The following is a 68208-nucleotide window of genomic DNA, read 5'->3' on the forward strand; positions in this document are numbered from 1 at the left end:
GTGGCATGCATTCTCCTTCCTGTTCCTGGTACCTGCCTCGCAAGACAGGCCTCACGTTCACTCCTGTTTTAAATTAGAGGTGACCGGGCTCAGAAAGTGTGAGTGACTTGCCCAAGGTCACACAGATAGGGAGACAGCCCAGAGCCCGGGGCTCCCTCTTGCAGCGCCGCCTCCCTGGAAAGGCCTTGCCTCGCTGTGTTCTCTCCACTCTGCACGCCCGTGTCAGTGCACACAGCTCACTCTTGGCCCCAGGTACTGGTTTGGCTTTCTACGAGTGGTATTTATTTAGTCTCTGGATTGCTCTCCAGCACCTCTGCTGTGCCAGGCCCAGGCGATGAAGGCCTGGATTCAACAAGTTCACGGCCTGGGAGACAAGACCTTTCTTGTGTGTCAGCTGAATCTTCCCAGGCAGCCGGGAGCCCTCCCAAGGGACAGAGGCTGCTTCCTGCTTCTCCTGCAGCCCACCGGGGGTGGTGACCTCCTGGTCCCTCCTAGGGGAGGGGAGTGGATGCTGCTGACTGTTGCCTCCATCATGAGTGAGGGCTGGGCAGGCCTGGCCCGAGGCTGTGGGGTGGGAGATAGAAGGGGCTGGAAGCAGAGAGCTCAGGGAAGGTATTGGGGGCCTAAGGCTAGTAAGGGCAGACTTCCTCTTTCTCAAATGCCCAGGGGCTGCCCCACCACTCGTACCTTGAGCATCAGGCCGGGCCTCAGCTCTTGGTGTGGGATGCTCAGCTCAGGTCCAGAAGGTCAAGGTCCTATCCTTGGCTTGCTTGGCTCACTAAACCAGCAGGGCCCTCCTTTCTGAACATCTCTCCCTTGAGGCCTCCCTCTCTTCTCTCCCCCACATGAGGGAGGATATTTCCAGAACAAAAGATAAAAAGCCCCCGGACTTTTTAAAACAAGCAGACTCCCTTTCCCCCCTCCCACCTCTAGAGCCCAGCTTCCAGTCTGCAGCTCTGTGCTCGAGTGAACAAGCCGTCCTGAGCCCCAATCAGAGGGGCCCGCGACCAGCCAAGGCTGAGACACAGGTGAGGGGGACCCTCGGGAGGGGGTCGCCTTTCAAGAAAAAGGCCCGAGTCGAGTCTTGAACTAAGGAGGGGAGACAGAGGCGAGGGGCAGGTGGCAGGAAAAGACCAAATGAGCGTGCACAGACACAGGAAGAAGGAACCTGTTTAATGACACGGCTGGGTCTGGTTACAAACATCAGAAACTACAAAAGGAGGACAGGCAGTTACACGGATGGCTGCACGAAGATGGGACAGGAGGACACAGGCACAGTAGCCACAGTAGCAAAACATCCTTGAGGACAATACACGTGACCAAGGGGCACACATTGTGGGGGGGTCCCCAGCAACGCTGACCTAGATGGACGGAGAGGGCTGACTGCAAGCCAGCAGCCAGGAGAGGCAGGGGAGGGAAGGCCCTCAGCCCTCAGAGCCCCAGGAAGAGACGGAGGCATCTGGTCCCGTCACCACTGCCCCACTGACAGCAGCCTGGATCCCCCTCCCACCAGGGCCGTCTGCCTTAGTGGCAAAGGCAGATGGAGCTGGCATCCGAGGTTTCTGGACCATGGCCCCTCCCCCGCTGCAGTCATCCTGTCCAGAACTTCTGGGCCCCTCTCTCTCCCCTTGCCCATTTAGGGGCAAGTCAGAGACCCACCTCCTTTTGTGGGGGGCAGAGGTAGGGAACACCAAATCCTTTCTGCCCGAAGTGGAAAGCAGGAATGTGGGGAGCTGGTCAGAGAGAATGGGCTGGGCTTTGCTGGCAAGCTGGGTCACCCCAACCCTGCCCACGCAGGCCCGGGTCCTCTCCGTGCTGATGTGGGACCCCGGTCTGCCGGAACACTCTGTTCTCTGCCCAGAAGCTGCCAGGACCCCTCGGTGGGCAGAACCGAGGCTTCACTCGTGCCGCTGGGCCTTACTGATACACATTATAGATATGTATGTGTATATATATATAGATATAGATTTATATATAGATTGTATATAGAATATATCTGTATATACGGTAGACGTGTGTGCGTGGTGTTCTAGATAAGTGATGTGGAGACCTGTGTGTGGCCAGGCAGATAGAAACAGGGCTGGTTTGTTCCTCCAGTGACTCACAGACCCGCCCCTGATTCCCGCCAGCTGCTCAGCTAGGTCTCTAACAGTGAGTAGAAAAGCTAAGAAGGGTGTGCCCGGCTCTTCAAGGAGGAAAGGTCCCCCACCCCACAGGCCACCCTCTGCGCCGCTGAGCTGGGGTCAGCATCCAGGCAGCTGATGCCGCCTTCCGGCGGCTCCAGGGGGACTGTGGCCAAGGCCAAGGCAGCCTCTTTCCGGGAAGACGAGTCAGGGATTCCTCCAGCTTCCTTGGCACCCAGAGATGGAGGGTCAAGGAGCGTCTTCAGAACTCGGCCTTCTGCTCAAGGTGCTGCCAGGGAGCGGGAAGGAGAGAGGGGGTCCTATGGCCCCGAAGAGGGCAGCGTGGCCGGTGGGCTGTGGACGAGATAGGAGATGTAGGTAACAGTTTACTAGGGCCTCGGAGTGAGACCAGGGAACCTGGGGAGAGGGCAGAGGAATCAGGGGCTGCAAGGCCAAACGGTACCAGCCCAGAGACCCACGCGGGGCCCGTGAAAGAAGCCCACTAGACCCAGCTTCTAGGCCCTTTTATGCCAAGACCTCGGCCGGCCCATCTGAACCTCAGATCTTTTTCTCTAAAATGTGAATCATGTCTGTGGCGCCCACCTCCGTGGGATCTGAGCGACAGAACTGCCTAAGTGTTCCGCAAACTGCGAACAGTGAGCTCTCTTCCTCTTAATTCTGAGACATGCGCACTCCCTGGTTGGCCTGTGGTGCCCCCTTGGGCCACCCATGGGCGCGTTCTCTGCACACACAGCCCCTTTGCACTCACCACCCCAAAACTCCGCCACCTCCTGACTACACACACACACACACACACACAGAGTGCACGCACACCCTGAAGCAGAGACAGTTCAGTAAACAGTGGCGTCTGGCTCGCTATTGCGTCTCTAATAAGAGAGGCTGGATGGAGGCCTTATAGAACTCTGCCCTGTAACTCTCTCTCACCCTCCGAACCCATATGGACCCTGGCAGTAGTCTGGTCTGCAGGCCTGGGGCCCAGGGAGACACGCCCTCTTGGGGGTCACACCCGTGTTCCCAGGAGACCAGAGGCGGCACCAAAGTGTGCAAATGGATGAGGGGACAATCCCCTCAGCTGGGGTAACCCAAATGTGGGGTGCTCAGGCCAAGGAGGGCGCAGGGCCCCGGCCAGTCCCCACGGTGGCCCATCTCCTTTCAGTGCACAAGGAGCAGAAAGGGGTAGGCATGAGATTTCAGCGGTTTCCTAATGCTTGGGGTTTGGCGAGATTTAAGTCCCAGGGGTCCAGCTACGGCAAGAGAGGGGAGGGGACAGGGCTTCGTGTCGGGAAATGCTGTCCATGTGTTTCTGATTCACTGGGGCTTGCACAGGCCAGCTCTCTTCCGTCCCTCTAGGCCCCTATAAAAAAGCCCTTTTCTCTAGAGGCAGGAAGTCTTGTCTCCTGGCTGTAAACAAACTCATCTTTGGCGGCAGAGCCTGCCTGGGGAGAAGCGTGGGAGGGCAAGCCCCCTCCCCCCCACTGACCCCTCCCCTGCCCTCCGGCTGCTTCCGGGCTGCAGGCTCTGCCAGCTCCTCCTCCTCCTCCGGCAGGTAAAAATCGCCTGCCTGCTTGCGTTCACTCTGAGGTCTGGGGCGGCCCGGGCCCAGCTGTGAACATCTGGAGTCGCTGCCTGGCCATTGCCAGCAGCCCCCGAGGGCTCCGCGCTCTCAGGGTGGTGAAGGGAGCGGCAGCAAGCGGGGGCCAGTGTGGTCAGAGGCAGGAAGGCCGGGAGGCCGGGCCTCTGCAGGCTGCCCTCGGGGGACCTACTCCGCGGAGCTGCGCGGGGATGCCTGTGTGCAGGAGGTCCGGCCGGCTCCTCGGACCAGCTCGGAGCCCGGGGAGGGGACGCCGCCTTTTCCCTGGGAAACTGCTGGGAATGTTTCTCTCCAACGCGTGTCCCAAGCCGCTGGCTGACCCCTGCTTCCCATCCCCGCCTCCGCTCCTCTCCCCCCTCCCTCCTCCAGCCCTGCCTCCGCCCCTCCATTGAGCTCCCAGAGCCCCAGCCCCTTGGGGGCCCAGGGAGGCCGGAGTGTTCCCAGCCGCCAAGTCTGGGGGCCAGCCCTCCCCTCGTGCTCCGAGTCAGCGGGAGTCACCAGGCCAGCCACCCTCCTGGAGCCCGTTCCCCCGGGGCCCTCACCCCAGAACTGGGAACCCGGCCTCCGGGGTCAGCCCAGAAGTAAAACCCCCTGCTGGTGTGCGTGGGAGGGACACCCACGCAGGCCCCGGGTGGGCTCCGGCACGTGCGTGCGTCCTCGTGATTCTCCTGGCTGCAACCTTGCTGAGGCCGAGGCGGGAGGGACCACGGTCAGCATTAGATGAAAAACAGTCCCATGTGATTGGTACCAGGGAGGAAGTGGCCAAAGCTGGCCTGGGCTGCCTCGGGGCCTGATGAGCAGCCTTCCCGCCAGGAACCTTTGGAGCCTCTCTGCCCGGGGCAGCCTCGGTCTCGGGGTGCCCTGAGTGTCCACTGGCTCTAGGGAAAGGGAAGGCTCTGCCCGAGGAGAATCTGTTTGGGGTCCTCGGCGTGAGCGGGCCTTTTCCTATCATGCCTGATCTTTAATGTGTCGGACCCCAGATCCACCCTTCTGGAACTGTTCCTGCCCCGTGGTCAGTCCCTGGGCGCTAGGAGAGGGGGGAGGCCAGGGGATGGGGGAGGATGCGGCAGGGAGGCTGCCTCCTCACGTGGTGGCGTTGGGGACCTGCTGTACCCAGCCCACTTCCTTGTAGGCAGCGGTCACGTGGCTGTAGATGAGGCCGCGAAGCTTGGCCCAGGCTCTCTGTGTCTCGGGTGGGAAGTCATTGGCAAATTCCTCGGCGATCACCTCCAGGATGACCCCAGAGAGGATCTGGGTACAAAGGAAGGAAGGGGGAGTAAATGCCTGGGCGTCCTGCCCTCTGCAGCCCCCAGAATCCCTTCTATCCTGTGTTTGGCCAAGGGGATTGTTCATGAGACAAGAACCTGGCAGCTTTGGGAACCAGACACCGTCAAGACGCAGCCCCCATCCTGCTGCCCCTCCCGGGAACAGCCATGCCAGGGCAAGAGGCTGGGTGGGCCAGTGGCCCGCAGGCTGTCATTGGTTATGGGGCTCTGGGATGGAACAGGGTGGATGGTGGGTGGCAGCACCCATCCGGTGACATACCTTGAAGTACACAGGCTCCACCTTGTGCTTGAGGGCGTGGGCTTTGCCCACGAGGGCAAGCACAGAGGACACCTTCTCGGGGTCGTGCAGATTCTCCACCACGGTGTTGAGGGCCCCCATGACCCGGCAGGCGTGCTTCCGCAGCTGCGGGCTCCGCTCCATTTCCAGGGGCTCCTCCATGTGCTTGAACTGGCTGAAGTACTGCTTGGCCGACGGGAAGTTCACAAAGAACCTGGCAGGAGGAAGCAGGTGGGTGTTGAGCAGGGGGTGGCCTCAGGCCCCACCCTGAAGTGCCCAGACGATGATGGGGGTGGGTACGGAGGTGGGAGAGGCTGAACCCACCCTCACCCCACCATGTGTAGCAGTTCCTCAAACACACACCCTTCCTCTGGACGACCTGGCTTACATGCAGACCTCTCCCCAGTCCCGGCCATATCTATGTGCCAGATTTGCAGCTTCCTCTCCCAAGGAAGCAAGCTTCCTTGCTTCTTGCCAAACTCCACACACCCTTCAAGGCCTGCTCCAGTCGCAGCTGAGAGGGTAAGAGCCTGCTTTCTGGAATCCCCAGCCGGTGTGCCCTCGGGCAAGTTAACTTTTCTACAGTCAAATGCTCTATCCCTGAGCTATACCCCCAAGTTAACTTTTCTGAGCCTCAGTTTCCTCATCTATGAAATGGGCATCACTGCTCCTATCTTGGTTGTGAGTCGTTGTGGTTGTTGGGAGGATGAAACGAGAAACAGCACGTGGAGCCCTGACACAGTGTGGACACAGGGGGCTCAGTAAATGCCACCCTTTTTTATGATGAAGTCAGAGCTCTCCTCCTAAACAAAGGAAGGCCCTAGCGACTTAGCTGACTTAGCTCAGGTCATGGAAGGGAAGAAATGAGACTCAGTCCTCCCTCCTTCCAGCCCAGTCCCTTCCCTATTCACTACCCTGCCTCTCTCCTCAACCTGCATAGTCATCGGTTGATTTAATTAAAGATATGGATTGATGTCACCAGCCTGGTAAGTCCTTCACGTCTGTCTGTGTATCTTAGCTTTCAAACCAGCCTGTGCACTTCTTGGGGCAGACCCCAGGGCTTTCTAACCCTTCCCTCTCCAGTTTATCTGAAATTGTCTAATTCCCCCCAATACCACATTCACTGGGTCGCTCTCATGCTCAAAAACATTCCATGGCTCCCCACTGTCTACCGGACAAAGTCAAAACTCCTTAACCTGGGATTCCAGGCTTCTTAGAAACTGTCCCACACCCGCTTCTCCAGCATGGGGGCCACATTCTTCCCTACGCTCCAGCCCAACAGCTTCACTTACCAACATCTTCACTTACCACGGGTTAAAGATTCCTCGGCATGCTGGCCCCCTTCCACATGGTGGACCCACCCCCACTTTCCCCGGCGTCAGCTGGGCCTCTCCCTGAGTGCCCGGCCTGGCCCAGGTCGACCGCTTTCCCTCCAAGGCCATTCGTGTGTTCCCTGCCACCTTTCACGGCTTCTTCCTTGTGTGTCCGTCTGGCTCCCCCAACCCCAGGGCAGAGCCCGGGTCTCATGCACACTCTGACCCATCACCTTGGCCCAGAGCCCTGCACTTTGCAGGATGGTGGTGATGACATCTGCGATCCCTCACCCAGCCAGGGCAGGAGGTATGTGGCCAGACTCAATCAGAACTGAAGCCCAGAAAATGGATGGAATGTCCTGGACCTGTTTTCTCAGGTTGTTTCACACTTTTGGAGGGTCCCCTTTGTGATGAGAGAGAGCTGGTAATTTGCCAGAACAGCCCTTGGGGCCGGGGGTCGGGTCTCAGATCTGAGAGCTGGAACAGATGCAGGGAGAACATCTGGCCCCGGCCACCCTTTCAGGCTACGAGAAGGGCCCCTCTCGGAGGCCAAGTGTGACCTCGGGCAAATCGCTTCATAACCTCCTGTCTGCAAAAGTGTGAGAGAAGTCCATGCACCCCTGCTTGCTACTTCACAGCTATACTGGTGAGGACAAATGACGCGATTGGTCTGAAAACACATTTGATTTCTCTGGAGAAGTGTCGTAATGAAGGACAGATACGAAAAACCCAGTCTGGATTTAAATGAGGATCTCTGACTTTAGAGGTTTTACATTGCAACAAAAATACTAATTTTTGTTTGGCTGGTGAATAACAACATGCAGAGCATCTCCACTTGTTATTTCATATAATGCCAAACAAAGTGGGTATTATGTCCACTTTACTGATGAGAAAATAACAGGGACTATTTATTGAGCACTTACTATATGATCTCATTAATTCTTGTGATATCCTCCTGAGGTTGGCACTGTTTTTCTTCCCACGTTCTGGATTAGGAATTGATGCCCACGGCTGCATCAGTGGGCCAAGCGGAGTGGGTGGCAGGACCAGGAAGGAGCCGGGGCGGCCCCCGCTTTGATGGCTTCCGCAGACCTCCTCAGAGGCTGCTCTGCCGGGGATGGTAGCCTGGGACACGGTGGGTCTCCCGTTATGGCCCTAAGGATGGTCCCGATGAGCCCTTCTTCTGGGCCAGGGGAGTCAAGGGGCCTTGCGCTCTGCTCCTGCATCCTGGCGTTTCTCTGAGCCCCCCGCCACCACCCACCCCCGTGTTTACTCCTGACCCTCCCAGTCCCGGCCTGCGCTGCTGGGAGAAGCCTCAGCAGCCAGCTTGGGGAGTTTCTCAGCTTCCAGAGGCATCTGGGCTTCCAGGAGAGCCTGAAATAGGCTTGTCTGAGCGTGAGGGGGAAGGCGGCAGAGTTACAACCGGGAGGGGAGCCTTCCTAGAGCATGGGTGTTCCCTCTTGATCTCCTCCCGGCAGGGACAGGAGGCATGGGGTCTGGGCAGCCCCTCCGCCGCTGCCACCATCCTCGAGGCTGCTACCTCCTCACAGGGGGAGTGTTGGGGTGTGGCTGGCCCCAGCCCAGTGGGGAGGGAGGAGGTGAGAGTGCCCGCTCAGAGGGCGACTGTCTCGGATTCTGTCCCGCCCGCCCATCCTTGCCCGCCAGTCCTTGTTGATGGGGCGTAAAGACAAGAGGGGTCTGTGACAAAACTGAGGGGCACAGTATCTGGGGAGGGGCCTTATCTGAGAAGCTTATCAGTCGAGTCCCGCTAACACCCCCTACCCTGGGGCGGACATCAGGAGGAGGAGAAAAAGGAAAGGGAGGCTGGCGGGACCTGGGGCTGGGCGAAGGGGTGCTGGGCCAGCTTCTCTTCTGAGCTGGGCTGGGCTGGGCTGGGCTTCTGGCAGCAGAGGTGGGGTCAGGCGAAGTGTGCCTGGGGTTATCAGCAGCCCAGATTTAACTGCTATCTCAGGCCTTCTCAGGTTAACTGTGGGCCTCCCTCTGAGCCCTGAGCACTTGGCGACCACCTCCCCAGCCCAGACCCAGTGCCCCCTGAGGAAAGAGTTACCCTCTGGGGAACTAAAGGGGCACAGAGAGCGGATGAAACCCCTGCCAAGAGCTCAGACTCTCCAGAAACACCTCAGGATTCAGTTCCTTCCTCGGCACCCCCCATTCCTGGGGAGGTTGGGTGGGACCCTAGGAGCTGGATCTTGGACACATCTCTTACATGTCCTCACTGGCAAACAGCAGGGCGTCGCGACAAAAATCTCCAAGGTCCTTTGGACTTTGCCTCATTTCCTCTTGGTGACCCATGTGCACACCCGGGTGCATCCTGAGGCCTGGTGGGCCCGCATGTGCCGACAACACAGCTGAGAGCAGCCCTCCAGGGATGCAGCCTGGCGCATCTGTGACTCCACTGTCCACCGTGTGCTTGTGTGGGTGCTCGCACATGCAGAGCTGCACCTCCCGACGTCTGATGGCTTCGGGATCTGAAATCCCCTCTTAGCTTCCCCACCACCCCCGGCTCTTTCTGGGCCTGGGAGCTGCCCAAATAGCTGTCCCTTCCTCAGGAATCCTCCTGGAACTTCTCAAGAGTGCTTCTTGCTCTTTTTCCTCCAAAATCTGTTTCTAAGTTGGAATCAGGGCACATCGATATGGAGCTGGGTAGGTCCCAGGCTTGGGGGAGGCACAAGGGAGAGAGTGCGGGAGAGAAAGAGGAGCCAGAGACAGGGCCAAGACTGGGAGACAGGCATGCACTTCAACTGTCCTTTCCACAGACAGGTTTCACCCCATCTTCAAACAATCAGACTTTCCAGATCTGCCCTAGATTTGACAGCTTCCCTCTGCCAAGGACAGAGGGTTAAGGGGACCTCCCTGCCTGCGCCCCCAGGGACCGGCATGTGTGGGAAGAGAGCCCCGATCTGTAGCTGTAGTCAATTACTAGCTTGTGTGGCTCGGGGACATTAACTATATGGGGATGGTGTGCATGTGCACCGGTGTGTAGGTGTGTGAATAACAGTGTCACTCTGCGTGTGTGCGTCCCTCGGGGGCGTGTGGTGCCTGAATGACCCCTGAGCCCAAGACACATGACCCTTTCTCCCCAGATCGGGGTTTCAGGGTGGGGCCCTGTCTCCTGAAGCGTCTCCCTTTCCCTCCACCAAACTCGGCAGGGACTGCATCCTAGGGGACTGTTTGCTTCTCCACTCACCTGCGCCTCACCTGGGAGCTCCCTGCTGGCCTGGCCCCAGGGGCAGGAAGGTGCCAGCTGGGAAAACCGGACCTCCAGGGTCTACTCCTTCTGACCTCTATTCTTTCGCCCTTTGCTCTGTTCTTCCAAGTCTCTGAATACAGAAAGGGGCTGAGCTGGAGAAAGGGGTTTGCTCCTTTGTCCTCCTTCTTGACTGATCCTCAGTTTTCCTGTCTCTAGAATGGGGAGCCCCCAAGGCCCCCATTGGAAAGGCTGGCAAAATGTGTGTCCATAACAGCTCAGTTGCGTGGCTGGGGTCGCTGGTGAGGAAGGCATGGCTGGCTGAGCCAGGAGTTCTGAGGCCCGGGAGGGGAGGGAGATGGAGGTGCCCTCCTTCTGCGTCTGGGTCCTAGTTCCTGGTGAGCACCTCGCCCAGAGAGAGCTAGGAAGGGCTCGGCCAGGGCTTCGCCCACCCCAAGGCGCCCCACGCTGCCCGCACCCCGACCGGCCCGGCCCCAATCGCAGCTGGGGAGGTGGCGCCCGAGCTCGGACCCGGGCCGAGCCCGCGTCTGCCCGGAGCCGCTGCCGCCGTCCCTCCCCCGGGCCCGGCCAGGCCGGGACGACACCTACCGCACCAGGATGGCCACCCCCACGTCCTCGCAGTTGGCATAGAGCCGGGCCCACGTCGCCTGCACCGCCTTCCTCTCCGCCTCGGACAGCTCCTCGCTCCGCTCCCTGCGCTCTATCTCCATCTCGCCCGGCACTTTCTCCATGAGCAGCTCCCAGCCCAGCCCGGCTACGCTCGGCGGCCGCGGGGCGCGGGGAGCCGGGGCCGGCTGCGTGTGCCGCTGGCGGGCGAGTGGTAGAGCGCGCCGGAGGGAGGGAGCGTGTCTGTGCGCGCCGGGTGTGTGTGTGTGTGTGTATGTGTGCGTGCGCGTGTGTGTGTGTGTGTGTGTGTAGGGTATATGTGCAGGGGGCGGGGGACCGCGAGCGGGGGGCGGGGATGTGGTCTGCTGGAAAAATGTGAAAAAAAAAAAAAAGACCCGCTCCAAACCCCCAACCCCTTGTCCGTGAGCCAGTTCCGGCAAGGTGAAGGCTGGGCAGGGTGCCCGCCCTCCAGGCCACCGCGGAGTTTGACTGCCGGGCGGGGCGTAGGTGGGGCGGGTGTACTGGGGGGTCCCGGAAGCAGGGGGCGGATGGTCACGGGGCGCCGGGCCGCACGGGAGTGCGCCGCGGCGCGTGCGGGTCTGGGGGCCCCGGGTCTCGGCTCACGCGGCGGGCGAGGCCGGGGCGTGTGCGTGTGTGGCCCCTTCCCGCGGCGGGGAACTGACTCTTAAGTCGAACACTCCCAGGTATTTGCGGCGTGGCCGCCAGCCCGAGGGGGCGGACGCGAGCCCCTCCAGCGGCGCCGCGGTCCGAGCTGAGTTCCCGCTCGCTCCCGGCCTCTCCCGAGCCAGCCGGAGGGCCGCGGCGCCACCCCCGAGCTCCGGACCCCAGACTCTGGAGGGTTTAGGACTGGGGTCACCTCCCTACGCCAACACCTTACAGGAAAACACCAATGCGGGGATGGGGGGCGGCTGTCGAACTTGAGCGCCAGAGGCCTGCGCCAGCCTTTCCTTCCCGCCAGCACTCCTCCCCCTCGGGGCACGCACGTGGCGTCAGAAAGAAGGCCCTGGGTGGCTTCCTGATGACACAGGCAGGCCCAAACCTGGCGCCGCTCCTAATTCTGGCCCTGGGGGAGCAAAGTCCGAAGGAGAGGCCGCTGGGCCGGGCAGAGCAGACCTGCGGTGGGTGGGTCGGTGGGGTTGTCAGGAAGTCTTGGTGGTCGGGGGGGAGGCCCAGGGCACTGGAGACATCTCAGCCACCAGGACCTGGATTAGGGAGGGGTTCTGTGGGTGGAGGAGACAAATTCTTGTCCTGGTGGCCTTCTCAGGGAAGGGGATTAGACCAGAGGTGGGGACTGTGCCTCTGAGAGCCGCCTGGTCCCCACCCTGCAAGCAGCTGCTCGATTCTGGTATGGAGGGGGTCCCACCTCTGACTCCCAGTTGAAGCCTGAGGCCAGACCCGGGCTGCAAGCATCTGAAACATGTGACACGTGTGACGGCTCTTGTGGGGTGTGTCCAGTTCTCCCTAAGACTCCCTGGTGACACTGCCCTTCCCAAGTCTGTGCCCACTGCTCAAGTATGGCAAGAGGTGGCGGCTCTCCTCTTCAGCTTTGGTTTACGTGTTTATTTTTAAGAATTCTATTTCAAAGCAGAGGGCCCTGGCACAGCCCTAGCTCCGGGCCTTGCTGGAGCCCAGGGTTCAGGTACGTTACTGGAATCCTGGCTGGGCAGGAGGCCTCTTGCCGCTCAGGTCTCAGTTGAGGGAGGGAAACTCTAATGCCCTCTTCTGGGGGTCTTGGAGAGGCATGTAGGAGAGTGTGTGGGCTTAGTTTCTTACTTACACCACTCTCAGACCCGTGTTCTCTCTTTTGGCCTGTGCTCCGCATGCTGCCTGGGCCACCTCTGATAGCTTCCCAAGAGCCAGTGCAGTGGCCATCCAAATGGCTGCCCAAGAGGTTCCCCTGGGATGTGGACAGAAAGTAGGAGAAATCTTGATTCTATTCACTTTCATCTCACCCTTTACAAGTTTTATGTATGTCTCTGGTGTGGGACTGTATTTGCACAGTAATATAGTATATAATTTATGAGTGGATGCATATATCCCTTTTCCTGAGTGCACACTTGGACTCTGCCTTTTACTGAAGAAGGTATGTAATCAGAAACATTTGGAAACGGCTGTCCAGAGGTTAGAAGTGAACCACTTAGCCAGCCCTTCACTCCCTGGCCTCCCTTGTCTTTCTGGCTTCATCATCTATATTCTTCCCCTCTCCTCCTCCCCTCCCGATGCCTCCCCTGTGACATCATGACTCCACCAATCCTTAACTTCCAGTTGCCAGAACATGCCCTGTGCTCTCATGTCTGCAGCTCTGGCGGAGTCTTCTGTCTGTGGGCCCACCCTTCTGAGCCTCTGCAGACACAGGTGAGCCCAGCTCCTCTCTAAAGGTTCCCCGGATGCTTGCAACTCCCAGAGTGCTCTGTAGCCACCTTGAATAGCCTAAGTCTGTCCGTGATGGTAATTTGTTTAACTTGCCAGTGCGTTTGTCTAGACTCTAAGCCCCTTGAGGGTCAGGCCCAGGGCTTACTTATACCTACATCCAGAACAGACTGAGGTCGATTTACCCTGCCACGGGGGGGACGACCTGGGTCCGGTGAGGTCAATCAGTCTTCACAAGGTCGGGTCTGCTGACCCCACTAATCAGCTTGAGCCTCCTAATCCATCGCCTGCAGGAGCCTCAGGAAGGACCGCAAGGGCTTGGGAGAGCTGGCAGGGGCCATCTTGGCCTTCTCCTGCGGACCCGGTCTGGAGGGGATGGGGCAGCTGAACCATGTGCACTACCCTCTTCCTGCTCAGCACCTTGGCCATGCTCTGGCGCCGCCGATTCGCCAACAGGGTCCAACCGTGAGAAACTGACTGGGCCACGGGCTGGGGTGGGGGAGAAACTACTGTGCTGGGTTACAGCCAAGCTGAAGGCGGGCGGGGGGCTGCCTGGGCTCCAGGGAGGCTGGGGGGCACTTGCAAGGGAGCCCTGAGAGGTTCCCCCTCGAAGTAGGGGGAACTTGGAGCTCTTCAAAGACGCTGGCCACAGCCTCCGGTTCCAGAGCCCAATGTGGCTTAGGTCTTGCAGAGAAGCAGGAGCGGGGTCTGGGGTCTGGGTGCTGCCCACAGCTCTGCCTGTCTCTTTTCCCTCCCACAGAGAGCCCAGTGGCGTAGATGGGGCAGTTACGGGCAGCAGCTTGGAAACCGACCTCCAGTCCTCAGGCAGGTAAGGCAGAAGAGTCTAGGGTGGAGGAGGAAGGGTGTCGCTAAGGAGCCTGCCGCTGTCCCCTGTCCCTGCCCAGGCCCCGGGGGTGTACGTGGGTATGTGTGTGCGTGCGTGTGTGCTCCACATAGGCCCCTCACCCCAGCTACCCTGTTCACTGTATGCCAAGTGGGCAGGCCGAATGTCTGTTTTCTCCAGTTGGGAATGGGACTCCCAGGCTCTCCTCTGGACCAAAACTTCTCTGCCTTGCTTGTCCTAGTGCGGGGTGGCCCCCAGGGTCCCTTCTGTTGGAAGGTGCAGGGGGAGTGGAGAGGGGGATGAGGCAGAAGCAGCTCTGCGTTGCTTTGCTTGCCTTCCCTTCCCCCTCCCTCTCCCGCTGTCCCCCCCCACCACCCCCCCAGCCTCGGCAGCGGAGCTGCCTGAACCTCCAGCAGGATTCGCTGTCCAGTCCCCAATAGAAGGCGCAAGAGGAGCATGACATCATCAGCACTGAGTGCCATTGGCTGGGCAGTCCCTGCGGGCAGGGACTGTCTCCAGTGGCCAGAAAGTTAACTCTTCCCTATTCTGGAGCCATGTGGCCTTTACCAGGGGTGAAGATTGGGAAACTTCTGGACTTTTCTTTCCCCGCTGACTAGTGTCCTTTGATGATAGGGGCTCTATGCCCAAGAAAACACTGGAAAATCAGCAAATATTTCTGAAGAACATACTGTTGGAAATGTTCATTTGTGCCTTTGGGCCCATCTAGTGTGGGGGACCTATCTAAAGAGTGATATTCTCTGCTGTGGAAGCATCTTCTAGCCCCCGGCCCTGCTTCCCTCACTCCTCTGAAAGGAGGCTCAGATGGCTGAGACAGTGAGCATGCACGCTCGTCTGTGCACCCCACATCTCTGCCAGGGTGTGGCGATGTGCCTGCAGTGTGCCCCGCAAATACGTCGAGGCTGGCAAGCCGAGAACTTGGGTCTTTCTCTGTGTCTCTGCTCTGACTTCTCAGTCCTTGGGTTCCCCCAGGTTTGGAATGTCAGAAGGCCCCCTGGGAAGCCCAGGGCCTGTGCAGGAAGCAGAGACATTTCTGTGACGCCCTTCCTCGATAGCTGGGCTAGCTGAGAGGGTCACAATGGTGCTAATTACGACTACCGGTGAAATGGGCTGACAGGTATAAAGTGACGATCACTGGGCCCTCAAATGCTGACTGGTCCTCACTGTTGAGTTTGGGTCTGGAGCGGGGCAGCCTGAGTTTAAATCCTACCTCCGCTCTTACTGAGAGGCTGTGGGCAAATTATGTAATCTTTTTTTTTTTTTTTTTTTTTTGCGGTACGCGGGCCTCTCACTGTTGTGGCCTCTCCCGTTGCGGAGCACAGGCTCCGGACGCGCAGGCTCAGCAGCCTTGGCTCACGGGCCCAGCCGCTCCGCGGCATGTGGGATCTTCCCGGACCGGGGCACGAACCCGTGTCGCCTGCATCAGCAGGCAGACTCTCAACCACTGCACCACCAGGGAAGCCCAAATTATGTAATCTTTTTATTCATATGTAAACTGGGATTAATAACAGATTGGTTGTGAGGTTTCTGTGAGGTCTAAATGAGATAACCGTAGTAAAGCACTCAGCACAGAGTAACTGCTCAGTTAACGCCAGCTCTCCTCTTGCTGTTATATGATCAGTGCTTTATTCTTCCTCAGGGGTTTCTCATACATTAACTCACTCGGAAGTCTCCAGGGCCCCAAAGGTTTGGCAGTTCAAGTGTTTCCAGCTCTTGTTAATGGTGCAGGAAGCTGGGGGACAGGGAGATGTAAATGACTTGCTCAACCTCGTCCACCCAATTTGTGGCTGATGTGGGGCTGACAGGTCCCTGACTTCAGACAGTCCATCTCCTCGACTGAAATGCCCCTGGACCTCCTGTCAGGAGAGAAAAGGCCAAATCTGGGACCATCTGGCCGGGCCTGGTCTGCTGTGGCCTTGCCAGAAGGAAGCAGTTGCCTATTAACTCCTTGGGACCCAGCTAACTGGAAAAATTGGCCTACCAACTAACCCCTCCTGCTGATGGTGGCTCCACGGAGGGCTGGCCCAGCGGGGCGGTAGACGTGAGAGTTCTGTTCTCCAGTTCCACCGTCATAAATTCCAATTGGCTTCTGGGGTGCTCCTGTTCCTCAATAGTGGGGTGAATCGCTAGGCTTGGGGGCAGGAGGAAGGGGAAGGCTGGAAGCGTGGGAGGGTCATCCTCCAGTCTTCTGACTCCGTGTTCTTTTCTGTTTAGAGAGAAAGAACCGCTGAAGTAAGCCCTCACCTCTTCAGGAGGAGCTCAGCCCCAGGGCCTGGGATCAGCTGGCAGGTAGGGCAGGGTCTGCAGCCTGGAGGAGAGAGGGCAGGGCTGGGGACAAGAAAGGAAGAATACAGAGCACACAAGGCCTGGCCATGTGGGCGCAGAGCAGGCTGTCTTCAGCTCTGTGGTCACGATGGAGTTTAAGGGTAGGAGGGTGGATTCCTTCCGTCGGCTCCTACCTTGAGCCTGTTATGTTCCAGGCCACAGGGCAAGGGTTAGTTTTTAAGAGAACTACGTGTGATCTCAACAGCATTTTCTAGGCCTGGGGATGGTGGTCCTGCTGGGGGCCTGACGGCTGTCTAGAGGACTTCTCAGGGAGAGGCAGTGCTCTGGGATGTCCACTCTGAAATACAAGGCCCCGCTCTGGGGTGGGAGAGAGAGCCGACCCGGCTTGGTTTTCTCTTTCAGCTCACGTCCTGGTGTGCCCCCCACCCCCGAAGGATGCCGTGGTGGAAGGAGCTGCAGGAGGGAGACTAGAGAAAGCAGCCGTTGAGAAGGTAGACTCCCCTTTTCGGCCCCCGGACCCACCAGTGTGCGCTTCCCCCAAGGCCCTGGCTGTGGGGCTTCTGAAGCTGGGCCTGGCCGGGCAGGTGGGAGGGGCAGAGATGCTCAAGCTCTGGGACGGGCTCCCTTCCTCTGAGGAGGCCCAGAGAGAGGGACTCAGTGGGGTCCCCCATTCAACTCAGGGGCAACCCCTGCCGCCCGGGGCTAGAGAAGGGAACAAGTGGGGAGCAAGGAGACTCCAGAACTGAGGGACAGCGATGGGTCACATTCACAAAGGAAGCGTTGCCCTTTGACCCTCCGCTGAACCCTCACAACAACCCACGGAGGCTGGTCATGTTATTGTCCACGGTTTAGAAATGAGGAAACTCACAGAGAGTTTTTTGCTAATTTTGCTAATTTACCCAGCGTCACCCAGCTAGTAAGTGGAGGACCCCAGGCTCATATGCAGGTTGCAGAGCCCATGCTCTTCACGCCCACAGCGCAGGCCTCCCTGAAGCCACCTGGAAGTCTGCAGCTGCTCAGTGGAAGAAGTGGTTTTACTGGCCTGGCCACCCATCTCTGGCAGCTCAGCTTGTCCAGGGCTGTGTGGTGTCACTTTGCGATGGTGGCACTCACTTCCGATGACATTTGCCTCTCCCTGGTCCCCAGAGGTCACCCTGCCACTGGCTGTTCTGCTGAAATGATCAATAGGAAATGCCGTTTGGATCTGTGACATGTCTGCCTGCAGCTGGATGGAAGCAACTCACAGCTTGCCCTCGGAGTGTGCTTTCTCTGTGTGTGTGTGTGCACGCGTGCCTGTGTCCCAGATGGGCAGTAGCATGTGGGAAGGGAAAAAGCATGACACTTGCTTCTGTCAATCTGCTGACTGCTCAGTAACGGCGGCGGCCTCCTTTGCCCCCAGCTGCTCTGCCATTTCTCTCTCTTTACCATCCTGCCTGACCCTGAGCAGAGAGAAAAGCAGATTTCCGCTTCTGCTCCCTGCGGTCCAGGCACAGACCCTGCAGGCAGCTGCTGCCAACTGCCTTGCAGCCATTCGTCTTCCAAAGCCCCCCCAGACTCCCCCCACGTGCATCTCACCTCCCCATCCAGCCCCCATTGCCCATCTGATAGCAACGAGGTCTCTGCCTGGCTGGCCCCGCCCCTGACTTTCAGGAAAGAGGAGCTGGGGGAGTTCTCTAGACAGCAGGAAAGGGTGAGGTGCAGCCAACTGGACTCGGGGAACCCACTCTGAAGTGATGGGGAGGAGGGGGCGCTGCTGCAGGGAGCCTGGCGGTTCTGTGGGAGCCTCACAAAGTAGGGCAGGGCGGCGGCAGGGGAAGGGTCTCACCAAGGGAAGGAGCTGCCCCCCTGACGCGGGCCACGAGTTCGTGACCACCTGTCTCAGCTCCCGTCAGCCTGTCTTTCTCCTGGGAGGCATCAGCCTTCCTGGTGACACGACTCTCAGGCTGAGGGCCAGAGGGCACTGTTCCTGGGACCCCGTCTGTACTCCCTGATCCTATCTCTGCATCCATTCTCTAATCTATTTGCCATATTCCTGTCACTTCATCCTTGCCTCCGCTCTTTGCCATTTCCAAGTTGCCTGTCTCCTTCCACTGGGCTGAGGAATTGTCAGACCAAGGTCGCCTAGCGGCACTGGGGCTGGCTCACGGCCCAGACGCACATCCACAAAGTGACACCCCTTTGCAGCCCTGTTCTAAGAGCCTGCTCAGGAGATGAAGGCTCCTCTGGGGACTGGTTCCAGATGGAGGGAGGGAAAGCAAGAGGAAGGGGCTGCTGGAGGTGGGGGGATGTGTCTGCCTGGGCTTGGAGGCTGCCCAGGCCCTGGCAGCCGGGGTGCCATGTGGGCTGGGCGGGAGGGGCTCTCTCCCCCAGGGAGCAGGCTGGCTTCGGTGGGAGCAGATTGTGTTTACACCTTCCCCACACACCCGGCCCACGCTCGCCTCTCCTTCTCAGGGCTCTCCCACCCCTGGGCTCTCTGCACAGTCTGCACGTTGGCAGCTTCTGCTGCAGAGAGTTGCCACCCTCGGCCTAGAGAGCCTCTACAGGAGGCTGCCCGGGACCGAGGCGCCCCTTCCTCGGCCCACCATCTCCTGTCACAGCAGCTGGTAGGAAGCCCGTGCCGGGGGTGGACCCAATGTTCCCAAGAGGCTGAGTCCTTCTCCCCTCCCATTTCCTTGGAAAGAGCCGCTGCTTGGAAATGGAAGCAGGAAAGTTCAGGGGCTTGGTAGACTGACCATAACAGGAGGAGGGGATTAAGGGCAACTCAAGAGACAGAGCTGGGTCACTCCTGGTCCGGGGTGTGGGCTGTTATGAAATAACGATAAAGGATCTAAGAGGGAGGAGCCCAGACTCAGAGCACCGGGTTGAAATCTTGACGCCACCACCACTTCCTACCTCGGTGGCCTTGGGTAGGTGACTGAACATCTCTGTGCCTCAGTTTCCTCATCTGTAAGACAGAGGTAACAGTAAACCTTCTCACAGGGTTATTGTCGTGTTAAATTAGATAATGCGCGTCAAGGGCTTACCATGTTTAGTGAGTGTTCAGTAGATGTAAGCTGGTGTGATTGTGTTTGTAAACTGTCAACTACTGAACCGTTAGTCATTTCAGAACAACTAGTAGGTTCAGAACAGCTAGAGTCCCTCACCCCCTCCCCACAGCCCTTCCTGGCCTGTCTTTCCACATACACACCAGCTGGGCAACGGGCAACTCTGAAACAAATGAGAGGACGGCAGAGGGTGGAACTGCTGGGTGGGGGCCACCTAGTAAGACCCAGCACCCAGTGAGATGGTACCAGAGTGCACCGCTGTTGCTTCTGGGTATCTAGAACCCTGTCCCGACCTCCAGTGGGAGGGTTCTGGCCTGGATACCTTCCCCACAACGGGCTCTGCTTCTCCGAATGAATCTCCGCTCCCAGAGAAGACAGGAGGTGGCTGCCCTGATTCTTTTCCATCCTCCGTCTGTCTGAATGCTAATCTCCCTACTGATGGGAGCCTGAGTGACAGGGAAAAGGCTGCTCGGAGCTGCAGGGTGGCCGAGGGCAGCAGCCGGGAGCGAGCAGGAAGGTGCTGTCTGCTACTTCTGGGGCTGCAGCTCAGGGCCTCTGCCAGTCTCTCCTGGAGATTGGGACACGACCAGAGAGCTAATGAGGTGCCAGGGGTGGGGCAGGGGAGCAAGGGAAGCAGCCGCCACAGCTGCCTGGCATCACCCTAGGGTGCAGATGCAACCGGGGAGAGTACCCGCCTGTCCCAAACGTGTGACCGTGTGTCTACAGGCAGGACAGTCCTGGGCAGCGGCAGAGAGCACAGGCCCTGGTCCTACACTAGGGGCGCACGGCGCCTATGGGAGGCCGGCACAATGGCACAGCACAACAGCAGGGGACCCAACTGGTTCCCCCAGGCTCCCAGGGCCCCTCTGCAGGGCCCTCACTGTTAGGAAGAAGCCCAAGACCTTGAGATAGAGGCAGTAATGTTTCTCTGTGAGCCTCAAAAGGAGAGTAGGACTTCTCTGGTGGCGCAGTGGTTGAGAGTCCGCCTGCCGATGCAGGGGACACGGGTTCGTGCCCCGGTCCGGGAAGATCCCACATGCCGCGGAGCGGCTGGGCCCGTGAGCCATGGCTGCTGAGCCTGCGCGTCCGGAGCCTGTGCTCCACAACGGGAGAAGCCACAACAGTGAGAGGCCCGCGTACCGCAAAAAAAAAAAAAAAAAAAAAAAGAGAATAGCCAAGTGGCTCATATTAAGGTTTACTTGAATATAATGATGATGATACCACTAATATTATTCATACTGGCTAATAGGCCTCAGACCCTTATTCCGGGCTAGGCGCTGTACCAAGAGCTTTATTCATAAGCATTGTATCACTGATGAGGCAGGAACTGCTGTTAACCTCATTTACCCAATAAGGAAGGTGAGGTTCACAGAAGTCACTCAAGGTCACTCGCAGCTGGTGACAAAGCCAGGACCTGTGCCTGGGCAACGCTGATGCCAAAGCTTGTGAGGCTGTCGGGGGAGGAAGGAACTGAGTCTAGAGGGGGGCTGTGAGGAAAGCCCAGGGTGACTGTCCTCCAGGCACAAGGTAGGAGAGCTGCGGCCTCACCCCGGCAGTGCCTTTGCAGGTGGGCCGGGCGGGGTTTGCCAGGGCGATTCACATGCTCTCTCTTCAGGAACCTGGGGTTCAAGGGCAGACCAGACTCTGGGTCCCGAAAGGCCAGTCCTTGCCTACCAGCTGAGGGGAAGGAGGAGAGCGGTCCTTCCAGGATCTGTCACCCCCTCCAGGGAGGAAGCAGTGGCCCACCCACCGGCAGGGGTGACAGACGGCGAGGCCAGCACTGAGAGCCGCTGCCACTGCCATTCTGCTGTCTCCTTCAACCAGGGCAGAGCCCCTGGGAGGGAGACGATGGCAGCCAGCAGGAGGCGGGGCTAGAGGAGGGGGGAGCTGTTTGTTTTTGCAGGGGGAGGGCGCAGGGCCTGCGGACCAAGGAGGTAGCCTCAAGAGGGACCCACGGACAAACTGGAAACAAGTCCTGGCACTTAAGCACTGCAGACCCTCTCTGTGGAATGCACATGCCCCCTAGTGGGGACTAAGCCTAGAGGGTGGAGAGAAAATTAAAAGAGTTACTGATGACCGTGACCTATGAGCCTGGGTGGGATGGGCCAGTCCCATCCTTCTGCGAACACACACACGCCCACTTAACACCACACGCAGAAGCCAGCTAAACCAAGAATTAAAGGAAACTATTCCATTTATTCACTTGCTCCTATCTAACAAGCACGTATCGGGAGCCTACAACGTACAAATCCTGGATGAGGTGTTGGGAACGAGACAGCGGTGAGAGGCAGTGCCTCTGCCCTGCAAGTTAGTCAAGACCAAGATCCTGGCCTGGGAGGTCCAGTTCTGCCAGCCCAGCCACTGCCTGGTTCCTTGACCTTTCCTTCTCTGGACCTCAATCTCCCCATTTAAAAGGCATGTGTTGAACCCAGGTGGGCTGGCGCCGGAGACGTAAAGGACTAATGACCATCCTCAGGAAAAGAACTGTCTACTAAGATGAAGGGGACGGACCAGATGACCTCTGGGGGCTCCACAGCTTCTCCCAATCAAAAGAGACTCTGGTGGACTGTGTCTGGAGGTGCTAACAAGGGCTCGCTCACTCAACAGACATTCATGGAGTGTCTGTGTGCCAGGCACTGTGGATGCAGAAATGAATTAAGACTTCCTGCCACAAACAACCAGAAAACTGAGCAAAATACAAGAAACAGACACTTGACAATGCGCAGCACACAGGACGGTGACCTCATGACTGCCTCAGCGTCTGCCTCAGACAGTTCCCTGCCTGCGGCGTGGGGAGGGCAGACCACGCAGACCACGGTGGTCTCACTAGGATGAGGAGACATGATGAGAGTTCAGGACGGTGCTGGGTGGGGGGCTTTCCAAAGGACATACACACAGATCAATGAGATCCAAAGACAGGACGAAGGTGATTCAGTGGAGAAAGGAAAATCCTTTCAATAGAATACAGAAAGCACTAACCATAAAAGCAAAATGGATAAACTGGACTTGATCAAAACTGGAAAGACTGGGAGATAATATCTCCTAAGCCAATACAAAAAGGGAGGGTTTTAACAGACACTTCACAAAAAAGTATACATAGGGCCAACAAACACATAGAAAGATGCTCAGCATAATAGTCAACAGGAAAATGCACGTTAAAACCACAGTGAGATACTATGACACACCTACCAGAATGGCTTAAAGACTGACCATAACAGGTGTTGGCAAGGGTGTGGAGCAAGTGTAACTCTGTAATATGTTGCTGGGGGAGTGTAAGTGTCACAGAGCACTTGGGAAACCCATTTGGCAGTTTCCCCTGCAGTTATCTAAGAGGAATGAAAACTTATGTCCACAAAAAGATCTGTACAAAAATGCTCATTGCAGCTTTATTCATCATAGCTCCAAACTGGAAACAGCCCAAAGGTCCACCAACATGCACGGGAATAAAAATGTTGTGGTATATTCATACAATGGAATAATATTTAGTAATTAAAAAGGAAATGAACGACTGATCTAAGCCACAACACGGGTAATTGAGAGAAGCCAGACACAAAAGAGTACCTACTGTATGACTCCATTTATATGAAATTCTGGAACAGGCAAAACTAATCTCCAGTGACAGAAAGCAGATCAGTGGTTGTCTGGGGCCGGGGTTGTATGGAGACTTGACTGTAAAAGGGTGCAAAGGGGATCTCTGGGTGATGAAATGTTCTGAATTGTGTTGGGGTTGTGGCTGCATAGGTGTATTCCTTATTGGACTATTGCACTGTACATTTTAAATGGATGCATTTTATTGTATGTAAATTACACCTCAAAAAAGATGACTTAAAGAGTTTCAAAAAAAAAAAAAAAACAAGAATGAAGACTTGACTCTTGCCTTGCTCACTGTCTAGTAGAAAAGCCAGACACGAAAACAAATAATCATAAAACAGTGAGTATTAAAAGAAGTATGTATGTTCACATAATAAGAGTGCCGCTTACTGAGTGCTTCCCTCGTGCCCGGCTGTGCTAGATGCTTTGCATGCACAATCCTAAAACCGTCCTGTGGGGTTTGGGAGAGCCACTGCCTCCTCCTGTTGCAGATAAGGAACCTTAGAGAGAGGTGAAGTCATCTGCTTGGGGTTACTCAGCTCGAATCAGCAGAGCGTGTGCTAAACCAGCCTGCTGTGGGGACGCTGAGGAAAGAGCTAGGGGACTACTTGAGCACCTCAGGCAAGATTTCTCAAGGGGATACTGAAGCATGAGTTGGGACTTGCTACGCAGAGGGAAGGATGAAGGGAAGGAAATGTCAAGGCAAAGGAAACAAACAGCATGAGCAAAGGTGCTGCAGCAGTTGTGAGAAGGCAGGGTTTCTGGGAAGGAGAGATGTGTCCAGAAAACAGCAGAAGAGGGCAATGGGATATTACTTATTCTTCAAATTCACTTTTTTTTTAAAAAAACCCATTAAGTTATAATTTTATGAGAGGCAACAGATCTTCCGAGCAGGCGAGTGAAATGTGTGCTATTGGTCAACACAGGAAGGAATCCACCGCAACCCAAGGTCATCCATTCTCAATGATTAGGGTACGTGTTGTTCGGTTTCTTCTCCTCCAGGAAGTTAAAGCTATGTTCAATGGTCCCAGATTTCTGCTGAACAGGATTTGTGGCCCCCTTTCACAGTCCTGAGAAATTGAAGGGAAAAACATCCTCTATGCTTTTATGATGGGCTTTCTAGCTGGATGAATTAAAATCACCAGAGTTAACAAAACATGATCCACTGTCATAGCGTATTTTTCCAGGAAATCCAGCACAGCAGTTAAGACCATAGGTTTGGAGGCTAGATTGAGTTCTCAGTGCCCCTACTTACTAATGACTTTCACCTTTCTGCACTTCGGCTGCAAAAGGGGAGGATAATGACAGGGCTGTTGTGAGAGTCAAATGAGAGAGCAAACTGACAGGGGACAGGTGCTTAGAGTCATCAAGTTTTATACATTAAATATGGGCAGCTTTAGGGGCTTCCCTGGTGGTGCAGTGGTTGAGAGTCCATCTGCCGATGCTAGGGGACACGGGTTCGGGTCCGGGAGGATCCCACATGCCGCGGAGCGGCTGGGCCCGTGAGCCATGGCCGCTGAGCCTGCACGTCTGGAGCCTGTTCTCCACAATGGGAGAGGCCACAGCAGTGAGAGGCCCGCGTATCGCAAAAAAAAAAATATATATATATATATGGGCAGCTTTTTGTATGTCACTCAGATCTCAATAAAGTGGTTTTTTTAAAAGGTGTTTAGAGCAGTGCCTGGCACGGAGTCAACACTATACACCAGCTGTTATTTTTTTTCAGGATGCTAATTTGAGTGTGTCAGTTTGTCTTGATTTTACCACGACCCATCCTTCCAGAGAATAATCATTAAAAAAAAATTTTTTTTTGGAAAATATCGATCATATCATTTAGGATGATTTTGATTCTTTTTTTTTTTCCTTTTTTTGGCTGAGTTGGGTCTTTGTTGCGTGTGGCTTTCTCTAGTTGTGGCGAGCGGGGGCTACTCTTTGTTGCGGTGTGCGGGCTTCTCATTGCGATGGCTTCTCTTGTTGCGGAGCACCGGCTCTAGACGCACAGGCTTCAGTAGTTGTGGCACGCGGGCTCAGTAGTTGTGGCTTGTGGGCTTAGTTGCTCCGCGGCATGTGGGATCTTCCCGGACCAGGTCTCAAACCCCTGTCCCCTGCACTGGCAGGCGGATTCTTAACCTCTGTGCCACCAGGGAAGCCCAGGATGATTTTGGTTCTAACAGAACACCCAACTGGAGACGGCTTAAACAACACGGTGGTCTCTTTCTTAAATCTCACACTCTGTATTTCACTGAACCTAAGATGCCATTGCTCAAAAGATGCCTCCCACATTCAGAAATACTAACATGTAAAAATACATGTCTCTGAATCAAACAGAAGGTCTGAAGGCAGGGAGCTTTGGGACTGGTTTCTCCAGCAGTTCAAAAGCACCTTCAAGGGTTCATGCTCTTTTCTCCTCTCTGCCATTGCAGACCTTCCGCTCTTGCTGGGAAACGGGCGTCACGGATACAAGATGGCTTCGGTGGTCTCAGGCATCTCCTCATGATGTCCCAAAGCCGGAAGAGAGGCTACTGTTTTTAAGAACTAGAAAACGTTCCCATACCTGGCAGAACTGCGCCGCAGACCCTTTCCTGAAACAATTCCTGGCAAAGGGAATAGCTTTCTATGGCCGATGAATTTATGGCCGAGATGCACTCCTTTGGGCAGGGCAGGGGCTTGCCCAGTAGCTCTGCTGTTTGTAAGACAGAGGAAGGACAGCTGCAGGACTAAGAGTGCCTGCCACACGGGTGAACTTCCCGGGATATCACTGGTGCAACTGCTCCCATTTAAGCAGCCAGCTGCTTGGGATATACCTACCCTCCTCATGTTTTCACTAATAAAATTAAAGATTCCTTTTCAGGTTAAGAAATTCACCTCAATATTTAAAGACTCTGTTTTCTATATGTGGGTTTCGGATACCATGTCTTAAATCCTAGCAGTGACTGGAACTCAGTGAGCTGACCGCCTGAGCACAGCAGGCCAGCTGACCAGATTTCCCCTTTGCACTCAGAGCCAAGGCCCCTTGAACGGCCCTGGGGACTCTTGCCCTGTTCAGCTTGTGATCTACTTCTGTCACTTATCACTAGACTGTGTGACTCTTTCCATGTAATAAATATAGGTCTACACCGGCCCTGAATAATGTAAAACTCAAACGTCCTAGACCTCACTGGCAACGAGTGCAAATGAAGTCACACTGGCATTAGCATTTCCGTCTCAACAGCTCTGAGCCCTTGTCTGCTCATTCAGGAATTCTGGTGCATTCTTTGAAGTCTTCCTCAGTTATTTCTGGATTGCGTAAGCAGTGCACCTGACATGTGCTCAGACACAAGGCCTCTCATTGCATTTTGCTCTGGCCGCTTGGCCACAGCCCAGCAGCCCGTGACACTGCCATCCGCCGTGAGCCTGCTGCTGTTCCACTAAGTGCCCTGTCAGGTGTGAAAGCTACCCTGTGGCCTCTGGCACAGTGGCCCTTCTCGAGCTGTGACAAATGGCCCTCACTGCACACTGGGTGGCAACTAGTCTGGGACCCAAGACAGACCTGCCAGAGCCCAGAGCCTCTGCCTTTCACTGATCAGCTCCTGCAGGCTCTCACCCTCACTCTTCCTGCCAGAAAGTGGCTCGAAACAGTGCAACAGGCGCCCATCATCCCCCCACCCCCAGTTTCCTCTCTAACCGTCCATGCAAACACACAAAATCCCTCTTCCTTCCCCTTCCCCCCAAACCAAAAACCCTTATATGTAAGATCCATTTATATATATACACACGGTGCAGTATAACTTTGTGGTAAAAGCACAGACTCTACAGGCTGGGGTCAAACCCTGACACCACCAGTTACTAGTTGTGTGAACTGGGGCAAGTTACATCATCTCTCAATGCTTCTGTTTCCTCATCTGTAAAACGGGGGTAGTGATAAGGCAATGCACTGTGCAGTGGTGAGGATTAAACGAACTAATATCCGTAAAGTACTCAAGGAGTGAGTGGCACACAGTAAGTGCTATGAAGTGTCAGCTATCATTATTGCTTTGCCTGCAGATCACCTGCCTACACACAAGCAGCTTTTGGCAAATTCCGCACTTAGAGTCTGAGATGAAAGGAATGTAGTTTGCAGGGAGAGACTCCATTCTTTCTTTCGGTATTATACAAAATAATCTGTCTTCAAGGGTAAGACAGAGAAACGTAAGGGCCGATTTCACACGATAGAAGCTATTGCTGAGTTAATGATTATATTTGTGAAGTACTTACTGTGAGCAGAGGCAGTGGAATACCAACTAGGCCTGTGAGGAAATTAAAAAGAAAAAACATTAAAATAGACTTCTGCCTTGAAGAGCTCACAGTCCAATTGAGGGAGGCAAACATTAACAAATGTGGTAACTTTAAAATAAGTACCCACAGTGTATTACCATATACAGAACAATTTAATCCAGACTAAATGCCACTGAGATCATTGCTGAAGGGCTGATGAGCATGGGGAGAAGGTAATGCAGAAAAGGCTTCGTGGTCTTGCAAGTTTAAACCAGTTTCCAAATAGGTGTAAATTCTGGCTCTGACTCTACTTGTTGTTTTGCCCTTTTGTTATTTCAAAAATGAAGCCGGGGTGATTACCTGAAAATCAACACTCAGGAGTAGCAGAGGGCATTCGTTACACTATTCTCAGTTCTTTTCGTAATTTAATTATTTTTCCTTGTCGGAATTAAAGCCACACCCCGGCGGGGCGGCGGGGCGGCGGGGCGGAGGGACCTGCGGCGCGGGGATAAGCCCCCGGGTTCAGGGTAATTTAGAGTCCGGCCCAGCCCGTCGCTCTCGGGCGCCCTCTGCCGGCCGCGCCCGTGCCCCACTGCTCTCGCCCCAACTAAGAGCAACTGAGCGGGACGTCGAACAATTCCCCGGGAATCTCCCTCCTCTTCGCTAACGCAGCCAACCACCCCAGACGAACTCGCCCCGCCCCAAATAAAATCCGCAGAGCAATTAGGAACGAAATCCGGCAGGGCCTCAGTTCCCTCAACCGTTCCTCTCGTGAAGTCCCCTCGAGTTTTCTGAGACCTCCACCGCCCACCCAGTCTCGGCCAGGGACACCCTGTTCACTCAATAGATAAATGACTTTGTGGCCGAAGCGACAGTCCACCTTCGTTTTCTAACGGCCGTGGTTCTATACAGAGCAGGCCTCCCACCCCGGGCTCTCTACTGTCCCTGGCGGCGGCCACCATCTAATCCCGGGTCCAGAGCCCCGCTGAGGACTCGGCTGCCCCGCAGCGGCGGCTGTTTGCACTACATTTCCCATCAGCCTTTTCTCAACAGCGCGAGAGTTCCGGCGAGACTGCCGCGAAGACGTGCGCGCAGGCGCGGCGTTTCTCTCTTTTCGGGATCGGTCTCGTGGCAGGAAGTCATGGCGGCCTCAGGCTCGTCCGAGCTATGCCGGCAACCTCGGACCTCTGGCGGCGGTAAGGCTGCGGAGGTGGGAAAACGGGGTCTTTCTTAACACGGCGCTAGCACACTTGGCCGCCCCCTCCTCGAAGGAGAAATGGTGACGCTTAAGCCTGGTCTCCCCACCCAATAGGGTGGTTGGGAGGATTAGCTGAGGTAACTGGGAAAACGCTTTCCAAAGGGCGCGAGTTTTCATTAGTGAGGGGGGAGAGCCCAAGCCCACCTTGGCCTCAGAGCGGCCCTCCTGGGGGAGAGCGGCCCTTCCGTATTGCGCAACCCCCGCGCCCCCCTCCCCGGCCTCGCAGACACCCATGTGCTGAGCTCGCAGCCCCAGCGGCCTTGGCAGGCCCCCCCCCAGGTCTTTACGCGGGGCAGGCTGACAGGGACGGTTCTCAATTCACTTCAGGGGTGTTAACGGCTGAATACTTCGCTTCCTCCTCGAGTGCCTTGAGGACGGCCCCCGTCAGTTTTTACGTAACTCCACAGATGGTAACCAGTGGGACGGTAGACTTTGTTTGGAAAGCCGTAGGCCGTAGTTTTACAACGACCCTTAACATGCTCATGTTTTCTTTCCCCACAGGCCTTTGTTCGGCATCTGCAGAGACGGTGAGAAGCCGACGTGCACGTTGAAGCTTAAAACTAGCGCATGGAACCCTGAAATGAGTCGCATGGATGCAGGTAAGACCTGGGTGGGCACCAGAAGTGAGAAAGGTGAGATGGTGTGAAGGCCTACCGCATACCGCCCCCTCACACTCTGTTCTGAATTCTGAAGTTCAGCTCCGGGTTGACACAGATCCGGTTAGGGTCCTGCCTAGAATCCAGAAATGAGGATGGCCTGAGCCAGTGTAGTCGGGGCCCCTAGGTGTCACTGAAATGAAAGTGGATGCCGCTGCATACAGGGGTGAAAGGAAGACTTGGAAAATGAGCTTTGGTTGGCTGGGATTCAGAAATGTTTTGTTACTGGTTGAGCTGAGGTTGATTTAAAGTTATCCTTGTCTGAAAGGACATCTTTTGTGAGGAGTTCTGACTTGCTTAGGCTCAACTTTTATTTATTTATTTTTAAGATGTCGGGGGTGGGAGTTTATTAATTAATTAATTTATTTTTGCTGTGTTGGTTCTTCGTTGCTGCGCGAGGGCTTTCTCTAGTTGTGGCAAGCGGGGGCCACTCTTCATCGCGGTGCACGGGCCTCTCACTATCGCGGCCTCTCGTTGTGGAGCACAGGCTCCAGACGCGCAGCCTCAGTAGTTGTGGCTCACGGGCCCAGCTGCTCCGCGGCATGTGGGAATCTTCCCAGACCAGGGCTCGAACCCGTGTCCCCTGCATTAGCAGGCAGATTCTCAACCACTGCGCGACCAGGGAAGCCCAGGCTCAACTTTTTTTTTTTTTTTTTGCGTTACGCGGGCCTCTCGCTGTTGTGGCCTCTCCCGTTGTGGAGCACAGGCTCCGGACGCGCAGGCTCAGCGGCCATGGCTCACGGGCCCAGCCGCTCCGTGGCATGTGGGATCTTCCCGGACCGGGGCACGAACCCGTGTCCCCCGCATCGGCAGGCGGACTCTCAACCACTGCACCACCAGGGAAGCCCCAGGCTCAACTTTTTTAAACACCATTCTTGAGAACCAATATCTTAAGTTTGTTTCTGTTAGAATGAAGTGTTATCCATATTTCTCTTTTAGATTAAAGATGTTGGCTGTGGACTTGGGAAAAAGTCACATGAAAACCATCATCCAAAGATATTGAGTGTAAGGATCTTCGTGATGAAATTTCTATAAATGGTAAGATTTTTAGCTCTTCCACAGAATTGCATAGGTTATGATCCCTTTAAGTATTGGTCTGTTAGATCCCGAGATGTGTGGGTCTTCTAGGATTATTAGTGGCTGGACAAGAGAAGTGGTATGGAACTCTTTGCTAGACCCCTTGCCAAGCAGCCTCACAGTGTTTGTTACAACCCTACATGAGGTAGATATTTTCCCTGAGTTGCTACTGAGTAAGTAAACGGAGACAATGAGTTCACTCACCCATAGTTACACGGCTAGGTGGTTTTTTTTTTTTTAAGAACCATAAAAATATAGCTAATTGATTTTGGGAGGTGGGGGGGCGTTACTATTACTATTAAGCTTTTTTTTTTAATTTAGAAAATGTCACTGATTTAATGTCAGTTGTAAAGAGGTGTGTCTCAACCAGATTGTAACAAAATTACCACAGCTTATTCCAAAAGAAACTATTAAGCTTTATTGAGGTATAGTTGAACAATTAGTTACTCAGTTAGGCCAGTGGTTCTCAACTAGGGGTCGGGGTGCGCTGGGACGCAGTGGGTACCCCAAAGTACCCTGCAGTGCGCAAGACAGCCCCCATGACAAAGAGCTACCCACCCAAAGCGTCGGTAGGTTGAAATCCCGTGTTAGACTAACTTGAGAGATCCAGACTCCAGTCTCAGCCTGTTACCAGGTGACCGCACCAGAGCCTTATTCAGTCTGTAAAAAACAGGAATGGTGCTTCTCAAACCTGGCTGTGCACCTGCAGAGGTTTGAAGTAGTATACATGTTCCTGGACCCCACCTCTGGCCATGATGAGATGGCTCTGGTTTAAGAGCGGGTACAGAGGAACAGTTAGATGATCTGATCTACTTTTAGCTCAGGGATTTTTATGACAGCAAGATTATAGTTCTCGCCGTTTTTAAGTAGCTCTCAGGGCAGATCTATAATCCCCGTCTTAAAGCACTGAAAGCCACATGGTTGCTCTGCAGTATTGTTTTGCACACAGAGGTGAGTGAAGGAGAAATGACCTTGTTTGATGTCGATTCCTCTTGGCATCAGGTACCCTTTGTGCAGCTGGCCTTCAGTGGTCTGGCTGAAAGGAGTAATCCGCACTGTCTCAGGCATTTTACTGACACCAGAAAGACGCTGGAATATATGTACCATACTTGGCTGCTAGACACTTTGTGCTAAGGGAGACCCTGGCTTTAAAAGGACAGGAACTGTCAGCGTGTCGGGTCTGGGATGCTGGGTACAGCTAGGCACAGCACTGCGGGGTGGCTGAGGGGTGGGAGCTGAGTCCGTGATGATGTGAAGTTATCCCTGTCTGAAGGCAAAGAAGGACCTTTCTGTGTGGAATTTGTATATCTGAGACTCAGTTTCCCAAGTTTGCTTTGTTTTTTTAATGCCTGATTTAAAAGTGAGCTACCTGAGACTGTGTATATCTTTTCGAATAGGTTTTTCTTTGCAATTTCTTCTCGCCAGGTACAGTCTCAGCCTCAGTTTGAGGCCGAAAAGGATGCTCCAGAACAAGACACTAACTAGCAGCAGTGCCGTTTCAGCTGCCCTGGACCCGAGGCGGAATTTCTCTCATGTGTGTAATAGAGAAGATCTTTGGAACAGGCTTGGGTGGAGTGTTCTTTCTGCTTCCCCTGTCCTGGCCTTTGAGTTGTGCTGAGTGGCAGGGAGACTTTCACATAGGTTTGTTTTCTTCGCTAGGTGTCTGCAATGAGTGAGACAGAATTGAACTGCTTTGCCTGAAGAAGTGAAATGATGATTCTTCTCCTGTTGTTTGTAAGCTTTCTCTTTCCATCTTAACATGTCCCAAAGAAGCCCCACAAGCCTATGATGGTTAGTTATCCCTGTCTGAAAATCTCAACTGAGGGAAAACAATCTGTTCTCAGGCTTAAGGGGCTGGCCCTGTGCTCTTAAAAGAAGTTCAGGCTCTATAAGGGATCGAATTGAATGGACTCCAAAGGGAATTGTGCACACCCTGCCAAGACCCCAGTCCTAATGCATCCTCCCTCTGCAGCTTGAAAACCAGTGGTGTGGCTGCCCTGTCACACTTTAGGCCCCTTGATTAATGGCTCTGAGGGCACAGGCTATAAGAGGTGGCAGAAATGGGCAAGTGGCCCAGATCTGGTTTATACTCTTGCTGTAGAATGAAAGAGTGCTTGTCACATATTTCAAAACAATGAATGTGCTGTTTGACACGGGAATGGCAGATGTATGCCAGCTGTGGCAGTGAGAACATTCAGGACTGTCTGACCTCTTGCCCTTGCACCATATCCTGACATCCAGGAAAGACGGGGCACAGTGGCACTAGCAGAGCGACTTGGTTTCCAGGTGCTTTGGTAACACCAGGGAGCTCTGCTGGTGTTAGCTGAGCTCTGTCTGAATGGCATGGCGGGCATGCGAGCAAGAGAGTAGCAGAGTGGAGCTGGGCTTTGTTCCCATTTAAATGCCAGGCTTGAACTGGACACAGATTGCCTTTCCTGTTGAAGTTGGGAGGTGTGTGCAGCTCTTTATACATAAGGTCACATATTTGTTCGGTCACCAAGGAAGCTATATTTGGAGTGAGATTTAAAGAGCCTGAAAACCGGTCCAAGCAGCTTATAGCTGGAAGTAAAACAAAGCGAAAGGACGTGTTAGCAAGTGGGAAAGTCTACCTGCTGGGTTACAGTCTGCTTCTGAGTGGACTTGACTGCTCTGTGGGACCCAAGTGAACCTGTAGGTTGGTTTCTGTTTTTGTTTTTTTTTTAAGCTGCACTGTATGGCTTGTGGGATCTTAGTTCTTCAACCAGGGATTGAACCCTGGCCCTTGGCAGTGAGAGTGATGAGTCCTAACCACTGGACTGCCAGGGAATTCCCGAACCTGTAGGTTTGACTCCAGAGGGGGGTTGAATATAAATGTTGCCAGCACTTAATGGCTGCTCTTTACTGGTACCGGCCACTTGCCAGATCTGCTTCCTCAGAGCACAGTCTCCCGAAAAGGAGAGTCATCTGGGACCAACCAGGCTGCACTGAATTGATCTGGTTGTGCCTTCCACACACATGCACACGCATAATGATTGATTGCTTAGAATGAGTTCCTCTAGGATTACCATTTTTAAAATTTTCTTTAAATTTAACCTTAGTTTTGAGTCTCTTAGTTGGCTGCCACATCAAATGATTCTTTGGGGGGTTTTTTTGTGTGTGGTACGCAGGCCTCTCAGTGTTGTGGCCTCTCCCCTTGCAGAGCACAGGCTCCGGACGCGCAGGCTCAGCGGCCATGGCTCATGGGCCCAGCCGCTCCGTGGCATGTGGGATCTTCCCGGACTGGGGCACGAGCCCGCGTCCCCTGCATCGTCAGGCGGACTCTCAACCACTGCGCCACCAGGAAGCCCGATTCTTTGGTTTTATAGGTTGCCTCCCAGTGATGCCAGAAGGGATCAGCACAGCCCCAGGTGCTAGTTGCTAACGCCTATAAAATACCACCCTCCCCCCCGCAAAGGAGAATCATTTAAGAGTTCTTTGGACTTCATCTTCAAAGTAGCCAAAGAATTCAAGTGACAGGGTATCCCAGAAAATCTTTTGCAGTTAGTGAAATTAGGGTATCACTAAGAACATTCAGAATACTACACACATAGTATAGGTGATCTTGGTATAGTGGTGGGACAGCAGTGATTATGAAATGAAAGTAATTAACATGTGCATGCTGTGTGGGGGGAGACCAAAAGGAAAGAGGTGTTCAGCCTAGAAAAACATTTCTCGGTGGATTTTCTCTGAAGTCAGTGTGTCTTGGGTTTAACTTTGAAACAAAAAATTTTAAAACTGACTCACTAGCATTTGTGGATTTCAGATTGAGACCCATGTAAAAGCAATGTTTTATTCTGTGACTCGGCATATTGTTTTATAAGTGAAAGTTTCAGAGAAGAATAGTTGTGGGTAACAGGATGCAATCAGATGTTTTGGTGTTTATAAGTTTCCCACTAAATTAATCTTACACCTCTCTAACCGGTTGACAGGTTTTGGTAACTACAGATGTGATGGGAATAGGGAAAAATAAAGTATGGATAAAAATGGGTCCAGGCGTCGGGAAGCTATGGTTTCTCAAGTAGCTGCTTTAGTCATTAAAGCCTAAATGTCCATTCACTTAATCACGTCTCAATTTCTAAAGTAGCATTTTGATTCATCCCTCTTGTTAGGTGTGTTAGGATCGTGCCTTCAAAACCACAGACCCAAGGGCCAGGTTTTGGGCAGGGAGGCTCTTGCCTACCAGACCTGTGGAGACATCCCCCCGCCCCCTCCACTGTTTTGCGGGGTAGGGTGTAGCAACATCAGACTAGACATCAGGACAGTAAATCCCAGGGTTTGCTTAAGAGGTAGTATGGTGATAAGTCAGTTGGTTTACACTTCTAATAGAAGCCCATGTAATCTAAAATAAAACTGCCTGTATCAAGTCAAATTATTGAAGCCATGATGTTCAGTGTCCGATAATGAGGGTTCATTACCCAGTAATGTCCTTTTGGTGACAAGGTGGTAATACATCTCCAGTGGGACTTTAATCAGGGGCCAGCAGCCTTCTGTGTGGTTGACTTCCATCGAATGCCAGAACCTTCCCATGGTTCTAGAATTCTGAATTCTTTGTGCTAAACACCCTGCATGATACACTACTTTCCCCAACACACACAGACACAATGGTTATCCACCATTTATGCAATTACCTAGTTTCAAATCACATTCTGTCTCTTGTGCTCCCACTTTATCAGGGGGCAGCAGTGAGTCGGTCCTGTTCTCAGAAAGGCTGTTCTGACATGTCCTTGAGTTGAGATGCTTTGGAGTTTGTGTGAAGCTGGACATGCTAGTGGGAGGATTTGGGCTGAGAAGCGGGCGCTTGCTTCTACTGCTGCTTGATCTTTGTTAACTGAGAGACCCTGAGCCGCTCCACTGACCTAGTCACTGTGCCGCTACTGTCTTGCGAACGCTCAGCTACGAAGGATGCCTTCCTCACGCTGGTGAGGGTTGGTCTCACCTTGAGAGTGTTATCTTCGGTTTTAAAGACAAATCCAGCAGAGAGCAGTTTTTTCTTGGCCAGGGTTGGGATGTCTGCCTCAGACCTGATGAGCTGAGGACAAGGTGGGGTGTCCCACAAAGGATAGGCTTCAGTGACAGTCACACATCCACTTGGTGTCCTCTGTAGGGAAGAAGGGGGGAGGGTCAAGGACAGTTGGAGCCCCTCTCAGGCTGAAAAGACCAGAAGGCAGCTTTGGCCACTTGAGGGGCCAAGGACTGCAAAAACAAAAGGTCTTGGGTGCTTCAGGGTCAGCGCTGGTACAGCCAAAGGATGCCAGCCTTGTGCAGGTCCTTCCACAGGGTGGCTTCCAGGGACAGATCATGGTTCATGTAGAATATCAGTGGCTTCTTTATTCGTTCGAAATAGTGGTCAGAAAATTTCTGGTAGTTGCTTGTGATGAATCCATAGGCACTAACCTGGACAAGGACAGTCATTGAGTTAGCATTTATTGCACTTCCACTATGTGTAAAGCGATGTGAATTTAGAAAGCCATGTCCCCGTCTTCCTTAGCTGCCTTGTGTTGTGTGAAGGTGAGGATAAGCAGTTCTCGCCCACACTTGAATACCCTGAACTGTGCGCTTTCTGCACGTTTTCTCATTCAGCCTTACAACAATCTTAGGTAGATATTGTCCCCATTTTACAAATGGGGAAACAGGCTCAGAAAGGTAACCAAACATGTGTCCCCGTCACAAGCTAGTAAGTAGCTGGGCTGGATTTTGAACTCAGGTCTGTGACACCATAGCTGTGATCATTACTGTGCTCAAGATAGAGGCAAAAAGCCCCTTATCTCCTATTCTAATGGTAACTGCAGACGAGAGACTCCTGTTTAAAACAGGGAAAAGGTGACCAGAGTCCAGTGGTGCCTGGCCTCAGTTCTTGTGCTGGCTTCAGTGTGGGTCACTGCCTTTTCTTGAAAACTGCTTCTCAACCTTTGTCTCTGCACACGTCATGTGGGCACCACCCCATCGAGAATGTCTCATACAGTGATTTCAGAGATTCCTTGTGTGGAAGGCTGCCCACCTCAGTTCTAGAATGTCTTCACAAAAAGATGTCTCTGCCCAGTTCTGTTGAGATTTTGCTTTCACAAGAGCAGTTAGATAAAATGTGCCTTAAATACCATATGGAGCAGCTGCCCTGGGGCAAAGGGGGTGAAAGAAGCCAGCCCAGGGGAAGGTGGCTGTGATTGGGAAGGCGAGGCTGGCACAGGGGACTGTCCTATAAGGGACGCTGAAGACCACGTCTTCCATCCCGTTCCCGACCAAGATCACTCCTGCAGCTGGGGCATCCTTCCCCCACAGGATAGAGGCCCAGAGTCCCAGATCTGGGCTAGCAGGCCTCATGTAGGGGATATCATGGATCGAATTAGGTTCCATTCACACCTACTCTGCTGCTGTGGGCTCCTGAGAGAGAAGACCTTTTACCTGGTCACAGGTATGCAGTGCGGTCAGCAACATGAGGGCTCCAGTACTAGGCATGTATAGGTCTCTGAATTTTGTGTTAATCCACTTGGATTTCAGAAACCTGGAATCAAAAAGAGCCATCAAAACTCAGGACTTTTGGTCTTGCACACTAGCTAGCTTGATGGTTGTGCCATTACACAAATACGGTTGGAAAACTGAAAAAATTTCCGGCCCTTCTACCCCAACCCGTCCCCTATTTGGGAAAAGACCAAATGAACTATATGCAAAAATCTTTGGTTGAAGTAACACCTTAGGTGACGGGGTAAGAAAGAGGAACAGGTCCTCCCAAAGCACCGCAGGTGAGAGCCTTCCCCTTTCTCCCACTCTCTAGAAGCCTGAAACCAGTCTAACTCGCCTTTCTTCTCTGCAACACCCTCCACAGTGTCTGGGGTATAGGTGGCCTAGTTACTTAGCCGGAGACCTAAGCTTCTACCTCCAGACTTTGGCCAGGCAGGAGCCACGTATGAGGGCAGAGCACACAGGTCCTGTGACTGGAGGCACTGGCGAGGTGATGCATGTGTGTGTGCACACGTACACACATTCAGAGACACCCGGAACAGTCCAAAAGTGAGGCCACAGGGCTTGACCTCAGCCCTGGATTCTCATCTAGGCTTTGCCAGGCAAATCGCCCAGCCTTTCAGCCTGGTCTTCCTCTGTTGAGTGGTCTTCAGTTTGCTTCCCAGACCCACCTGCCACCCCTGGCCTGCTCTGTGTCTTAGGACGCTAGCCTCTGTGCTGTAGTAGGGTTTCTCAGCTGCAGCAGTATTGTTACTTAGGGCCAGATAGTTCTCTGTTGCAGGGGCCGTCTTGTGCACTGTAGGATGGTCAGCAGCAGCCCTGGCTTCTGCCCGCTCGTGGCGGGTACGCTTTCCTAGTGACAACCAAAAATGTCTCCAGGCCAGGACAGTTGACCTGCCTCCTGCTGAGAACCACCGCTAGGAGGGGGGATGGGGTTTGAGATCTGCAGGCAGATGTTCCCCAGGCTCCTCCCCATGGTCTCCTGTGTTTGAGCTGTGTTCAGGCCTGAAAGTGATGACAACTCGGCTTCTACCAGTCCCAATACAGCCCAACATCTGTGGTCCCCCCATGCCTGACCTAAGCCTTTCTGAACATTCATCAGGAAACCTGATGAGTTCCCTCTCCATTTCCCATCTACCTTGACTGATAGAACACCACCTCCATCAAGGTATAATATTCAAATAAAGTAGTAAGTGAAGCAGTGTAAGTGCTTGTGGTGTCCTCGTACATGGCCCCTGCTGTGGGTTTAATCCTTGGGGGGATAAAGCTGATGCTGCCAGTGGGTGTGGAGCCAGGGGCGGGGGTGAGGCGGTTCTTCCCAGCACCACCCCTACCCCCACCTACCTCTCTGTCAGGTAGCTGATGAAGTCTGGATGGAGTAGCTTGAATTTGCTGGCGGAGGCTTCTGGTCCAAAATAGGTCTGAGGCCTAGGACCCACGATAGAAGTGGGGAGAGGGGCCGGTGCTGTCGTACGGCCCGTTGGGGAGTGAGGAGAGGGGAAAGGCGCCGGGACGGTGGCGGTGTGTGGACCGGTAGGAGCGGGGCTGGGCGTAGTAGCGGGAGAAGGGGGTGTAGAAGGTGGCGGGCAGCACCGTGGGGACCACGTGCGGCTTCCCGCCCACCAGGACCTCCAAGGGCGGGGTGTACGTGAGAGAGGAGGGGGGTGTGAACAGAGCGGGAGGGGTCGGGTAGGAGCAGCTGGCCGGGTGGTGGGGAGGGGGCGGGAGGAGAGGGAAGTAGAGAGATGCAGGGGGGGCGCGCTCTTGGTTCTGGGAAGGGCAGGGGAAGCAGTGGGTTTGGGGGAGTGGTGAGGTAGGAGGCTGGAAGAAGGGGGGCTCCTTCAGGAAGTGGGGCACATAGGGGGCGATGTAGGGCGGGATGCCCCGAATGGGCCCGATGTAGGAGGCCGAGGGTGCAGGGCTGTGGGATGGGGACTGGGCGCCGGGCACAGGGGGGGTTTGGGAAGAGTGTCGAGAGAGAGATTTTAAGCAAGATTGGGAGGGAGGTTTGGAGGTGGGTGGAGTGACGCTTTGGGTAGACCCTCGAGGCTGGACGTGAGGGCCAGGGGTCAGGGAGGAGGCCCGGGAAGAGGGCTGTGAGGCATTTGGGGTGGCAGGGTGAGAGGGGGGTTGGGAGAAAGACCCCCGGGTGGGGGACGGGGAAGGGGCTGAGCTACTGGCGCTGGCATAGGGCTGCTGGTTGGTGTGGTTGGAGGGGGACTGGGAGGGGGATGGATTAGGGGGATGGGAGGGGGAGCTCATTGGTGTTGGGGAGGCTTCTGTCTCCCCGATGTCTTTGAGCCAGCCCCCCACCAAGAGCCAGTCCTGCCCCGAGTCAGAGAGCCCACCCTCATGACCAGCTGCAGCATTGTGAGCTCTTGGAAGGGATTGTTAGGTAATCACGAGGGGGGTGGGGCACAGGGCAGGACTGGTGGAGCCGGCCTGGCCTCTGAGGGCTTAACCCCCAAGGAGGCCTCAGAAGCTGCTCTCTCATGGTGGGTGAGATGTCCTGCGGCCACCAAGATGGGAGGCTGGTCATTGTCACGGGGGTGGCGCAGATTTCTAAGGACCTGACTCGGACAAGAAATTGTCTCGGCACCACAGGGAGGAGGTTTAGATGAGGCCAGGACATGGTTCAAAAGAGCTGGACACAGGCCTGCTGCCCAGGAAGGTGGGGGAGGAAAGACAGAGGGCCCTTTGTTCCCACTTCGCCAGACACTGGACCCACGTCGCCTGCTCTCCCATTTCATGGGCAGTCTTGGGAGGGTGCCCGCCAAGAGGAATGGAATGGATACTGGCCCCCACTCTTGGTTTCCAGACACGATGTGCTGGACAGGTCCTGCGGCTGCCACTGGCTAGGTGTCTGGGTTGTTTGTGGGGTCAGCAGCCTGAAGGTGAGGGGCCAGGCCTGCCTGCTCAGAAAGAAGCCCCTTGAACCTACAGCCCACCTTGTCAGGAGGGTCCCTGGGGACCAGCAGCGTTACCTAGGCTTTCCTGGGGGTAGGAAAAGCTTAATCTTCTAACGCTCTGTTGAATTCTTGGGGATTTTCTTGCCACCTTCACCCACCTTTCCCATCTGACAGTGGACCCTGGGAGCATTACCGTGCCCTGCCCCGTGCTTGGCTGCTCACCTGTCCCCTTTATCGGGGCCCTCAGGGACAGGCACACCTAGAATGGCCGATCTCAGCATCACGTAGTCACGGATGTCTGAGGGGATGAAGATATAGCGCAGGTCCTGTCGGAGGGACAGAGAAACAGCCGCAGTGGGAAGGAGACCACGTCAAGATCCTGCTCAGAATGGACTGCTCTCCGCCCAGTCTGTCTGCCCTGACGGGAGCATTTCCCTCTTAGGCCTGTAATTCCCACTTTCAGGTACCCTGCTGGTTTCAGTACTCAAATCCTTCGATACTCTTCCCTTCAAGAAGCGATGCTTAATTGCCATCCCCTTGAGTGTGGGCTGGACTTAGTGACTAGTGAACAAAATTTTTCTAATGCGTAGAAAAAAGTAGAAGTAAGGAAGGGTATGTGACCTTGGAAAGTGGGTCATAAAAGGCACTGGAGCTTCCTTGCTCTCTGGGATCGCTCACTCTGGGGGAGCAAGGGCTGTGAGGGAGCCATCAGAGCTCCGGCCAGAGGCAGGCCTGAGGACCGCAGCCCCTGCCCGTCCTGACCGCGACCGCTGGGCGACCCTGAGGAGACCCCGCTGAGCTGCTCCTGAGTTCCTGACCCATGAAAACTGTGAGATAATTGGTGTGTGTTGTTTAAAGCTACTAGGTTTGGGGGTAGTTTGTCATGCAGTTATAGATAATGCCTACAGGTTCTGTGGCTACACCAGAAATGGAGCTGTCCCATGTTCTGTCACGAGCTGAAAGAGGCCTCGGTGCACAGACACTGTGGCTAGGATACCCCTGAATTCCCTGGTCAGAGGAGGAAGTGTCTAGAAACTCAAAGCGGTCCTACTGAGCATCCCAGAACCCTTATCCTGGGACCTCCCCGCTGCAGGTGGTAACCAGCCCGCTCTAGAAGGGAAGCACTGTGTTACAGCAACTAGCTGTGGTTGAGAGAACCTGGAAGCGGCAGACAGACTCAGATTCCAGTTCTCCTGCTCCGAAGCTGGGGCTCTGGGCATGTTTTCCTCAATTGCTCAGCTGAACCTCAGCTTCCTGCACGGTCTGCTGTGAGCCCTCAGGAGGGCACACATCATTCTTCTAGTGGGCAGTGTGAGAAATGGAAACAACCCTAGCACTGCGGTCAGGGGGGCCTGGATTTTGATGATTCTGGCTGGGTGGTGGCCTTGGACACACCGCCCTCTGGAAAGGGGCTGCTGTGATGCCTGTATCTGGCGCTGGGAAGGGGGGAGGCACTCAGTAAATACCCTCCCACTGTGTGTAGCCTGAGCTCTGGGTGGGAGGGAGTCTGGATTTGAATCCAGCCCCACCGCTGCTTTACTGACTGAAGGGGCCCTGAGCCTTAGTCTGCTCACCACTAAGAGAGGGCTGGCGTGGCCTCTGTAAGTGCCTGGCACTCCATGAGCTTTCGGTCAATATTATCCATTCGTGTTCCACCCCAGAGTTGTCCTGAGCCACCTGAAACCACAGGGTGCCCCTGCCCAGATCCGCCCCTTCAGTGGCTCCATTGTGTGGGCCCAAGACCCTGGCACAGCCTCTCTATGCACTGGGCTGGGGCTTGGGAACCCTGTGGCCCACCCCTCAGACGCGGGTTGGTAAACAACGGCACCGACTGTCAGTGGCAACGGTGTGCCCGTCAGGGGCCTCACCTGTCCCTGGGGCACAGAGGTGAAGCCCAGGTTTGAGTAGGAGATGAGGGAGTTCTTCATTGTGTTCACAGTGAAACCGTAGAAGGAGGTCTTGGTGCCCACGTCATTCTCAAAGCCTTTGATCACAGCACCATTGAGTCTGGTCCAAACAGAGGCCCATCAGCCTGCTTGTGGCTACATGATGCTGCGTGTTTACTTCCATCCCCAGGGGGCCTCACCTGTCCCTGTTCCATCCCCAGGGTTCTGTCACTCCCTCTGCCCACAGCAGCCCCAGTGCCCGGTCACTAGCCCTATCTCCACAACTCGGGACCTGAAGGGATGCCTTGTGAAGTGGACAGAGCTGACCCTGGCAGCTCCTTCCTCCTGGGTCCCCTTAGCCGACCACACCCTCACTCATCTTCAGGGCCTGTTTCCGTAATGCCTTTGTCCATGCCTGTCTGCCCATTACAGCTGCCAAGCTGCCTGAGGCCACTGCTGCCTTGGCCCGTGCCCTCACCTATGATGCTCCCCCAGGGGCTGGCTGGGGACCAGCTCTCCATCCAGCTCCTCTCCTGCTTCCTCCCTGGCCCCTGCCCCACATACCTGAACACGTAGTCATGGGCATCGATGTTCTGACCCTGGTGGGAACCATTCAGAATGCCTCCGTTACCCACCACGGCACACCGGATGCAGCCTGGAAGCAGCTCCCTGGAGACGGCAAACAGCCTGGTGCTCTCAGAGCCATTCAGGAGGCTCAGGGTGGAGGCGATGTCTGTGGGTGTGGGACAGGGTGGGGCACCACGAGGGGTCACATGGGTCATTGGGGCCTTCCCAAGACTTCCTGGCTCCCCACCTGCCCGAGGCCTGACACCAGCCCCTCTCCAGAGGCACAGAGGGTGGAGGACAATGAAATGCCAATGGGAAGAGGGTGGTGGGGCAGGGGGTTTGGCTGTGCCCTCAATCATCTCAAGAACTCAGATACCAGTCCTCCCAGGACCGTGTGTATTCCCAAAGAAAATAATCGGAGGCATGGTGGGGTGGGGGGCAGATTTAATGTGGCGGGGGCTCTGGGTGGTTTCCCACAGCAGCAACCATCCGCAGGCTGTTGGAGGCCCCACAGCCACTGTTCTCGGCCACCTTTGGGTGCTGGCATCTTTCACGCCAGGGAAGCCCCAGGATGGTGAGAGCTGCTTGCAGGGGCAGCCAGGCCCCTCTTCTGGACACTGTGGTGCTTGTAGAGATGGGGGGGAGGATATCAGGAGTTGCATAGCAGGGGTGTCGAGCCCTGAGGCCCGCCTGGGAGGAAGAGGCAGGGGGTCCACATCTTGGTGCTGTGAGGGAGGAGAGGCCCATTCTGCACCAAGGCCAAAAGCAGGAGCAGTGGACTAGTTGAGGCCAGAGGGCTGCAGGTTACCTTGGCTGGAGAGCCCCTGCCAGCCATAGGGGGCTTTGTGCCGGCTCAGGCTGTCCCAGAGCTCCTGGGTGAAGAGGTTCCCTGACAGCAGCACTGGAATGGAGAGATCAAACAGATCCCGGAAGTGAGGGTGCTGTCGAATGGCGAGATAAAGTCGGTGTCGACAGGGCAGGTTCTGTGGGTGAGAAGAGGGCTGTTTCTGGGGGTTGGGGTGGGTAGGAGCCACCCTTTTCCCCCTAGACTTGGGCAACCCCCAGATCTGCAGGCCCAGGTGGCCTGTAGTGCAGCAGCCCAGTGGGGGTGAGAGCTTTCTGGATTTACCCTGCCCAGCCCTTCTCCTGGATGCCACATCTCTGGGGCCTGATGGCTCTGGCCTCCTACAACTTCACCTCACACTTGGGGGGAACTTTGAGGCATTTTCCCACAAATGGGTAAGAACTGCCTGCCCTGTGGTGGAGGAGGAGGTCCAGCCTGGGCTTAGGAATCCATCAGCCTGGATCCAAATCCTAGCTCTGGCAGTCCTTGCCGTAGGATTCACGTGGAATGGGCTGCTGGGAAGATTTATGACATGTTTCTGCCAGTCGGTGCCTATACTGAATTGAAGAGTGTCCCCTCCCCCAATTCATGTTTGCCCAGAACCTCAGAATGTGACCTTATTTAGAAATAGAGTCTTTGCAGGTGTAATTAGTAAGATGAGGTCATACTATATTAAGGTGGGCCCTAAATTCAATGACTGGTATTCTCATAAGAAGGCATGTGCTGATGCGGGCAGAGATTGAGTGATGCAGCTACAAGCCAAGAAAAGAGCCTCCAGACGCTGGAAGAGGCCAGGAGGGATTCTTGCCTAGAGCCTTCAGGGGGAGGCTGGCCCTGCTGACACCTTGATTTCAGATATCTGCCCTCTAGAACTGTGAGAGAATCCATTTCTCTTGTTTTAAGCCACCCAGTTTGTGGTCATTTGTTCCAGCTGCCATAGAACGCCCTCCAGGGCCTCTGCACACAGCGACCTTGAAGGAGGGCAGTGTACCAAAAAGGCCTCAGCTCCATCTGCCTGCAGCCCCCATGTCAGAATCCTGAACAGCCTCGGCTTGGGTGCAACTGTTCTTCCCACTGAAGGGGGCTCTTTGTTAAGCCGTTGGTTTGATCAAAGGACAATGCAGGAAAGAGCTGTACAGTCATTTCTGCTATTATGTGACATATGAGTGCCTACAAACCATTATGCAGAATTATGCAACCAAAACCACAGGGCTTTTGGGAAAAGGGAATAGCAGCGCAACACTCAAAAACTTGATCAGTGATGCATAAAATAAGGAAGAACGTGGGTAAGATAGAAGCAGTTTTACATACATTTGCCAGTTAAGAAATATATAAGTACTACTAAAAATCTGGCACTTGACCTTGGAAAAGACTTGACATTTGCTTGGGGATGTGGGTGTCGGAAGGGTGGCAGCTTGGGAGTTTTCGTGAAGTGGTGGAAAGCTGGTTATAACATATGCGATGACGCGGCCGGCTATCTGAAGTGTGCGTGTGTGTGCCTTTTGTGTATTCCTACATGGCTCCCTTTGGTTGAGTGTGGTTTTCCGCATTTACCAGTGTTCTTGCTGACAAAATCACTGATAAACACACACGAAATTTGGATTATGCTCATATTGTTTACTGATACAGCAATCTTTATGGAACAAATTCATGTTTTCAAAGCAAGCATTAAGCCGGACTGACGGCACTCACTTCACTACTATCCGGGGTTTATCACAGGGATGTTTTCCAGGGCCTGAAAAATCTTCAGGTCTCTGTATCTGGAAAGGCTGCACTTGCCTTGGGCAGCTGGCTTGCTTTTTACCTCATGGACAGGGTGGCAAACTTTCCTTCTTTGCCGTGGCCACTGGGAAGCTAAGAGCCGGATATATAGCCCATCTCTTACACCCTGTGGCATATTTTTCATGCACTTATCTGACGTTGTCTAATTTTCCTCCCTTTATTTTTCCTTTACCTGCTTCTTCATTTTATTCTTTTTTTTGCCATGTCATATGTGTCCGAAAGCCACCTCAAATCTCAAATCCTTTTCTTAAACGAGGTGGGGAAATATGTCAATTAGCACCAAGCTGCTCAAGGTGAAAAGGACTTTAGGAAAAGTAAAGGTGACCTGACCAAACACTTATAAGATCCTCGAGGGCTCTCTTCAGCCCGCTGGCCAAGTGTCCACCCGGCCTCTGTTATCAGGAAGGGGTCCCCATCACCTGCCCAGGGCTGCCTACTCTGTCTCTGACCGCTCAGCAGTCACTAAGTCTTGCATGGGGTGAAATCTTACTCCCTGAGGCTTCAGTTAACAATTTCCAGTTTCTGGGGCATTAAAAACAACTGTTAAACCCGAATCAAGCCAGAATTACACAGTCATCACCCCTCCCAACTGCAGCACGCAGAGGGGGTGAGGCCGTATTGCTCAGTGGTTCAGAGCCAGGCTCTGGGGTCGAATGAGAAGCTCGAACCCCTGTACCACCTCTTCTCCATGAGTGACCTTAGCCTTTCTGCACCTCATTTTACTCATCTGTAAAACTGCCTCACAGGCTTTCAATGAGGCTTAAGTGAGAGAACTCACGTAAAATGCTTGAGACGGCCTTTCAGGCCACAGTCAGCGTGATCTGTTATAGAGCAGGGCCCGGAAGTTCTCAAACGTCTTCCCAGGGCTTGGTGTTCACTTCATGGTGAGCAGTTTAAATGTGACTTTTACAGTAAAAAGACATTTTGAGGAGTAGAATGTAGAAGTCACAGGACTTTTAAAGATAAATCAAGACTTCCCAGAACTTTTCAGCTGGCTACACCCCAAGGAGTAAATATGGAGTCACCCTTCTCTGCTGTTGGGGTTCAGGGAACCCCAGTGGTCAGGTCTGAGGAGCCCTGACTGGCTGGCCGCTCAGTTCTGTGCTTCCTTTGGGGGAATGGCGGAGGGGGGCGTTCCAGAGTGCTCTCACCCAGCAGGCTCACGAGAATGTTCTCATTTGTGCTCTTCTTTCCCCTTTTCCCTGAATGCTAACTTGAGAATGTGAGAAACCGCCACAGGGTAGCTGGCCCCAGTACCTTTCTCGTCCTAGAATTCGATGGCTTGGGTCCAAAGAAAGCTCGAGACGATGTGATGTTCCTGGGGGAGAAGGCAGAAGTAAAAGCAGGGGTCTCACCTGCCCCTGGAACCTGCTGTCTGGCTCTGTTAGCTCTGGGGGCTGACAGTCCATCAGGGTCTGATTGTTTTTTCTGTGCTCTGATTCTTGCCCATCCCTCTCTCTTTGGGCACACAAAATACTGTCCTATTATTATGTTCTACCCAGAAACCAAGAAATAAAGAAGCCCCTTGGCAAGCAGCTGAAATGTGGAGTATATAAACAGTGAGGTGGTGGTTAAGAGAGGAAAATATAAAATAGGAAAGATTGCCAGCCCCCTGGGATTGTGACCATCTGAGGGGTCTCCCTGCCAAAAGGCCCCAGAAACAGGTGTTCGATCCCAGGTGCCTTGGGCCCCCTTCACCTGGTGAAGGGCATGGGTCTGAAGCCTGACTCCGTGGATTTGTATCCCAGGATCTCTGGAAGCTACTGAACTTCTCGGAACCTCAGTCTCTGTGTCTGTTCAGCTGGGATAATCATATAGGTGTGAAGATAATCACATTGAGACAGGCTGGGACCTGGGGGCCTTTGCTGCAGTGCTTGCACATGGACAAACGACCCCTCCAGCCACAGAATGCAAAGAAACTATAAGGGACTAAAAATAGCTGGGTGCATGTGCAACTGGGGCAAATTATGAACAACAAGATACAAAAAGACCAAAAACTCAGCAAAAGCAGGGTGTCGAGCAAAAGCAGGATACTGCACATGTACCCTGCACAGGATACCACCAAGGGGGTGGGGCCCCCTCTGACCCAACCCCTGGACCCATTCCTACTGTCACCCAGTATAAGGAACCAACTCGCCCCCCCCCCCCCCGCCCACCAGGAGCAAGCAAGGGAACCTGTTACTTGTTTTCACTTCCCCTACTGCAGCAGGGGCCCCAGTAAAGCCTTGCCTGAATTGTTGGGAGGTGCAAACACAGAATCTGTTATCTTACATAAAAAGCTTGCCTTCAGGTTTGTGAAAGACCATGGAGAAGCAGGCCAGGAAAAGCAGGGTGATCCCTTCCCCCACCTGTCCGTTTTGCCCCAGACGGGCCACCCACATAATCCTGTAGTTCCTTTTTGAGGAACTGGGACTGTGGTGCTCAGCCTAGGTGGCCTTGGAGAATCCTAGGGAGCTTTTGCTCCCTCCCTGGTAATTCTAACACGCAGCCAGGTTTGGAACCTGGTGGAGGAACTTGCTGAATTGGTGGAATGGAGACAGAAGGAACCAGAGTTGTGGGGTGGGGATGGGGAGCCCCCCAATCCAGTTTTGCTGCTCTGAATTGCCCCAGCCTCAGGGAGGCCTGCTCCTCTCTCCAGAGCACCCCTTATGCTCACAGACTTCCCCTCAGCCCCTCCCACTCCGGAATCCATGGGCATTTACACACCAGCCTGGGAGCTGGGAAGGAGTGGGGAAGGGGCCGGCCCAGCCCACCCGCACGCCTGTGGAAAGTTTAACCAGCCCGAGGAGAAAGGAGGTCGACGTTGTGCAGTTTTTCATAAAACTAAATTTACTCAACTTACATCATATTCTTAGGAATTCTTTGCCCTAAAATAGCCTTTTCTTTTACAAAATAATGTTGAAAGTAGATGGTAACTGGCAGGTAACTGGCGTCCTGTAGCTATCCTCACCCCCTCCTCCAGAAAAAAACAAGTCTAGAAATCCCAAGCCCAGGAACTACTGATTCAGATTCTTCTGTGAGTAAATTCCTGAACCGATTCCACTCTCTAACCTGCAAGGAGAGCCCCGTCTCAGGTGTGGTAGGCCTGGTCCCAGGGCCTTGCTTCCCTGGACTCTCCACTGTAGCCAGCCAGGTAGGTCCGTTTTTGGTCCCCAGTTGGGGAGGTCGCACAGCCTGCTGTGTCCCTGCCCAGATTTCCATCCCATCTGCCACCCTGCTTATCCACCTCCTACCAAGACTGAGTCTGGACCTGGCCCCTGGGGGTTAGTTACAGCACAGACATCACCAAAACAACAAGGATATGGACAGGTTCTTGGGTTGTACTAGATTTTTAAAAGATGAAAGACCTTTAAAAAAAGCTTTGTTGAGGTGTAATGGATGTTCAGCAAACCTCATATTTAGAGTGGTATTAGTTACTTTCAACAGATGTTCAAGTGTGTTTCAAAACATCCTTACATAAAACTGACAAGGATCCCCTTTCTTAATACCCTCAATATTCTCAGTCCTCCTTACGCAATTTCTGACTCCAGGGAGATGAAGTAACTTCAGGTATTGCCTGCTAGAGCACCTTTTGTTCTAAAGGGACCAGACTCATCATCAGTGGCAAGGGTGTTTCATATTGTTTTGCAACTTTGGGTGCCCTCTGACCTTGTTTCCTGAGAGCAGACACTAATTTTGATTTCATTCCCTTATTCCTGGAGCAAGGTTTAGTAAGGACTGTGCCGGTGGGGAAGCGCTGGGAAGGGAAAGCCAGGCCCCGGAGGCCTCAGAAATCCAGACTCTGGGCACAGCTCGGCCCACCTTCCAGAAGTAAAGCTAAATCCTTTTGAGGCTTCTTCAGTAACTGGAACCATCACCTAGCAAAGGCAGGCTCTCAGATTTCTCCTCCTGGGGCACAAATGAAAGAAAGGTGCCCAGGGTCGGCGAAAGGGAGCGGAGCGCAGGAGGAGGCTCAGGGACGGGAACTTGGATGGAGCCCAGGATGGGCCCCTGTTCGCCGATCGCTCCCGATTGCGCCCAGACGGTGCTTATCAAAATAAACGGAGCAGAGAGCCGGGAGTTAAGGGAGTCGGGCGCGGGGAGGGCGGGGACCACAGCTAGAGGGAGAGGCGACTCGCCGCAGCCCGGCTGAGAAGCCCGGCCAAGTTGGAACGGGAGACTTGGATTCCTACCCCCAAGGAGAGCTTGAAAAAAACGTGACGTTAGCGAGGGACAATGGGTGGCAAAAACGGGACTGTTTTAAAAATATTCAGGTGTCCTAGCCAAATCTGGACAATAGAAAGGGTTTCTACTCAGGGCCGGAGGGAAGTAAGCGTAAGGCTGTCGGGAGCGGATCGCCGGTGCGCAAGGGGCGAAGCTCCTCTCGGACCCCGGCAGAGGCTGTGGGGCCCCGGCAGCACGAGTTTAACGCCGGGGTGGAGGCTCTGGGGACAAAGGGCCGCAGCCCGAGTGCCCGCGGCAAGCCACCCCGGAGGGCGGCCCAGCCCTGAGCTGGGCGCCCTGCGCGTCCCCTGCGCCCTCCGGACAGGTCCCGCGCGGCAGCCCCTACCTGGCTCGGGTCAGGGGCCCCGGGTACGACTCCACCGCCGAGGAGTACAGGGCGACGAGGATCCCCGAGCAGACAACCGCCAGCAGGAGCAGCAGCCAGAAGAGCGGGCCGCGCGGGAGCCCCATGCAGCCCCGGGCCGCGGGCGTCCCGTCGGCCGCAGTCCCGGGCAGAGGGGAGAGGCCCGGGTGGGCCGGGCCGGACTCCCAGAGTCGGCCTCCTGGCCCCCGTGGCCCCTCCCCGCCCTGCCGCTCCCCCTTCTGCCCGCGCCGAGCCTCCGGACGCCGCCGCACCCTCGGGGCCTGCGCGACGGGTCCGGGAGGGGAGAATGTGGTAACGGCGGCGCCCAGCCCGGGGACACCGCGAGCCGTGGTTGGGCAGGGCGCTTCCCGGTACCTTCAAGGGCGGGCGCGCGCGGTCCGGGAGCTGCGGGGCGCGGGGAGACGCCGCCACCTGCCGCGTGGGCTGCGCACTGCGCCCTCGGGGGCCCCGACTCGCAGCTTCCCGACGCCCGAGGCCCATGGGAGGGGCGGCGAGGATGGAGGAGCAAACCCTGACAGCCCAGACCCTGGGTGGAGCTGGAGGGGGTGAGGTAGGGGGCCTGCCGGGTTGGGATGGGTGGGGGAGCTGAGGCTGTTCATCCCCCTCATTTGGTGACTGGCTGGGGCCCTCAATCGCACTGCGTTCCTGTTACAAACCGAGGCCAACCTGGAGATCTCAGCAGTCCAGAGACACCTGAAGGGTGTAGCAGGGGATCCGGTGTTAGCAGGAAGGGCTGGGGAAGCTCGGGCACTCGTGCTCTGGAAGCAGATCCCTTCCAGGGAGTGAAGGTGACAGTAGGTGACACAGTGTATTCTCCAGTGGGCCACGTCCTGGCCTCAGAAGCCTGTGAAATACCCCAGACTCCCCCTCCCGCCCCCAACTATCAGAACCTGCAATGACAGGGACCTTGTCCCTTTCCACCGGCTTTCTGCTCTCCCCTGTTCTTCATGTATGGGAGCAGGTCTGGGTGCAGCAACAGGTATCTGTTCAATTGCAGAGCTTCCCAGAAAGCTTCCTGGAGCCTCTGCTCGTGGGCAGGAATGGGTCTTTCAGGCTCAGTTCTCACAATTTAAAAAAATGCACCCTGCCACCCTGCTGATGGACTACTTAGAATTGATGGTTTCAAGTCTTTTCCTTTAATCTTTATGGTTTTCAATCGCCAAAATCCCTGTCCATGTTACTTATCCCTTGATCAGCACCTTCTCCCATTTCTTCAGTGGTTGATAAAACATCAGACATCTCTCTAAGCCCCCCAATTGCAAACCTATCCCTCTCTCTCGTGACAGCCTCACCTACTTCATGAAGAAGGGGAATCACTATTGCATACATACGAACGAGTCACCTGTATGCAAACAAGTTCTGTTCGGAGAGTGTGTTCTAAGTCCAGTTTGTTTCATAAGTCCAACAAAGTTAGCCTAGGTACCCAACTAACACAATCAGCTATATAGTACTGTACTGCAATAGGTTTATAATACTTTTCACACAAATAATACATAAAAAACAAACACAAAAAATAAAACATTTTTAATCTTACAGTACAGTACCTTGAAAAGTATAGTAGTACCAGCTACATCACCGCTGCTTTTACACTTGCTTCCGGACATCCTGGGTTTGAAATAAAGATAGTGTACTACTGTACTGTATACAGCACTGTACAGTAAAGTACACAAAAGCACAACCACTTGTAGAGGATGCACGCAAGTGACAGTGTATGCCAGGCACATAAACTAACTTACGTGATTGGACATGCAAACGCATGTTCGCATCTTTGAAAGTTTGCAACTTGATGGTTTGTATGTAATGTCTTCAACTTTCCATCTTCAAACCTACAAACTTGGCCCCCACCACAGTCCAGCTTCCACCTGCCTGGACTCCAGCCTCAAGTTGGCGAGGGCTCTCCTCCTGTGTCGGGTTGATCCTCCACCATCTGTGTTAAGGATTTGGATCCACCTCCAGTGCCTAAAAAGCAGTACCCAGCTCAGACCAGAGTCTCCTATCCACCATGTGGGGTTCTCCTTCCTGTCTGCAGCTTGCAGTCTCTCCACCCCTCCTCTGTCTCCCAACAGATCGGCCCTCTCCCTGAAGCTTTCTTTCCTATCCAGCCAGGACCCGGGGAGTCATATGTAAAAGCTACTCTCTCATCGTAACCCAGATTCTCTTGTCTTCCTGGCTTTCCGCCCAGCAGAGCTCCAACCTGGATTCACACTCTGATCTGCCTGTGCAGTGTCCCCTCCCCCACGCTGCCCACTCCCCAGCCCGGCTGAAAGCTGCTAGCCAGTGTCTTATTCCAGAGTAGAATGGTACACATTGTGCATCAGCTGGGCTCCCCACACCAGCCATTTCCTTGTCCTTGTCCAGCTTCCATCCTGCTCAACGGTGATTCCAGAGCGTCACCTCTTTCCTCAAGCCTCCTCTTCTCCCTGCCATACCTCTGAGAGAGGAGCTTCAACTTCCCATGCCCTCAACTACAAAGTCACCTCTGGCCAGAACTGTGAAGGGTCTGAGGTTTACCCTATGTTCAGGCTAACAGGTCAGCCTGCTACAGTTTTATGGATGCTGGCAGAAGAAACGAGACTCCAGAGTCAGAGACAAAGGACATGATTACTCATGACACAGCAAGCAACATAGACTTCATGAGAAGTCTTGCCCCTCCTTGCCCCTCAGACCCTACAAGGGTGAGGCAGAGGGACCTAGGAGGGGCCACATAACGGGTTTGCTGCACACTCAATGGGATTGCAGCACAGCTGAGGAACCCTGAACAAGGAAAACCAGAATCTTCTACAGTGGGTTGCAAGCAAACCTGCCCTTGCCCTAGAGGGAGGCATTAAAAATTAGGCTGGAGGGCTTCCCTGGTGGCGCAGTGGTTGAGAGTCCGCCTGCCGATGCAGGGGACACGGGTTCGTGCCCCGGTCCGGGAAGATCCCACATGCCGCGGAGCGGCTGGGCCTGTGAGCCATGGCTGCTGATCCTGTGCGTCTGGAGCCTGTGCTCCGCAACGGGAGAGGCCACAACAGTGAGAGGCCCGCGTACTGCAAAAAGAAAAAATTATGCTGGAAGTAAGAAAATCTGCCCTCTACTCCAGGTGGGGGCAATATCTTTATCTTCCAAGACCGTTTGCTATATACCAACATTCTTGGAAAGACAGTCTGGGACAACAGGCAGTTAGTGCCTCTGCTATCGTGTGCAAAATATGCCCCACCCATTGAGGCCTCCCAACGTATTCATACCCATGCATCTTCACCTGCATCCCTGCAGGCTCTCCTCCAGGGAAAGCCGGCCTCCCTGCTGTGTGCTCCCACCTCTTCTGGTCTTGCTTTTGCAGCCATCCCCTCCCTATCTACAGGGTCCTTATCCTGGCCTTTGAACATGCCCCCAAATATCTCATCCTGAAAAGTAAAGCAAAGCAAAACAAAGTCAAACAAAACCTCTGTTGAGCTGACACTCTTCTTAGCTACCCTTTCCTTTTCATCCTTGTTCTTGGTCGGAAGTCCATGCTGTCACCATTTCTTTCTGAATCTGGTTTCTTTACCTACTTCACCACTGAAACTGTCCCCAGTGAGGCTACCAGGGCCTTCATCATTCCCAGTGGGACAATGGAGCAGACATTTTCCAGTTCTAGTCTTGCTGTGTCTGCCTCTGACTCTGAATTTGAAAAAAAAAAAAAAAGTGTCCGCCTCAGGGCTACTTTCAGGCTTTGTTAAATCCAACATCCGGCCACTCCCACGAGGTGGTTCCTACTTCCTACCTTTTTCCAATGTGAGTTATGCTTTCTTGTGTGGACCTGAAACAAGCAGACGGACAGATATTTCTCCAGTAAAAATGGTTTTATCTGACCTACTGTATAGCACAGGGAACTATACTCAATATCTTGCAGTAACTGATCATGGAAAAGAATCTGAGAAAGAATGTATATATAGATATCAATATGTACAATATATAACTGAATCACTTTGCTGTACACCTGAACCTAACACAACATTGTAAATCAACTACACTTCAATTAAAAAAAAATTGGAATCAGCAGAGAACTGGAATTCAGGGTCTGCAACTATGGACCATGTGCAAGTCCCCCGGGGCAAGGGAAGGAGATGGCTTTTATAGAAGGGAAAAGAGAGTTGGGAGGGCTACTCCATGGCTTTTCATTGGCTGAGTCCTTGCCAGGAAGGAAGAGGAGTCTTTCTTCTTCCTGTTGGGTTCTGCAGCCCTCGCAGGGCATGAGAGTTACCCTCTTCCGTCTCCCGGGTCTATTTAATTGAAGTTTCTGTTTATTAATTTTTTACGCTGCTTCTTTGCTTGTCTCGTATATTTTTGTTGGAAACTGGACATTTTAGATAATATATTGTAACAACTCTGGGTGCTGGTCCCCACCCCCACCTCCTGGCCCCAGGCTTATTGTTACTTGCTTGTTCAGTGACTGGCTGGCTTATTTTAGTGACGCCTCCCCCCTCACTCCCCTGAAGTGTTAAAGCTCTGTTGTCGCTCCGCAGGAGTGTGCAGTTCAGGGTCTGTCCACAGTCACCCTGGGACTGCACTCACTGGCTAGACTCTCTTCCCCTCTTTCCCTGACCACACCCAGCTGTCAAGATCCATTAATTGACAGCTGTTGATCTATCGCTTACAAAAATGCCCTGGGACATAAACTGGTCTACAGGCTCAGGCTCCTTTGAAGGAGTAGCTCCTGAGGTTGGGTGTCTGCTGTTTCCCTCCCTGGTTCTCTCCTGCAAACTAGCTGGCTTACACTTTAGCCTGTATCTTCATGGAATCTACCAATCTCCTCCCAGTTGCCTTTCACCACAACCTCCTTTTTGAGAGCATCCTTAGGCTTGAACTTCTTCACTCTCTGTTGCAAATGAAGTCAGTTCCTTTGGGAAGAGATTAGACCTGTCTGTTTTATAGCCTGCTTGTATCCCTAGGCAAAATCTCTGAGCCTGGACTCCAGCTGGGGGTGGGGACAGTGACGTGCTTCTCTCTGCCTGATACCTCTGTTTAGGAGTTGACCATGTGGCAGAAGAGAGGCAGTAGCCTCAGGTCTTCTCTGCTGGCCTCTCCTGGCATGGAACCACCACTTTATAGCCGGGGCAGGGATGACCAAGGTCCCAGTATCCTCAGTGACACAACGCCCGAGGTGGAGCCCCCGTTCCATGACTGGGGGCTGAGCAGAAGGGAGTCCCACCTCTGGGTCACACTTGCCCAGAACTTAGCCTCAGCAACAGGTAGCTGGGGCAGGATGAGAAATGCTGATGTATTGCTCCTCCCAGAAAGCAAGCCCTCTGACCAGGAACAGATGGGGGAGGGAGCCCTGTGCGCTTGGCTGTGCCAATCTGGAATGGAGTTTTTGTCTCCACTGGGCTGGGAATAGGGAGAGAGGGCGCAGGTTTGGCTCAAAGACTCTTATCAACTTTTAGTAGATTTCCTTGAAGAGATGTTTCTTCATTTGCTGTATATCCTTAAGACCGTTTCCAGATACTTCAAATGATTATCTTTTTATACTTTTCACCAGTTTCACTGCATAGTGGGTCTGTTGGAGTTCCATCGGGTGTCATGCTGGAAGTTTATCCCCTGCAATGGTTTTTAACTTAATGTTGACTTTTCTGTTGATATGTTATCTTACAATTCTATTGTTTGAGTCAGGGAAATTTTGAATACAAACTGGATATTTGGTGAATCTAAGGAACTGTTAAATTTTTTAGGTGTGATAACATTATTTTAAAGAGTTCTTACCTCTTAGTAATACATACTGAAATATCTACAGATGAAACAATATGATGCATGGGATTAGCTTAAAATAATCAAGTGTGGGCTATAAGTGGGGAGGGGATGGGGACTACAGATGAAACAAGATTGGCTATGAGTTTATGTTATGTTGTATTAGTACTTATAGTAATTATTATTAATATGAGCTGCATAGTAGGAGTTCATAACACTATTCTTTCTACTTTTGTATATGTTTGAAATTTTCCGTAATAAGAAGTTAATTTTTTTCTTTTGTCTACAAGTGAAATATACTTCGTTAGATTTCTTAGAAATATGTCATCAAGTTGAATTAAAATCTTGAGCATATATACATACGTTTCACCTAAGATTAAGTTTTACAGAACCGAGAGATCAAACTTCAAGTACTCTAGGTTCTGAAAGAATTTTTATAAGCATCTTTGTAAAAAAAATTTTTTTACTAAAATCAATTATTTTTCAGTATCTGAAATGGCATGAATTTCAAGCAAGTTCCTAATCAAAATTTATCAGATGTTCTAATTATGCATCAGAAGCTAGTTTTGTCATTTCAATCAAATCCATTTTTAGATGATTAATTATTTTATGAAAAAAAGCCATGATGAAAATTGTTCCAGTTGTATTTCAAGAATTTATAAGAAGGCAGATTTATGCACTGAATTGAAGCTGAGTAGAAACTGAGCTTACAAAAAGAAAATACAGCTGATGACAAAATTTTGAATATCAGCTGGGATGTTCTGGATCAGTCAGAATATGGATTAGCATTTGTGATTCAAACAATTAGTGTCTAATGCTTTTCAAGATGTAAAACGTTTCTTTTTTTTACATTATTCTCTATAGACCTCTTAATGGGAAGGTTTTTTTTTCCAATCCCTTGAAAATGTCAGCTTCTTGAAAAACTAAATGTTATTTTGTCAGAAATGAGAAACTAGTTTTGACAATAGATAATTTACCTATTTGTATGACAGTGCAGTTGATAAAATTTTGCACAATTATAATTGGTCTCGGTAACAATAGGAAACAAAAATGTTAAAATTATGAAACTTAAAGTGATTTCATCATTAATCTCAATTGTGCTTCCATAATATTGTATTTATTATAATGAATTAACTATTCCCAAAATAAATCACAGTGATTTATTATTTTTCTGTCTATGATGTTTAACACTGTTCACCGTGATTTTTTTTTATTAGTTTGGAGTCCAAATTGAATCCATTTGCTATCTTTTTTTTTTTTTTGCAGTATGCGGGCCTCTCACTGCTGCGGCCTCTCCCATTGTGGAGCACAGGCTCCGGACGCGCAGGCTCAGCAGCCATGGCTCACGGGCGCAGCCGCTCAGCGGCATGTGGGATCTTCCCGGACCGGGGCACGAACCCGCGTCCCCTGCATCGGCAGGCAGACTCTCAACCTCTGCGCCACCAGGGAAGCCCCATTTGCTATCTTTTTAAAAAATATATTTATTTATTTTACTTATTTATTTTTGGCTGTGTTGGGTCTTCGTTGCTGCACGCGGGCTTTCTCTAGTTATGGCGAGCGAGGGCTACTCTTCGTTGCGGTGTGCGGGCTTCTCATTGCGGTGGCTCCTCTTGTTGCGAAGCATGGGCTCTAGGCGCGCGGGCTTCAGTAGTTGTGGCACACGGGCTCAGTAGTTGTGGCTTGCGGGCTCTAGAGCGCAGGCTCAGTAGTTGTGGCGCACAGGCTTAGTTGCTCCCCGGCATGTGGGATCTTCCCGGACCAGGGCTCGAACCTGTGTCCCCTGCATTGGCAGGAGGATTCTTAACCACTGCGCCACCAAGGAAGTCCCCCATTTGCTATCTTGATCCTAAATATTTTACAAATCTGTGCTCATCTCTCCACGCGGCCCATATCTACTTGGGTTCCAATTATTTTCTAATTCACCAGCCTGCTTTCCATCTTGTTCTCCCAAATTTACCTTTCGCTCAGCTAGCTGCCAAGGTGACTTATATAAGATGGAGATCTGACCATACCTCTCTTCTGCTTAAAAATTTTCAGGGGGTCTGTATCACTGATAGCAATTTTTCAAGTGTGAGAATACTTTTCCATATATAGCAAAGCCCTGCCCTCTAGTTTGAGAAACACTACGGAGGAAGTTAGTTAAAGTGTGACATTTTAGGAGATTGGTAAGTAATCATCAGTACAAATGTGGGCACTGAAACCATATGGCAATACTTGACTATGAGAGTCCACATGAGCAGGAAGTCTTCTATTAAACTCTTAAAAGAGCATCATTAAAATAAAAACACTAGGCTAAACATTCCTTATGGGATTCGGAATAAAGATAACAGACTGAACACATGCATTTATTTATATTCCCTCCTAAAACCCCACTAAGATGATTTTTAAAAGCGTAAACCCACAAGGTTGAGGAAGAGAGGATTAGAGACAACAGCAACACAGTTCTGCAAATTGAAAGCAGAAGGATAAGGGGTAACTGATTTAGCAACTCCAGATAGCTGCATAACTGAACTTGTAGTGAGGAGCCAAGAAGCAAACTAGACTGTACTATAGAGACTTCAAAGGCGTTAGGAAGTTTTGGCATTTTGTACCTCTGGAAATAGAATAAGGGGGTGAACTATAATAAGGATTCATAGAAATCTGTTTAAGACAGTTCCCTTCCACACACTCTTCACGTGACTTCCCCTCAACCTTGGCAAAAGAACAGAGGCTTGTTTTCCTCTAAAGAGTTAAATAGAGTCTTGGTCTGGAGGATACCAGGCACAGTTGAAGACGTGGTACATTAATGAAGCCAGGCATGTTAAGGGAATGTATGAATACTTAATGCTTCCAGAGAGGAGGGCAAATAAGATAACTGGATGGAAAATAGGAGAAAAAAATAAGAAAAATTACAGGGTAAATGTAGGAGGCCAGATGCCCAAATACTAGAAGTTCTGGAAAGAGAGAGGAAAAGAGAAGGGTACAAATCATTGATTAAAATAATTCCATAAAATTTCTCAGTGTTGAAGGACATGAGTTTCCAGAATGAAAGGGCCCACAATGCCCAGAGAAGATTCTACATAATTCCACAGAGAGAAAAAACAGGTCATATTAAAAAAGATCAGGAATGGCTTTAGGTTCCTCAAAGGCAAAAGTAGAGACAAGGGGGTTTCCCTGGTGGCTCAGTGGTTAAGAATCCACCTGCCAATGCAGGGGACACAGGTTTGAGCCCTGGTCCGAGAAGATCACACATGCCACGGAGTAGTTAAGCCCGGGCGCCACAACTACTGAGCCTGTGCTCTAGAGCCCGTGAGCCACAACAACTGAGCCTGCATCCCACAACTACTGAAGCCCGAATGCCTAGAGCCCGTGCTCCGCAACAAGAGAAGCCGCTGCAATGAGAAACCTGCACACCGCAATGAAGAGTAGCCTCCGCTCGCCACAACTAGAGAAAGCCTGCGCACAGCAATGAAGACCCAACACAGCCAAAAATAAATAAATTAAATAAATAAATAAATATATATATATATATATATATATATATATATATATATATATATATATATATATATATATATATATATATATATATATATATATATATATAGTAGAGGCAAGGAAACAATGGAGTAATGTCTTGAAAACTATGAAGGAAAAGTACTTCCAATCTGGAATTCTATACCTAGCCAAACTATTGATGCAAGGGAGGAATAGTCTTTTCCAAGTTAATGTCTTCAAAACTCCCTCTTACTCCTTTTCAAAAGGAAGCTACCAGAGGACTTGCTCCACTAAAATGAAAGTGTAAACTAGGAAGAAGACATGGGGTAAGGAAAGGAGATTCAGCTCAGAAAAGAGTTGCCAAGATGACAGTGAAAACATGGGCCAGGTGAGGAGGACAACCAGGACAGACTACAGGAGATCAGAAATTCAGGGAAAGATTTCTTCCCCAATAATGAAACAGATAGACTCCTTGACATAAATAATCAGCCTGAGTGGGTAGTTAGGCAACTGGCAGAAAATTTGAGCTAGAATTACTGACAGCTATGTGGAAAACAGAGCTAACCCCAAAATATAACAAATATCAATGCCAGGGCAGGGTTGGGAAAGTTGTGCAAGAAAGGAAAAGTAATTATAGTTTACTACATGGCCCCACTGTGGATAGCATTTATTTAACCTTAATAACGTGAACACTGGATTCTGAACTAACTAAAATTATGATAGGGACTTCCCTGGTGGCACAGTGGATAAGACTCCACGTTCCCAGTGTAGGGGGCCCAGGTTCGATCCCTGGTCAGGGGACTAGATCCCACATGCTGCAACTAAGAGCTCACATGCCACAACTAAGGAGCCCACCTGCTGCAACTAAGACCTGGTGCAACCAAATAAATAAATAATTTAAAAATTTATTATATAATCAAGTTGCACGTGTGTGGTAGGGTAGAATAGGGTAGGCAGCCAAATCCTTATTTTCCCTGTGAGACACCAGTAGGTAATGCCTAAAATCAAAAACATAAGAAGTATCAATGCAAGCATGTAATTTAGAAGTATGGGGATTGGGACTTCCCTGGCAGTCCAGTAGTTAAGACTCTGTGCTTCCACTGCTGGGGGCACAGGTTTGATCCTTGGTTGGGGAACTAAGGTCCCGCATGCCGCGCAGCACGGCAAAAAAAAGAAAGGAGGTAAATACCAAAGCTCAGCTGGAAGATTTGAAAGTGGTTGACAACTCTGGGCAAGAAAATAGTGGGACAAGAGTAGCTGGGGACTACTGCTTTTGAAAACCAAAATTCTAATGGGGCTATTTCATTAAAAAAAAAAAAAAAAGAAAGGAAGGAAGAAAGAAAAGAAGAAAAAAAGAAAAAAATTCTCATAGGGAATGTACAGATTGGATTTTGTCCTCAGGCCCAGTGCCTCAGAACAAAGCCAAGCTCTGATGCTTCTCATTAAAGGTTGTCAATGGTCTGGACCTTGCCTACTACTCTAGTAATATTCCTGCCTTATATTTTCTACAATAGCAACACCTTACTTTCTTGTAGGTCTCCTGTATCCATGCCATTCTCACACTGGTGGCCTTGCTTCTGCACTCCTCTTTGCCTGGCTTGTTATTTCTTCCCCACTGCCCCCAATCCCCACCTCTCCCACCTTTTTCTGCCTTTCTGTGGGTTATTTTTAGTATTCTGTTTTGATTTATCTATAGTGGTTGTGGGTTTTTTGGTTTTTGTGGTTTTTTGCCATGTTTCATGGCATGTGGGATCTAAGTTCCCTGACCAGGTCTGGAACCCGCGCCCCCTGCATTGGAAACACGGAGTCTTAACCCCTGGACCACCAGGGAAGTCCCAATTTATCTATAGCATTTTTGAGTGTATCTCGTTTTATAGGTCTTATAAATTTATTTACTTATTTTTGGCTGCATTGGGTCTTTATTGCTGCATGCAGGCTTCTCATTGCTGTGGCTTCTCTTGTTGCAAAGCACGGGCTCTAGGGTGCATGGGCTTCAGTAGTTGTGGCACAGAGGTGCAGTAGTTGTGGTGCATGGGCTTAGTTGCTCCACTGCATGTGGGATCTTCCTGGACCAGGGATCAAACCCGTGTCCCCTGCATTGGCAGGGGAATTCTTGACCACTGCACCACCAGGGAAGTCCCTGTATAGGTTTTAAAGTGCTTGCTCTAGGCATTATAGGGGGCACATGTAACTCATCACAGTCTATTGCTTTCCTCATTTTACCAGTTTGAGTGAAGTGTGCAAACCTTACCTCTATTTAGACCCCTTTGTCCTCCTGCACCTATCTTAAATGTTTAAATTTAAGATATCCCACACTGTCTTAAATATTTCCTCTACATACATTTAGAACCGCATCAATGTTATAATTTTTGCTTTAACCATTGACATAATTAAAAACTCAAGAGGAGAAGGAGAGTCTATTATGTTTACTCATATTTTGACTCTTTCCATTGTTCTTTCTTCACTGCTGATGTTCCATATTACCTTCTTTCGTCATTTCTTTTCTGTTTGAAGAACTTCCTTTGGGCATTCTTTCAGGGTAGTTCTGTTGGCAACAAATTCTTAGTTTTTTTCATCTTGTCTGGACTCTACTCTGTTATTATGGTTAGTCTTCTTGTGCCAATAGCCATGTTGCCTTAATTACTGTAGCTACGTATACATCTGGGTAGCTGGTAGTGTAAGGCCTTCAGCTTTGTGATGTTTCTTCGGTATTGACTTGGCTATTCTTGGCCTTTTGCATTTCCACATGCATTTTAGAATCAGTTCTTGGTTTCTACAAAAACCTGTTGGGATTCGATTCGGATCACATAATCTATAGGTTAACTTGGGTAGATATGATATCTTAATAATATTGAATCTTCCAATCCGCTAACATTGTGTATAGTTCCATTTATTTGAGTTCTTTAATTTCTCAGTAATGTTTCATAATTTTCAGTATAGCGATGTGCACATTTTCACTTATACATATTCCTAGGAGTTTGGTGCTTTGGGATGTTATTGTAAATAATGCTGTTTGTTGTTTTTTTTTCATATAATGCTGCTTTTAAATTTTCATTTCTTATTTTGTTTGTTGCTGACATATAGAAACACAGTGGTCTGTTTAAGGGACTTTGTATCTAGAGATCTTGCTAAATTCAATAATTAATTATAATAGTTTTTAGATTATTTTGGATTTTTTATGTGTACAATCATGTTGCTAGACAATAATGATTTTCTAATCTTTATGCATTTTATGTCTTTTTCTTGCCTATTGACATAGCTAGGATATCCAGTTTAATGTTTAATAGTAGTAGTGATAACTGGCATCTTTATCTTTTTCTCAGTCTCAGGGAGAGTTTTCAATATTTTGCCATTCATAATGATATTTGTTGCTGACTTTATTTATTTATTTATTTATTTATTTATTTTGGTAGCTGATCTATATCACACTAAGGAAGCTCCCCTCCATTCCCAGTTTTCTAAAAATTTTAAAAATCATAAATGGGTGTTGAATTTTGAATTTTTTCAAATGCATTTCCTGAATCAATTGAGATGATCCTATTAGGTTTTTCTTTTACCTCTGTTAACGTGAATTATATTGATTGCTGTTGCCATCCCATATTTTAAATTGAGGAATAATTCATATACACTGAAATACATATATTTTATTTTATTTATTTATTTATTTATTTTTTAAAATTATTTATTTTTGGTTGCATTGGGTCTTTGCTGCTGTGCGCAGGCTTTCTCTAGTTTCTGTGAGCGGAGGCTACTCTTCATTGCGGTGCACGGGCTTCTCATTGCAGTGGCTTCTCTTGTTGTGGAGCATGGGCTCTAGGCACACGGGCTTCAGTAGTTGTGTCTTGCAGGCTCAGTAGTTGCAGCGCACAGGCTTAGTTGCTCCGCAGCATGTGGGATCTTCCCGGCCCAGGGATCAAACCTGTGTCCCCTGCATTTGCAAGCAGATTCTTAACCACTGTGCCACAAGGGAAGCCCTGAAATACATATATTTTAGTATACAGTTCAATGGATTCTGAAACTGCATACGCTCATGTAACCCACACCCAATCAAAATGTAGACATTTCCATTATCCATCCAATCAATCTGCCGTTGCCTCTAGACACAACCACTATGCTGCTTTCGTTCAGTATAAATTAGTTTAGATTGTTCTAAACACATGGTCAAAATCACAGTCTGTATTCTTTGTGATTATGTGCATTAGCAGTTTGTTCCCTTATCTTGTAAGTATTTATAATTCCATTGTATGAATATACGACACATTGTTTATACATTCTCTTACTGATGGACATTGAGGTTGTTTTGTTTCCAGTTTCTGGCTAATATGCACTATGAGTACATCCGCTATGAACATTGTTGTACCAACCTTTTTGTGTGCATATTTTTATTTCTCTTGGGTCAATATCTAGAGGTGGAATTGCTGTGTCATAAGGAAGGTATCTGTTTAGCCTTAGAAGAAAGGGCCTGACTTATTTCCAAAACAGGTTTGAATTTGTCTATTTCTCCTTTCAGTTTTGTCAGTTCTTTTTTTTTAATATTTATTTATTTATTTGGTTGTGCTGTGTCTTAGTTGTGGCGGGCGGGCTCCTTAGTTGTGGCATGTGAACTCTTAGTCGCGGCATGCGTGTGGGATCTAATTCCCTGACCAGGGATTGAACCCAGCACCCTGCATTGGTAGTGCAGAGTCTTAACCACTGTGCCATCAGGGAAGTCCCCAGTTTTGTCAGTTCTTGTTTCATGTAGTTTGAAACTCTGTTATTTGATGCACTGTCTGTTTCTGATTATATTCCTTGTCCTGAGGTCTATTTTGTTTGGTATTAATATAGCCACTCCAGCTTTTTTATTATTAGTGTTTGCATGGTTAACTTTTTTCGTTCTTTTAATATATCTTTGTTTTTATATTTAATGTGCATCTCTTATAAACACAAGACCACATATATGGTTGGTCTTGCTTTTTTGTCCAGCCTGTCAATCTCTCTCTTTTAGAGTATTTAGTACATTTATCTGTAATATAATTATTGATATGATTGTGTTTATGCCCACTGTATCACTGTATGTTTTCTATTAGTTTCATGTATTCTTCATTCTTTTTTTTCTTTCCTATTCTATTTTATCTCCTCTATTGCCTTATTGGCTGTATTTCTTTGGGTTATTTTGAAAATGGTTGTTCTAAGGTTTACAATATTCATCTTTAGTTTATCTTCGTCTACTTTTAAATGACAGCATGCCATTTCACGTGTAATGTAGAAACCATATACTTCCATTTCCCCTTCCCATCCTTTGTACCAATGTTATTGTACATTTTACTTCTACATGTGTTAAACACCTTATAGTTCATCACTGTTGTCTTTGCTTTAAATAATCAATCATCAAATCAATCAATCATGTTCAAAAACATTGAGCAATGAAATATTTACCCATGTGTTTATCATTTCCAGAATTCTTACTCTCTTTTTGTAGATCCGAGTATCCATCTGGCATCGCTGGCCATGACTTTTTGAGCTGTGTAAGCTCTGGCTCATTCAGCTCCCTGATTCTTAGTAGTTGTTCTTTCTTTGGTGGCTTTCCTTTGCTTGGCTTTGTGGACTCTTGCACTATACTGGCTCAAATTAGTATTCACCAATAGACTCAGATTTCTGTGAAGATTTCTGACTCCTTCCTGCACAAATCCTTGTCTCCAGTACCCTGACCTTTTTTGTCATTTTGGCTTCTCAAGGTATACCCTATGAATGAGCAGCTTACAAGTCAGGAGAGCCTGAATTCTTAATTCCTCTGCTACACTGTTTCCATGGAAATTCTTTTTTTTTAAATATATATTTATGCAACAGGATCTCTTTTTAAAATTTATCATTTATTTTATTTTATTTTCGGCTGCGTCGGGTCTTAGTTGCGGCACACAGGATCTTCGTTGCGGTGCAAGGGCTTCTCTCTAGTTGCAGCACGCGGGTTCCAGAGCATGTGGGCTCTGTAGTTTGCGGCACGGGGGCTCAGTAGTTGTGGTGCATGGGCTTAGTTGCCCCGTGGCATGTGGGATCTTAGTTCCCTGACCAGGGATCGAACCTGCATCCCCTGCATTGGAAGGTGGATTCTTAACCACTGGACCACCAGGGAAGTCCCATCCGTGGAAATTCTTAATGCTAGCTAATACCATGGACTGAGGTATCCTTGAAATGGTGTCTGATTATGGTGTGAATGTATGTCTGTGTTTTAGTGGCTACACACCAAGTACATACTTCCTTTCCCTTTCTGTCTTATGATCTGTGTTTATTCTTTCCTATCTATCCAAATTTATATACAACTCAGAACAAAATATGTTCCCAGAGCTTCCCTGGTGGCGCAGTGGTTGAGAGTCTGCCTGCCGATGCAGGGGACACGGGTTCGTGCCCCCGTCTGGGAAGATCCCACATGCCGCGGAGCGGCTGGGCCCGTGAGCCATGGCCGCTGAGCCTGTGTGTCCAGAGCCTGTGTTCTGCAACAGGAGAGGCCACAACAGTGAGAGGCCTGCGTACCGCAAAAAAAAAAAAAAAATATATATATATATATATATATATATATGTTTATGGAGTTAAAAAAATTAATCTTCTTATTTATCATTTCTGGTTTTCTTTATTTCTTCTTGTAGATTTGCATTACCACATGGTGTCATTTCCTTTTTTCCAATATAACCTCATTCTCATCACCTTCCTTTGTATTGTTGTCAAGTATATTAACATTTCCATATGTTTTAGGCCCAACAGTACAATTTTATAGATACTGTTTTATGCAATTACTTTTTAAATCAGTTAAGAGAGGGAATAAAAATAAATATGTAAGTATACTTTCATTTATTATTGCCTACATAATTACCTTTATTGGAGTTCTTGGTTTTTTCATGTGGATTCAAATCACTGTCTGGGTCATTTCCTTTCTGCTCGTAGAACTTCTTTTGGTATTTCCTATAAGGAAAATCTGCTAGTAAAAAATTCTATCAGTTTTTGGTTAATATATAATTTTACCTTCATTTTTGAATGATAGCTTGGCCTGGTATAGGATTTTGGGGTGTCATTGGTTTGGGTATCATTTATTTTAGTACTTTGTATATGTTGCCCCACTGCCTTCGAGCCTCCGATTTTTAAAAATTTTTTTAAAATAAATAAATTTATTTATTTATTTATTTATTTATTTATTCCTGGCTGCGTTGGGTCTTCATTGGTGAACGCAGGCTTTCTTTAGTTGTGGTGAGCCGGGGCTACTCTTTGTTACGGTGTGCAGGCTTCTCATTGCAGTGGCTTCTCTTGTTGTGGAGCACAGGCTCTAGGTGTGTGGGCTTCAGTAGTTGTGGCATGCAGGCTCAGTAATTGTGGCTTGTGGGCTCTAGAGCGCAGGCTCAGTAGTTGTGGCACACAGGCTTAGCTGTGCTGCGTCATGTGGGATCTTCCTGACCAGGGCCCAAACCTGTGTCCCCTGCATTGGCAGGCGGATTCTTAACCACTGGACCACCAGGGAAGTCCCCTCCATTGTTCTTGAAGAGAAGTCAGGTGTTAATCTTATTGTTAACACATATCAGATTGTTTTTATCTTGATGTTTTCAAGATTTTCTCTATCTTTGGCTTTTAACATTTTGACTCTGATGAGTCTGGGTGTGGATCTTTTTGCATTTATTCTATGTGAACTTTTTTGAGCTTTTTGGATGTGTGGATTGGTGTTTTTTCATCAAATCTGGGAAGTTTTCAAGTGTTATTTCTTTGAATATTTTTTTCTCTCTGCTCCTTCCCATCATGCACATGTTGGTGTGCTTAAGTGGTGTTCCACATTTCTCTGAGGCTCTGTTCATTTTTTCTCATTATGTGTTCTTAGTGTTCTTCAGATTGCATAATCTCTATTGATCTATCTTCATGTTGACTGATTTCTTTTGCCAACTCAAGTCTATTATTGAGCCCCTCCAGTGAATTTTGTTTTGATTATTACACTTTTCAACTCCAGAATTGTCATTTTTTAAAAACAATTTCCATCTCTTTATTAACATTCTGCATTTCATGAGTCCTCATTGTCATACCTCCTTTACTTCTTAAACATAGTTTCCTTTGGTTTTTAACACATACTTATAACAGCTGCTTTGAAGTCTTTCTCAGATGTGTTCAACTTTTGGACCCCTTCAAAAGCAGTTTATATTGCCTCACTTTTTTCCATGTATGTGAATCACACATTCCTGATTCTTTGCATGTCTTAAAGTTTTTTTGCTGTTGTTGAAAATTGGACATTTTAGATGATATATTGTAGCAACACTATATACTCAATCTCCTCCTGCTCTGAGCCTTATTGTTGTAACTGTTGTTTGTTTGGACACTAGTTTATTTGTTTAATTCTTAACTAATTCTGTGAAGTCAACTTCCTGGTTTGTGTGTAGAGTGTGCATCTACTGATGTCTCTGCTCAGATTTTTCTTTTTCTTAAAAAAAAAAAAAATCTTTTAACCTGGTTTCCTACAGATCACCCCAGGTCAGCATAAGCCACTTATTGGTCAAAAGTTGGGCTTAAGACCCCTTAACCAGTTATATTTTTATTTCTCAACTATTGGATGTAGGTGTGTAGCTAGGAGACAGCTTTCACAGTTTGGGAGTTCACAGTTTTGCCCCATGTTCATCCCTTCTGAGGGGAGGGGGTGCAGCCTTGGGCATTTGCACAGTCTTCCAGACCACCAAGGATGAGTGTGATTTTATTTGGGTATGAATCTCAGGAGTCACCCTGGGGCACAGCAGCTTATTGTTCAGCCAGCATTTGGTCAGAATTTGTGCTTCAGTCCCTTGAGCCAGTAGGGCTCCTGCTCTTTGCTGATGGATCTGTGTGGTGTGGAGAATGCTCTCAAATCTGCTCTATATCCTGCTCTGACTGCTTCTGCATGGGTGCAGCCTAGCACACGCACCCACCTTCCGGACGCCCCAGGGATGAGTGGGATCCTGGGAAGACTCTTCTTGGCTGTCTCTTTCCCTGGTTCTTTCTGTTAAACTTCTGGCTGGTCTGCTACTATGCTGGTTTCTACTACTGTCATGGAGCTAACACCCCTTTTAATTATTTCCCCCAAATGTGCTTATATCTGAAGAACCCACAGATCTTCACAGCATCCAGGCGCTCTCGCCTTGGATTTTGAAGACATAGGGCAAAGGATGTAGGGAAGCCTCTCTGGGGCCTGACCAGTGTTAGTCATAAAAGTGTATGTTGGGGACTTCCCTGGTGGTCCAAGGGTTAAGAATTCGCCTTCCAATGCAGGGGATGCGGGTTCGATCCCTGGTCAGGGAACTAAGATCCCACATGCCGCAAGACAACTAAGCCCACGCACCACAACTACTGAGCACGCAAGCTACAGCTAGAGAGCCCGCATGCCACAACTAGAGAGAGAAGCCCGTGTGCTGCAATGAAAGATCCCATGTGCTGCAACTGCAACCCGATGCAGCCAAAAATAAATAAATAAATACATAAAGTAAAAAATAAACTCATTGTTTAAAAAAAAAAGAGTGTATGTTGATGGTTATGGGTCGTGGTCGTGCTGTGGCAGCTATGAGCCCCAGATCCAAGTGACATAGGTGCTCATTGGTCTTTAAGTCTGTACTTGTATGTTGGTGATATAGGGCCTTCTAAAGTACAGGGTCCAGGGAAGGGGCTCCTGTCTGTGTCTCAAGGTGATATTATTCTATACTCTGTTTTGGCCACACTTTCCTTTTTTTCTAGCTAGAATGCCTCTGGTTTTTCTTTGTAACAGGCTCAACTGACATATCCATTTTTTAGAGGTTTCTCACAGGAACACAAAGGCAAAAATAATATCGTTTGGTAAAAAAGGAAAAAAAATAGAACTTTAATTCATGGATCTTTGTTGTTTAGTGAAGGAGTCGATGACTAAGGGTGCCCTAGGCAAGGATTCAATATTCAGTTGGCTTTCTAGCCTTTCTCCCACACAGAATGTTCTATTTCCCGGTTGGTCACACTCAGCAGGTGTGCTCATCTTGGACACTGAATCTGGATCAGATGGCCTGTTGTGAGCCCTCTTGTCTTCTGGAAGGGCCAGGCAGACCCTGATAGACTTGTATGATGACCCTTCTTCGGTCTCTGGACACAACTACGGTATTTCTTATTCTCTTAAGTCTCCAATATCAACAATAG

At 51.2% G+C, this 68208-nt stretch overlaps 4 protein-coding genes and 1 long non-coding RNA gene across 6 annotated transcripts; 2 read left to right on the top strand and 3 right to left on the bottom strand.

Moving 5' to 3' along the window:
• Window positions 1-1157: 1157 nt before the first annotated feature.
• On the bottom strand, window positions 1158-10744 carry CYGB (cytoglobin). Of its 2 annotated transcripts, none has more exons than XM_081219329.1 (4): window positions 10429-10744; window positions 5281-5512; window positions 4858-4986; window positions 1158-2477 (listed from the first exon to the last, which is right to left on the bottom strand). In XM_081219329.1, the coding sequence occupies exons 1-4, from the start codon at window positions 10569-10571 to the stop codon at window positions 2373-2375; spliced, it is 609 nt and encodes a 202-aa protein (XP_081075455.1). In that variant the 5' UTR covers window positions 10572-10744; the 3' UTR covers window positions 1158-2372. The 2 variants fall into 2 exon arrangements, with proteins under 2 accessions (XP_081075455.1, XP_081075456.1); XM_081219330.1 differs by having other exon boundaries at window positions 4823-4986.
• A 5211-nt stretch (window positions 10745-15955) lies between these two features.
• LOC308607197 lies at window positions 15956-25422 on the top strand. The gene is made up of 3 exons (XR_014013975.1): window positions 15956-15988; window positions 16388-16476; window positions 25044-25422. It is a non-coding gene; the product is annotated as an uncharacterized lncRNA (long non-coding RNA).
• Window positions 25423-26528: 1106 nt separating this feature from the next.
• On the top strand, window positions 26529-31404 carry LOC308607055 (uncharacterized protein; the record flags this gene model as incomplete). Its single annotated transcript, XM_081218647.1, has 5 exons — window positions 26529-26543; window positions 27832-28049; window positions 28613-28710; window positions 29707-29805; window positions 31270-31404. 4 exons carry the CDS (start codon window positions 26529-26531, stop codon window positions 29709-29711), a joined length of 336 nt encoding a protein of 111 aa, XP_081074773.1. The 3' UTR covers window positions 29712-29805; window positions 31270-31404.
• A 2666-nt stretch (window positions 31405-34070) lies between these two features.
• LOC308607418 (alpha-N-acetylgalactosaminide alpha-2,6-sialyltransferase 2-like) lies at window positions 34071-49455 on the bottom strand. Its single transcript, XM_081219300.1, has 9 exons — window positions 48856-49455; window positions 45564-45624; window positions 42489-42663; window positions 41678-41846; window positions 41096-41234; window positions 39450-39553; window positions 37663-37746; window positions 36262-36361; window positions 34071-35256 (listed from the first exon to the last, which is right to left on the bottom strand). Exons 1-9 carry the CDS (start codon window positions 48978-48980, stop codon window positions 35089-35091), a joined length of 1125 nt encoding a protein of 374 aa, XP_081075426.1. The 5' UTR covers window positions 48981-49455; the 3' UTR covers window positions 34071-35088.
• Window positions 37668-39444, bottom strand: LOC308607419 (testis-specific serine/proline-rich protein). The gene has a single exon (XM_081219301.1). The coding sequence runs from the start codon at window positions 38578-38580 to the stop codon at window positions 37747-37749; it is 834 nt and encodes a 277-aa protein (XP_081075427.1). The 5' UTR covers window positions 38581-39444; the 3' UTR covers window positions 37668-37746.
• Window positions 49456-68208: the final 18753 nt, after the last annotated feature.

This window comes from Mesoplodon bidens, assembly GCF_964165515.1.
Source record: "Mesoplodon bidens genome assembly, chromosome: 19".
Taxonomy (NCBI): domain Eukaryota; kingdom Metazoa; phylum Chordata; class Mammalia; order Artiodactyla; family Ziphiidae; genus Mesoplodon; species Mesoplodon bidens.

Excerpts from the sequence above, each read along its gene's own strand:
- CYGB (XM_081219329.1), bottom strand. The coding sequence starts at position 10,571 with ATGGAGAAAGTGCCGGGCGAGATGGAGATAGAGCGCAGGGAGCGGAGC. Across the intron at positions 5,513-10,428 it reads GGGGTGGCCATCCTGGTGCG|GTTCTTTGTGAACTTCCCGT; the intron begins GTAGGTGTCGTC and ends TCCTCCTGCCAG. Across the intron at positions 2,478-4,857 it reads TGACCGCTGCCTACAAGGAA|CCCACCGGCCACGCTGCCCT; the intron begins GTGGGCTGGGTA and ends TCTCGTCCACAG.
- LOC308607419 (XM_081219301.1), bottom strand. The coding sequence starts at position 38,580 with ATGAGCTCCCCCTCCCATCCCCCTAATCCATCCCCCTCCCAGTCCCCC.
- LOC308607418 (XM_081219300.1), bottom strand. The coding sequence starts at position 48,980 with ATGGGGCTCCCGCGCGGCCCGCTCTTCTGGCTGCTGCTCCTGCTGGCG. Across the intron at positions 36,362-37,662 it reads ATCAGCTACCTGACAGAGAG|GTTTCTGAAATCCAAGTGGA; the intron begins GTAGGTGGGGGT and ends TTTTGATTCCAG. Across the intron at positions 35,257-36,261 it reads CACTGCATACCTGTGACCAG|GTTAGTGCCTATGGATTCAT; the intron begins GTAAAAGGTCTT and ends GTCCTTGTCCAG.